The 70365-nt window shown below is 40.8% G+C and overlaps 3 protein-coding genes across 9 annotated transcripts in view; 2 read left to right on the top strand and 1 right to left on the bottom strand.

Annotated features, from left to right (window-relative positions):
• LOC122550426 (protein O-glucosyltransferase 2-like) overlaps positions 1–4856 on the top strand; it is a 58590-nt gene extending 53734 nt beyond the window's left edge. For all 6 annotated transcript variants that reach the window (XM_043691141.1, XM_043691140.1, XM_043691139.1 and 3 more), the window contains 4 exons: positions 2159–2389; positions 2879–2930; positions 3068–3273; positions 3866–4856. In XM_043691141.1, coding sequence (XP_043547076.1) covers positions 2159–2389; positions 2879–2930; positions 3068–3273; positions 3866–4033 — 657 coding nt within the window. In that variant the 3' untranslated portion in view covers positions 4034–4856. The remainder of the gene's footprint in view (positions 1–2158; positions 2390–2878; positions 2931–3067; positions 3274–3865) is intronic.
• Positions 4857–18691: 13835 nt separating this feature from the next.
• Positions 18692–36607, top strand: nepro (nucleolus and neural progenitor protein). 2 transcript variants are annotated; one of them, XM_043691136.1, is made up of 9 exons: positions 18692–18861; positions 22073–22227; positions 22879–22955; positions 28804–28935; positions 33765–33842; positions 33934–34310; positions 34490–34542; positions 34744–34976; positions 35973–36607. In XM_043691136.1, the coding sequence occupies exons 1-9, from the start codon at positions 18768–18770 to the stop codon at positions 36415–36417; spliced, it is 1644 nt and encodes a 547-aa protein (XP_043547071.1). In that variant the 5' UTR covers positions 18692–18767; the 3' UTR covers positions 36418–36607. The 2 variants fall into 2 exon arrangements, with proteins under 2 accessions (XP_043547071.1, XP_043547072.1); XM_043691137.1 differs by lacking the exon at positions 18692–18861 and adding an exon at positions 18887–18954.
• A 619-nt stretch (positions 36608–37226) lies between these two features.
• On the bottom strand, positions 37227–56912 carry slc10a2 (solute carrier family 10 member 2). Its single transcript, XM_043691138.1, has 6 exons — positions 56393–56912; positions 51628–51746; positions 51442–51530; positions 49614–49789; positions 43885–44042; positions 37227–38328 (listed from the first exon to the last, which is right to left on the bottom strand). Exons 1-6 carry the CDS (start codon positions 56806–56808, stop codon positions 38072–38074), a joined length of 1215 nt encoding a protein of 404 aa, XP_043547073.1. The 5' UTR covers positions 56809–56912; the 3' UTR covers positions 37227–38071.
• Positions 56913–70365: the final 13453 nt, after the last annotated feature.

The raw sequence follows: 70365 nt of genomic DNA, 5'->3' as shown, positions 1-70365 counted from the left end.
GACAGGTTGAGGCGGTTAATGTCCTGGCGGCAGTTGGAAATGAAGAGGTTGAGGGCAGGTAATAGGCCAGCGCGGGGTGTCCAGGTGGATGCAGTGTGTTGGAGGTGGGTGAAGGGGTCGTATTAGGTTTGGCCAGTTATAGATAAAAGTATGAATCAATATTGTAGTCCGTAAAGTAGTCCTGGTGGGACTCCACTTTCTCAGCTTTTGGTAATTAAAATCCAGCAGGGTTTTAGGAGTCCTTCAAACAGTGCCCCTCTAATTATTTTCCAATGCAACCCCATATTGATACTTCAAACCAAACGCTACCAAAACCATTTTTACATTTAGAATGTAATTAATAAAATCCATTGATTATAGGTCAAAATATAATATCATTAGTATTAATTTTTAAAAGTATTTTGTAAAAATGTTATTTTATGTACCCACCAATCCATTGCTTCATCAATGTCACTCCAACTCATGGAATTTGCTCAGAAAATACAGGTGCAGAATCCTTTAGCTAACTGCTCTCCCACTTATATAATGGACCCCTCCTCCTCCTCCCTCTCCACACATGAACACAAACTACATAATCAGGCCTTCACACCACCCACACACACAGCAACTCCCAATGAAGAGATGCAGTAGTTCTGATGGCCCAAAGCCAAGCTGGTGTGTTGTGGTGACCCGGAAGGGGACAAATTTAAATTGTCTTGCAAAGAAGGCAGACGATTTATTGGGAATTGATTTCTCCCCCTCAAGCAACTAGCTTATTTTACTTCAATAATCTATGATGTGGAGGTGTTGGACTGAAGTGAACAATGTCTGAAGTTGGACAATGTTAGGTTATAGGCGAAAGTGAGGACTGCAGATGATGAAGATCAGAGTCAAGATTAGAGCGGTGCTGAAAAGGCACAGCAGGTCAGGCAGCATCCAAGGAGCAGGAAAATTAATGTTTCAGGCATAAGCCCTTCATCAGGAATGAGGCTGATTGTCCCTGGGAGCCTCCTGATACCACCCTGGAGTCTACCAGCCTCATTCCTGATGAAGGGCTCCTGCCCGAAACGTCGATTTTCCTGCTCCTTGGATGCTGCCTGACCTGCTGTGCTTTTCCCGCACCACTCTAATCCCAACATCAGGTTATAGTCCAACAGGTTTATTTGAAATCACAAGCTTTTGAAGCGTTGACCCTTTTTCAGGCTTGTGATTTCAAATACATTATTTGGTCTATAACCTGGTGTGGTCTGACTTCCGACCTTCAATAATCGAGCAAGTGAAGATCACAATGATATGACTTGGGGAGACAGATAGAGAGAGAGAGAGAGAGAGACTCAGAGCAGGGAGGGATTGGACACTGCCTTGCTCTCAGTTCCATAGCATGTCAAGGTTTAAAAAAAAGTCAAAATCACCTCATCACCAGAATTTTCCAACAAGCACCAAGACATGGCTTAGTTGCTGGTGAGAAGGGCACTCTACCTGTGAGGTACTTCATGTCTGCATGGACTCTCTACTCCACTGCAAGTTGCCCTCGAAGCGGCTGCAGGGGGGCTGTGGGCAGGATGGTGACTGTCACACATTCTGGAATGTGTCTTTGCAGGGAAGTCTGGGGTAAAATGGTGATTTTTGTTCAGAGCAGTTCTGTGATGCAGGACTCTGCTTTATGAATTGTTCCCCAGGACTTGCATTGAGACAAACATTGACTTTGCACCAAGAGAACATTGACTGCGTCTGGAAGACCATCAACTCAGTGAAAGACGTTCTCTGGTCTGCCTGAAATGATTTGGTCTTCCAGAGCAAGGAGTTGATTTTGACCGAGTGTTGCAGACTGTCACATTCCAAGGTCCAGGACCATGTGCTGAGGGATGCATTAAAGCTTGGAGCAGCTGCTACTAAGGCGCAGTGGGGAAAGACCACCTTCTAGGGTCTTTCTGCTGAAGTTAAATAGGAGTCCATTGTGTTTTCGGACTCTGTACAAAAGACATCTTGCTAAAAATATCTTCTTTTATTTCTCTTTACTAAAAGTAAATCAAGTTTTGTGATCTTGCTTTTAATTCAAAAACAATAAAATGCATCATTTTAAGCATAAGTTGTTTGCATGTTACATGACTTAGTGCACTATAATAAGATATTGTGTGGTAGTATGTCAAAATAAATTTATGTTCTGGATCTTTTTTAGGTTCAATTTAAAATACCATTTGGTGAAAAAGTTCTGAATGCAATCTATACAGTACCAAATGTGCCTTTCACCTGTGGAGTAATTCTCACACATGGGGCAGGTGGTGACATGAATTTCCATCAACTAATATCTTTGTCGAAATTCCTTGCATCTAATGGGATCCTATGTGTGAGATTCACATGCAAAGGCCTCAATCTAGACTACAGAATTAGAGCTTACAGGGCAGTGATGGTAAGATTAAGTATTTGTTAATAAAACTCCAATGTTTTGTACCCTTGTTTTATCATTTCTCCCTCCTCCCTTAACAATATTAACCCAATCTTTGGTGCTATTCATGGGCTCCAGAAACACATTCTACCATTCCATATTCAAATATGCACTTTGACAATCGAGGTCAGAAGATTAGCAATTGTGGGGTGACTAAACCATTGTTGCTTTCATGCAATGCCCACATATGTTGCACTGGTCACAAGAAATGAGCAAGAATGGAAGCACTGATTGAGATTTCCTCTCTAATCCAAGGATGTCACAACTACTCTGGTTTAGAATGGCTAATTAAGTACAGATTGTTGATTAATTCTGGAGCATTTGTAGTTTGCATGTCTCAACTATACAATGAACTATTGGGCAACTCACTTAAGTCTTTAGAAAAAACATTTTTCCCTCACCATGAATTGCTATTCTACATTATAACTTGTTTCTCAACAACAATTATTGCAGGAATATCTGAAATCATCAACAGATTATGAAGTAAAAAGCTGGTTTCTAGGGGGTAAGCGAAATTTCCTTGTCATTAACATTGTTATCATTAGCAATTTCTACATTGAATTGAACGTGTATGAAAAGTTGTTTTCTTCAAACATTGTAATCATCAGTGATACATATATGTAAACAATCGTTGTTTTCTAGGTCGATCCATGGGATGTAGAGCTGCTGCCTGTATTGTCAAGCAATGTAAGAACAGCCCTAATGAAGAACTTGTGCAAGGTCTCATTTGCCTGTCATACCCACTGCACCCACCAAAGCAGAAGAGTAAACTCCGAACAGAAGATCTGCTTTTGTTACGTCACCCAGTCTTTCTAATTTCTGGATCAGCAGATGAAATGTGTGAGAAAGTGAGTTACAGTGAAATAATTTTCCTGACTAATAGAAGTAGTGAGGATGTTAATAGACTGCTGTGGATTAATTTGATAGCGATAGTTTCAATGGAAATATAACTGAATCAAGTGTGCTTAAATCAGATTGATCAATGTCTGAGAGTGAATAACATAAGTTGATCCAGCTTTTTAAATAGTAATAAAGTTTAATTATGCTTCCTTTCTCTATTATCCACAATGTTTTGTGACATTTTACATAGTGCCATTAAAAGATAAATTTTGATAGGTCTGGCATCCTTAATACCAGGAGCAGGTTCAGTGCCTTAACATGAGATTTGTCTGGAGATACAAGTGTCATTACTAATAGTAATCTGAAAAATGAAGGATGCTTAATAATTGAGAGAACTTAATTGCTGCAGATTAAGTATTTTATAAAGTAATTTTTATACTGAAAAGAGAAGCAATCATAAGAATGTTTGAGTAAGTAATCAGAATGCAGGTTTCAATGTGATATGCTAATTTTATTTACTGTATTATTATACCCATTAGACTGTTATATTGAGATAGTATCTGTATCTAATTATGAGTTTACAATTATTGGTATCTGTAGGATTTATTGGAAGGCATACTGAACCAAATGTCAGTGACTGTCAAAGTCCATTGGGTAGAAGGAGCTAACCATGGAATGGAAGTTAAAGGAAGAACAAGAGAAGATATCATGGCTGAGATTAACACTGAGGTGCTTTCATGGATTCATGAAACGGTTCAAGAAAAATAAGATTGGTGTAGTCATAGATGTAACTGAGTGTATCTAACTTGCAATATGGATGTGAATAATTCGAAATTTCCAACGCCAAATATTGGACAGGATTTTTTTTAACTCAATTATTGATTGAGAAATTAATTTGACTTAATTAACAATGTCTGACCATTTAAACAAAATGTTAATGCAATCTATACATTGGGTTTCTCTATGGGCATTCAAAACATATGTCAGCAACTTTATTATTAAGATATTCACTTATACATGCCATTGAATAACTACATTGCAAACGAGTTTAAACACACTTTAAAATTAGGCTCAAACCTCATTATAAAATTAGAATGTCATGGAAAATGTAAATAATTATAAAACAGTAGAAAAATAAAATTCAAAGCAAAGGGTTGGGTTTCCGTTTTTATTGGTAATTATCTGTGTTAAATTATACTCCGGGATGGATACAGTATTTACTTTTAGCTTCTAAATTAAGCTATACCGGGAGTGGGTGGGGTAATCACTTTTAACTCCTTTGTTCACATTGCCATTTTTTTCACCTCTCGTTTTCTGCTTGTGTTTGTAGTGTGGCCCTAACCAGGAGGAGTTAAGAAGGTGGTTGGAATATCTAGATCCCCATCTAAGGGCAGTTTAAGCCCATTTTGGTATTTAACTTCCCCGATTGCCATATTGGCAACAGGGCAGGAAATAGGGTTTTGGGGTGTGTAGGCGCCTCCTCTGAGTGGGAGGTAAATTCTCCTATTCAGTGCCATTCTCCCCTACATCAAAGACATCTCAGAAATCACTGCCAGACTACTCAGACCTTTTGGCATCCTGGTAGCCCACAAACCCACCAACACATTAAAACAGCAGCTAATGAATTTGAAAGACCCCATACAGACAATAAGCAAAACTAATGTCATTTACAAAATACCTTGCAAGAACTGTAAAAAACACTGCATTGGACAAACAGGCAGAAAACTAGCCACCAGGATACATGAACATCAACTAGCCACAAAAAGACATGACCCACTCTCACTGGTGTTCTTACATTCAGATGAGGAAGGACATCACTTCGACTGGGACAACACATCCATCCTAGGGCAAGCCAAACAGAGACACACCTGAGAATTTCTAGAAGCATGGCATTCCAACTGGAACTCTATCAACAAACACCTTGATTTGGACTCCATTTACCACCCTCTGAGGAAAAAAAACCCAGGAAATGACATCACGTCAGGAAATGACATTACCAACCCAAGGAAACCTAAACACATAAATGGAAAGGGGGTCACTAACACCAGTGCTTCACTGGAGGCTCACTGATGATGTTACCTAGTATGCTGACGAAATGTCTAAAAACGAACCTTCCAGCTCAGTGAGCAAACTTGCATCCAGAACCTCAACCTGAGCTGCAAATCTTCTCAAAACCCGCTAGTGCCATTGGCATTTTATATGTGGTTCTGATTTTTGGTATTTGATGTACATAGTTTTTTTAACTTTTGTAGGTTTGTTCGTTGTAGCTGTTTTAGTTTGTGTAGTTTTTATGTTCTGTGGATTTTCTTTCATTGCGGCTCAGCAATTTGTAATTAGAGTTCTTCTCTAAATGTTGCGACAGAATGTTATGGCCAGTGATGTGATTAAATGGTGTACCTGGAAATATTAAGGTGAGTCACTCACCAGTCAAGAGAAAAAGGTACTCTCAGGAGATGCACTTGGATAATAGGGAACATTTGAAACTGCAGCAGAATGGGTATGATCGGGTTTATTTCTCATCCTTTAATACTTGGAGTCGGGGTCATACTTGTTAGGAGGAATTATTCATTTAGGTTACTAGAGTGTGTTAAAGACACATCAGGAGATTTGAATCCTTAAAACTTTGATAAATGGAGAAGAATACAGTATTTTAAATGTTTCCTGTCCCTTGGCCTACCCCCTCAAACTCCCGGTAGATGCATTCTCTAAACATATTAGTCTTACATCTCGGCATATTATCATAGGGGAGGATTTTAATTGTCTTATGGATCCCAAGGTAGACAGATTTCCCAAGGTCCCTGATACCCTCTTTACAATCTAAGCAATTAGTCATACAGTCATAGAGATGTACAGCATGGAAACAGACACTTCAGTCCAACCTGTCCATGCCGACCAGATATCCCAACTTAATCTAGTCCCACCTGCCAGCACCCAGCCGATATCCCTCCAAACCATTCCTATTCATATACCCATCCAGATGCCTTTTAAATGTTGTATTTGTACTAGCCTCCATCATATCCTCTGGCAGCTCATTTCATACACGCAGCACCCTCTACATGAAAACCTTTGGCCTTTAGGTCTCTTTTATATCAGTTTCACAACATCCTTCCTATAGCAGCGAGACCAGAATTGCATGCAATATTCCAAGGCCTAACCAATGTCCTGTTCAGCTGCAACATGACCTCAGAACTCCTGTACTCAATACTCTGTCCATTAAAGGAAAGCATACCAAACACCTTCTTTACGATCCTATCTACCCCTGCGACGCCAATTTCAAGGAGCTATGAACCTGTACTCCAAGGTTTCTTTGTTCAGCAACACTCCCTGGGACCTTACCATTAAGTGTATAAGTCCTGCTAAGATTTGCTTTCCCAAAATGCAGCACCTCACATTTATCGAAATTAAACTCCATCTGCCACTCCTCAGCCCATTGGCCCTACTGATCAAGATTCTGTTGTAATCTGAGGTAACCTCCTTCATTGTCCACTATACCTCCAATTTTGGTGTCATCTGCAAACTTACAAATCCACTAATAGATATAGTTAGTATGTTAAACTAGAATTGGACAATGTCTGGAGGCATCTCCACCCTACAGGCAGGGATTTTGTGTTTGTCTCCAACCTGCACTGGTGTCACACCAGGATTGCTCTCTTTTGGACTCAGTGGCATCCTGTACAAATGGCAAAATTACTATCTCTGATCATGCTCCAGTGTACTTACTGGTCAAGAGTAAGGATATAGCAGCTTTGGGACACTGGCAAATGGATACCCTTCATCTTTAAGGATAGTAAGTTTGTTGAGTATTTCTCCAATGAATTCAGGGCTTGCCTAGACATTAATTCAGGCTCGGCCAGTAATCCATCCATTCTCTGGGAAACCCTAAAGTTTACGCCAGAGGATTAGATATTTCCTACCCTGCCAGTAAGAAGCATGAGAAGCTTAGCCAGTGAGGGCCTTGGCAATGGCTGCTTGAAACATGGGTGAAGGCAGCAGAGAAGGCATACATTGATAGGCCCTCACTGGCTAAGCTTCAGAAGATCATAGCGCTTCTGTCCACACTGAACTCCATGATCACACGACAGCTAAGAAAGAGCTTACTTTTGCAAAACAAAGGTTGTTTGAGCATGGTGATAAACCAGGCAGGTACTTAGAGGATCTTGCCAGGAAAAGGGTGCCCTTCCAGCCATCACCTTGATCAGGGAAAGTGCCTGGAAACCTAACCTGTAACTCCAAATTATATCAGTCTGGAAGTTGTGAGGACGGGCAGGTTAGAATGGAGTTTCTTTTTCACGAATCTGGAGCTCCTGGGTGTAATCCCTGAACAAGAGTCTTTCCTTAATGACCCATTATCAGTGCAAGAGGTGCAGGAGGCTATGAAGCAGCTCAGAACGGAAAGGTGCCTGGTCCTGACGGACTTCCCAGTGAATTTTATAAAGAATTTATAAACATATTAACAGGACTGATGCTCAGCATGTTTGATGATTCGTACAGTCATGACCACCTCCTGCCGTCCTTGAGAAAGGCCAATATCTCTTAATCTTAAAAAAGGGAAGGCCATAAAGGACTGTGCTTCCTATAGGCCGATCTCACGTTTGAATGTTGATTTCAAAATCCTATGCAAGACTCATGCACTAAGGCTAGAAACTGTGTTGCCTTCCATTATTAAAGAGGACCAGATTGGCTTTATAAAGGGTCGTAGTTCATCTAATAATGTCAGGAGGTTACTCAATATGATCTAAGCATGTCAACATCAATGTGGTCAAGGATTAGTGATCTTGCTAGATGCAGAGAAGGCATTTGATCAGGTGGAATGGCCATACCTTTTTTATACTTTAGAGCAGTTTGGCTTGGGCGAAGCCTTTGTTAGATGGGTAGAGGTTCTTTACAGTGACCCTCTTGCCGTGGTTCTCACCAATGGTGTGCGGTCAAGCAATTTTAATATTTTCAGAGCAAGTTGACAGGGCTGTCCCCTATCACCATTGCTTTTTAGATTGGTGACACAGACGAGAATTCCTAGAAGCATGGCATTCCAACCGGAACTCTATCAATAAACACATTGACTTGGACCCCATTTACCACCCCTTGAGAAAAAGAACAGGAAATGACATTGCCACCGGAAATGACATCACCAACTCAAGGAAACCCAAACATATAAATAGAAAGCAGGAAACATCAGCAGTGCTTTGTCTGGAGGCTCACCGAAGATGTTACCTAGTATGGTGATGAAATGTCTGAAAATAAACCTTCTAGCTCAGTGAGCAAACCTACATCCAGAACCTCAACCTGAGCTACAAATCTTCACAAAACCTGCTAGTTAAAAAAAAGGTGACTTGGGAGACCTATTCCAGGATTTTTCAGGTAAACTTGCAGACTGAGTCAGTTAGGAAGTCAAATACAATGTTGGCATTTGTTTTGAGAGGACGAGAATATAAAAGCCGAGATGTACTTCTTAGGCTTTATAAGGTTCTGGTCAGACCATATTTACAACGTTGTGAGCAATTTTGGGCCCCATTCCTCAGGAAGGATGTACTAGCCCAGGAGTGGGTCCACAGGAGGTTCACAAGAATGATTCCATGAATGAAAGGGTTAACATAAGGAACATCGGAGAACTCTGGATCTATACTCAATGGAGTTTAATAGTATGAGGGGGGTTTTAATTGAAATTTACACAATACTGACAGCCTGGATTGACTGGACAATAGGAAGATGTTTCTATTGGTAGGAGAGACCAGGACCCGAGGGCACCCTTTAGAACAGAGATAAGGAGAAATTTCTTCAGCCAGCGAGTGGTGAATCATTGGAATTCATTGCCACACAGGGTGTGGAAGTCAGGTTGGGGAGCATATTTAAGACAGAGATAGATTGATTTTTTTTGATGGAAATGGAACATTTATTAAGAACAAAAACGGCATAACTTAATTTCTCATTGCTTGTTGATGTGCCAATGTAACCTATGAAACCAGGTGTTAAGTAACCTATTCTAATGAATCTTAATTTTTTTAATAGATATTTTTATAGAAAATTTAACGTGTTTTTACAAGTTTACAAATTTAAAAAAACCCAAGTATGAACATTGATATACAATTAAATTTTAAATAAATAATAGCCAAAATCTGTCAAACGAGATACTGAAAAGAAAAAAAAGACGAAACTCAACTAACTACTAGGTAAAAAATCTAACCTACAGCTAACCAGAGAGTACGACTAAATCTCTTACATTACTCAAGAAAAGAAAAATGATGGATAACACAGAAATTGAGTAGTAAAGTACATGCTTGGAATGTGCTAACATCAGATCGTAACAAAACCCGTACTCATGCGGGATTCCTCTCCCAGACCAGCCAGGGTCGTTGTCTCAATTAGATAAAAGCCCTTGATTGAATGGCCAAAATATCTGTATCTGTGTAATTCAAGAAGGGCTGCCATATTTTATAGAATAATTTGATTGTTTGGTGCACCATGTTTGTAAGGAAGTCAAAGGGAAATATTCCATGATTATTCTGTGCCAATTCGAAAGTCCAGGGGGGCCCTCAGCCACCCAGTTTACCAAAATATTTTTCCTTGCACAGAGGAAGAGAATGGAAAATAATCCCTTCCTGTGCTCATCCAGGGAAGGTAAGCTCGAAAAGCCCAAAAGGAGAGATACTGGATCCACTCTAATTTCTGTTCCCAAGATTTCTGTCGGAGCACTTGCTACTTTAGTCCAATATCTACGGATCTTATGACAGGTCCATAAGCAATGTGCAAGAGTGCCCACCTCTGTTTTACATTTGGGACACATTGGAGATGCTCCTGCCTTAAATTTTGCCAATCGGTCCGGTGCTATATGGGCCCTGTGAAGTATCTTCAACTGAATGGCCTGGGTTCTGTTGCAGATGGAGATTTTTCTGGCATTTTCCCAAATGTCATTCCACATTTCTTTGGAGATTTCCAGCCCCAAATCCTGATCCTATGTTTTAAGCAGATTGTCCATATCTTCTGATACTTCATCATGTAATAAATGATAAATAGTGCTGCCCGAAGAAACCCCCATTGGCCACAACGCTCTACGTTCTCTATCTGATTTATAAAGACTATCTAATAGCGTAGTCTTCTTCTGTATGTAATCTCGAATTTGGAAGTATCAAAAGAGATCAACATTAGGTAATCCAAGTTTCTGATGCAGCTGTTCAAAAGACATCAGGACCCCTTAAAACAGATCCCCTAAACAGGATTCCAGAGTTTGAATGTGGCATCTGTAAGCCCCAGTTGAAACCCCCATGCCCCCACTATTAGAGTATAGGGGGATGTTTTATGCAGGTTGCCCTCATTTTGCCGCATTATATTCCAAGCTTTAATAGTATTTAGTATTATAGAGTTTTTACAGTGGTCCATAATGATTTTCCTGTTGTCTGAAAATAGGAGGTTAATAAGTGGGCATTTTACTTGAGAAGCCTCGATGTCCAGCCAGATTGATTGCGGGTCAGACAAGACCCAATCGACTATGTAGCTTAATAGGGAACTTAACTGAATTTCCTAAAATCTGGAAAATCCAGTCCTCACCAATCCTGTGGAAGCTGTAGCTTCCTCAGCTTAATGAGAGGCCGTCTATGATTCCAGATGAAGGAACCCAGCCAGCCATACGATCTGCGTAGTGCCAGCCTCGGCAGCATCACTGGAAGCATTCTCACAGGGTATAGGAGATGGGGCAGGACATTCATTTTAATTGGTGCTATTCTGCCTAACCAGGAAATTGGAAGGTCTCCCCATCCTCTCCAGTAAATGCACAAAGTTAGCCTTGTATAGCTGGCCAAATACTGGGGTGATAAAAATGCCTAAATATAAGAAACCCTCCAAGGACCACCGAAAAGGAAAGGGGAATCTGTCCGATAGGTGGGATATACTAGTGAGGCCGCCCATTGGCATAGCCTCCGATTTTGAAAAATTAATTTTATAGCCTGAAAATGCATTAAATATATTAATAACTTGGATTGAGCGAGGCACGGATATCAGGGGATAACTGAGGAATAGAAGATCATCTGCATAAAGGGTAATTTTATGTTTACTTGTACCAATCCTTGGGACCGTTATATTAGGGTCAGCCCGTATAGCTTCTGCTAGTGGCTTGATTATTAGCGTAAATAGCAATGGTGAGAGAGTACATCCCTGACGGCAGCCCCTATCCACACTGAAGCTATCCGAGCCTAGTCCATTGGTAATCGCAACTGCTTTGGGATCATTATACAGTGTTGAGACCTATTTGGTAAACACCTTTACAACGCCAAACCTTTCCAATGTGTAAAACAGGTATGACCATTCAACCCTGTCGAATGCCTTTTCCGTATCTAATGAGACTACTACTCCTGGTATCTTTCCCTGATGGCAGGCTTGAATCACATTCAAAACCCTTCTAACATTATTGGATCATCTACGGCCCTTAATAAACCCCGCCTGATCCTCCTTTATGATGTATGGCAATACTCTTTCTAGCCTCAATGTTAACATTTTAGAGAGCATTTTAAAATATACATTTAGCAAGGATATTGGTCTGTATGATGCACAGTCTTCTGGGTCCTTTCCATTTTTGAGGATAAGAGCGATATTTGCCTCTTTCAGTGAAGGCGGGAGACAGCCCTGACTGTATGAGTAGTTATACATGTCCATAAGTGGGCCAGCCAGTATTCCTGTAAATTCTTTGTAGAATTCAGCTTGAAAGCCATCTGGGCCAGGGGCCTTACCGCTCTGAAATTGCCTGATTATGTCAAGTATTTCTTGGCTTGTTAGGGGAACATTCAGGACCGATACCTGTTCCGGAGTTAGATCCGGAAAGGTCAGGTTTTTAAAAAATGACTGCATCCTCCTAGTCCTGTCTTTGTAATCCTGCGATTTATATAAATCAGAATAAAATTTTCTAAAGATTGCGTTAATCCTTTTATGATCATGAGTCAGAATACCCGCAATTTCCTTGATAGACGTGATAGTTTGAGGGGCCTTTTTTCTCTTTGCAAGAAATGCTAAGTATCTACCAGGTTTATCGCCAAATTCATATAACCTTTGTTTTGCAAATAATATTTCCCTCTTAGCCGTTTGGGCAAGCGTGGTGTTTAGAGCTGTCCTAAGGGCCGTAATCCTTTGTAATTTGATAATAGAAGGTCTGTCAGCGCATGCTGTTTCAGCTGCTTTTCAGCGAGTTTCAAGCAGATGCTGTTGTTCTCCCTTTAATTTTTTCTGGGTCACCGAGTAGGAGATGATCAAATCTCACGCATAAGCTTTGATGGTCTCCCACATCATTGATGGGTTGCTAGCCATACCTGAATTAATTTCCAAAAAAGTTTTAAATTCTTGAGAGAAGTACTTTACAAATTTACTATCCTTCATCAGGAAGGAATCCATACACCAATACTAGGGGATGTCTCATTGTTCCTGGCCTTGATTTCCATATGTACAACAGCGTGATCAGAAATTGTTATACTACCTATTTTACAGGATGATATGGAATTTTAAAAAATCGAGGGGGCAAAAAACATATCAATTCTGGTATGACATTTATGTGGATTGGAGTAAAAAGAAAAATCTCTGCCCTGTGGGTGAAGGCATCTCCATACATCTACTAATCCTAATTCTTCGTTCAAATCCACTAATTGTCTGGATCTGGGGGATACTCCTGCATTACTCTTGGGAATCCTATCTATTTCCGGATCCATAATACAATTATAGGGGGAGACTTTAATTGTATGATGAGCATCGAGAGTCATCACTTTGGAGAAGGCTTCCGTTATAAACTTAAAAGGATGTGCCAGGGGACAATACAGATTTAAGATCCCATATTCCTCTCCTTTTATAAGGGCTTTAATTAGAATATATCGTCCAGATTCGTCTTTTATCTGATTTAGGATTTTGAAAGGGAGATTCTTCCGAATAAGGATGACAACTCCCCAACTTTTTGAGCTGAAGGAAGAAAAGAAGGAAGAAAAGAATTACTCTATCGTAATTTCAAGTGTTCTTTATCCAATAAATATGTCTCCTGTAGGAGAGCTATATCAACCCTTTCTTTCTTGAGGTTTGATAATATTTTCTTCCTTTTGATTGGTGAATTACTCCCCTTGACATTCCAGGTGCATCATTTAATTGAATGACTAACCATAATTGTTCAGGCAAGTCCGAGACCCCTCGGGAGAAGAAGCCCCATACAAAACATCCCGAGCATAGAACATATAAAATTCACAAAAATAGAGGTTCTTTAATACACTCACATCAATACAGTAGCGCCTCGACATTCGAACGACCCCGTTCACGAACACATCGGTTTACGAACAGGATTGCACATAAAATTTTGCTTCAACGTACGTATGAAATTCAAGGTACGAACGAAGGTACAAACACAAAAAGCCCATGGTTTTATTGTCATTGTTCTGCTTTGCTACGCGCGCTTTGGACGCAAAAACTCTTGGGCCTGGCGTGATCTCATTCAGTTAGTCTTTGGTGCGCATGCTGTGAACATCGTTCGTTGCTACGTCCAAGCATTCTTGCATTTTTTTTTGTTTTTTGCATTAAATTAGCCCTCATTATGGCTCCCAAGAAAGTGAAAAGTGGTAGTGATAGTGGTGTTAAGAAGCCTAAATGTATTACTTTGGAAACGAAGAAGGAAATAATAGCTAAACACAAAAATGGTGCTCGCGTATCTGATCTCGCTATGCGAAGACATGGCGAAATGGACTATCTGTACTATCCTAAAGAACAAAGAGGCACTAAAGGCAGCTGACGTGGCTAAGAGTGACTATATTAACAAAGCAAAGGCCTAAATTGTTAGACGAGGTTGAAAAATTATTATTAGTTTGAATAAATCAAAAAGAGCTTGCTGGAGATCGTGTTAACGAGACTATAATCTGCGAGAAGGCTCTACACATAAACCGTGATTTGTTGGCAACACCGCCGAGTACAAGCACTGCTAGCGTTGAAGAATTTAAAGCCAGCAGAGGCTGGTTTGATAAATTTCGTTGACAAACTGGAATCCATAGTGTAATAAGGCATTGAGAAGCGGCTAGTTCAGACAAAAAGGCAGCGGAGGACTTTGTGAAGGAATTCAATAAGTTTGTCGAAGATGAAGGTTATGTCTCACAAAGTTTTTAACTGTGATGAAACTGGGCTTTTCTGGAAAAAAATGCCCAAAAGGACCTACATAACCCAAGAGGAGAAGGCACTACTGGGCCACAAACCAATGAAGGACAGGTAAAAGCTTTTATTGTGCGCGAATGCAAGTGGGGATTGCAAGATTAAGCCTCTGTTAGTCTACCACTCTGAACATCCTCACGTTTTTAAACGCAATAATGTGTTGAAGGCTAAACTCCCGGTAATGTGGAGGGCGAATAGCAAGGCTTGGGTCACGCGAATGATTTTTATGGAATGGTTGACGGAAGTTTTTGCACCAGCTGTCAAGGAATACCTTGAAAAAAATAATTTGCCACTTAAATGTCTTCTAGTAATGGACAATGCTCCTGCCCATCCTCCAAATTTGGAAGAAGACTTGGACATTGAATACTATTTCATAAAAGTAAAGTTCCTTCCTCCCAACGCCACTCCTCTCACCCAACCCATGGACCAGCATGTCATTGCAAATTTCAAAAAATTATATACGAAGGCTCTGTTCGCCAGGTGTTTCCAGGTCACCAACGACACAGATTTGACCCTTCGTCAGTACTAGAAGGACCACTTCAATATCCTCCATTGCATAAACCTTATTGATAAGGCATGGAACAAGATCTCTTTCCGTACGTTGCAGTCGGCCTGGAGGAAACTTTGGCCAGCTTGTGTACCTAAGAGAGACTTCGAGGGTTTTGAGGAGGAGACATCAGTAAACGTAGTGAATGAGATTGTGACCCTGGGCCAAAATATGGGCTTGAAGGTAGACGAGGATGATGTGGCGGAGCTGGTGGAGGACCACAGACAAGAACTCAGCACAGAAGATCTTGTTGAATTGCAACAGGAGCAGGTGAAGGTTATGCAGCAGAAGCATTCTGGAGAGGAGGAAGAAGAGAGGGAAGATGTATCAAGTGTTCAAATCAAAGACATTTGTAGCAAATGGAGTGAAGTGCAGGCTTTTGTTGAAAGGCATCACCCTAACAAAACTGTGACCAACAGAGCAGTGAACATTTTAAATTGTTCCAAATTCTGCAACAAAGAAAAAAACAAGTTTCTCTGGATCGTTTTCTTGTGGCATCACCAACCTCCAAGAGACAAAAAAAAGAGAAAAGACTCCGGAAATATCTGAACAATGGGAAAATTGATTCGGTTCGCGAACCGGGTCCCAGAATGGATTAAGTTCATAAGTCGAGGCGCTACTGTATAATAAAAAACTATTTCTAAATAGAAAAAATATAAAACATTTTTAAACGGAGATTTTCCCCCTTGTTCCCAGGGGGCATCACTTCCTTTCTGAAAGCTGATCATATCCTCTCCCAACCTTTGACCCAGGCACCCCACGATAGAGTAAAGAAAATTCAAATATACTACAGAGATAAAGTCAACAGTGAGTACCCTACACCCCCCCACCCCACTTACATCAACACCTACATATATTTGGTAATGTTAATACCATGTATGAACATATATAACTATAAAATTACAGTCAACAAATAATAATTAAATATAGTAATACAAAATAACAGGGGAAAACAGCCCCGCTCTTAAAGACAGAGATAAGGTAACCACCTCCCCCACCTACATTAACTAGACCACCCGGCCTATATATGAATATATAAAAATATATAAAAAAGGGGTAGAAAATCATTAAGTGAAGAACAAATAAATATACCCCTCTACCCACCCCCCGGAGATAATATTAAACAGTAAGGTAATAAAAGGAAAAAAAAGGGATGAACTGGGGTGGGGGGTGGGTGATGGAGGGAGGTCAGAACAACATCATTCACCACTCGAATTAACTCTTACAATTTATCTAAGAGAGTCCAGAAATTCCTTGGCCTTCTCCGGCAATCCAAAATTGTGCACGGACCCTTCATGGCTAAAACGTAGCGTCGCTGGGTAGCGCAGGGAGTACTAGACGTTTAAGTCCCTTAACGCTTCTTCGCTTTGTCAAACACCTTCCTCTTTCAGACCCAAGCTGGGGAGAAGTCCTGGAATAGCATAATCTTGGATTCTTTGTAAATCATGGCTTGGGGATCTTATCTAGATTTCTGGAAGCTTCTAAGAGCATCTGCCTCTCCTTGTAGCTCTGCAGCCGGATCAGGACCGGGCGGGGCCGCTGGTTCAAGCCGGGCCCGCGCATTGCCACTCGGTAGGCCCATTCCACCCCTACTCAGCCTGATCCAGCTTCCAGATTTAACAGCTGTGAGCTGGCTTTCCTCTTCCCGTTCGGGAAGGCCAAGCAAACGAATTTTTTTTGGGTCATCGATTGTGATTTTCTAAGGTCTGGACTCGCTGTTCAAGAGACCGGACCCGACCCACGGCCAATTCTGCGGTAGTCTCGGAGGTCGCGGCCTTTAGCTCCACCCCTCCAATTCAGCACTCGATTTCCTCGATGTCTCAGTCGTGCTTTTGTAGCGCGACCGAGAGTAAATTCCATCTGTTCCTGGACTCTTCCATGAAGGCGTCGATCTTCGTGTCAAGTTTGGAAATTACTTCCACAAGGCTCACCACCAAAGGTAACCCCCCCGGGACGGCTGCGGACACCTCTGCTGTAGCTGGGGAGGGGTTCCTGCCTGCTGAGAACTGCGGGCTCTCTTCCCTTTAGTCATTTTTACAGGAGATTAGATTGTTTAAATTTAGTACAGAGCAACTAATTATATTAAATAAAAACTATTTTAAATGATTTGGTGAGTGTGGGGGAGGCAGCGGCCCACTTTGCCCAAGTCTTCGGAGGAGCACTATAGACTCAGACTTGCTGGGTTGCTGCCATCTTGGATCTCCATCTTGAAATGCTGATGCCAGCAGAGATGTGGATGTACCCAGAAATTGGATTAGATATTACTCGTTCTATATCTTGAGGTCTTCAGAATTCCAAAAATAGAAAGTACTGAGAATAAGAAATACAAAGATCGGCAGCCAAGGTTGAGCTACATGGCTTAGTTCTAAAAGAAGAATTATTTCAGACTCAATATTAACTATTTTTGTCTCTTCACAGATGTTGCCAGACTTGCTGAGTTTTTCCAGCATTTTCTGTGCTTCCGTTCTCCAGCAATCGCAGTATATTGTTTTTATTGCCAAGTTGAGGTGCTACACTTTGGATGAACTGTGTGTCAGCTTTGTGTGAAAGTAGTTCTGACTTGTCTTCGACTTCTCCTCTACCACTATTTTGTTTGGTCACTTCCAGCGTTGTTGGACCCCTCTGTCCCCGAGGCTTTCTTTGAACCGCATCTGAATGTTACCCATCTTTTTTCTAGAGACTAGAAGAGTCAAGAGCCATGGGATCATAGAGATGTACAGAACAGAAACAGACCCTTCAGTCCAACTCGTCTATGCCAACCATCCTAACCCAATCTAGTCCTATTTGCCAGCACGTCACCCATATCCCTCCAAACCCTTCCTATTCATATACACATCTAGGTGCTTTTAAATGTTGTAATTGTACCAGCCTCCACCACATCCTCTGGCAGCTCATTCCATACTCATACCACCCTCTGCATGAAAAAGGTGCCATTAGGTCTCTTTTATATCTTTCCCCTCTCACCCTAAACCTATGCCCTCTAGTTCTGGACTCCCTGACCCCAGGGAAAAGACTTTGTCTATTTACCCTATCCATGCCCCTCATAATTTTATATTGATGGAATTTTTTAAAATATCTAGAAATGCAGTCACGCACAACTGAACTTTTTTCCCCCCAGCACCTGTGATATTTTTGCTTCTATTAACCACTATCAGTAAATCACCCATGTTTCCAACTGAAATAATTTAAGTACAGAGCCCTGTAGTGGCTATGGAGACCATCAGAGGTGAGTAGATGGAGTTTTTTATTTAATATATCCCGAAGTGCTCTTACACACGATTTTCCCCACATAGTTTTTTAAAACATTTATTAACCGCGAAGAATGAATCACCCATATTTTTCAATTGATTAATTTACATGTAAAGCCCATTGGGCCAGATTGTGTCTTTTTCCACCAGGGGTGCCCTTACAACTGGTGATTGTATTTTCACCGTCAGCCTGGTATTTTTTTTAGCGTTTATTAACCGCCACCAGTAAATGACACGCTTAACTGAATAATTTAGGTACAAAGGCCGTTCGAGGGCAGTGTGGGGTGAAGTAAAGTAGAGTGGGGTGCACTACTGTACCTGGCTGTCAGTGCGAGTTGGACCCGTGATTCCCGCCCTCAGGGAGGCTGCCCGCGCAGAGGAGGCCGGGAGGTGGGGCCTTGCTCTGGTGGGAGACAGAGGAGGCGGGGCCTTGACTCGTGGAAGATGACGATGTGGGGCGAGAGGCTGTCCGCGCGGAGGAAGGTAGGAGGCGGGGCTTTGCTCTGGTCCGTGACAGCGGAGGAGGGCAGGAGGCGGGGCCTTGCTCTGGTGGAAGATGGCGGCTGGCGACTGGAACGCGGTGCACATTCCACGGCCGGGCTCGTGCTGCAGCGTAGCCGCGCCTCCCGCGTGCCGGTGGCCGCACACAGGTAGCTGCAGCGACACGAGCTTCCCGCCCAACGGTCAGAGTGTGCAGCCCAGTGCTTGCTCGGTCCCACATTAACTCGGAAACCTTTGACCGGGTAACCGGAATGGGGAAAGTTGGAACCGTTTTAATGTCCCGCGTGTGCCAGCTTCGCTTCTGCAGCGAAATATCTTCTTTTAGGGTCTTAAAAGCAGAAAATACTGGCGGGGATCAGGTCTGGCAGCATTGGCGGAGGGAGGAAACCCAGTTAACATTTCAAATCCAGTGACTCTTGCAAACCCCGTGGGTAGAGACCCACTCGGTTTGATTTAGTTCAGTTTTTATTTTCCGTGGGTAACGTGTCCTGTCACTGTCTTTCTCTCCCTCCCTCAATGACCTCAGTTTTACTCTAATCGTGAATGTTTTACATAGCACGTGTTCAGCTTTTTTTAAAACAATGCTGGAAGTGCTCAGCAATTCTGCGATCACTTCTGGAGAAATAAATAGTGGGTGATATTTGATGATGGCCTCAATATTGTCTTCTGCCCTGCATAATGAGCTAGAAAACTATATTTTTTTGGGGGGGGAGGGGGAACAGATAAGGATGGGAATTTTCTGGCTCAGTAGTAGCATGTTACAGTGTACAATTCCGGTCTCCTTCCTATCGGAAACTTGAAAGGGTTCAGAAAAGATTTACAAGGATGTTGCCAGGGTTGGAGGATCTGAGCTACAGGGAGAGGCTGAACAGGCTGGGGCTGTTTTCCCTGGAGCGTCGGAGGCTGAGGGGCGGCATTATAAAGGTTTACAAAATTATGAGGGGCATGGAGAGGGTAAAAAGTCTTTTCCCTGGGGTCAGAGAGTCCAGAACTAGAGGGCATAGGTTTAGGGTGAGAGGGGATAGATATAAAAGAGACCTTAGGGAAAACCTTCACGCAGAGAGTGGTGCGTGTATGGAATGCGCTGCCAGAGGAAGTGGTGGAGGCTGGTACACTTATAGCATTTAAAAGGCATCTGGATTGGTATATGAATAGGAAGGGTTGAGAGGGATATGCCTGAAATGCTGGCAAATGGGACTAGATTTATTTAGGATACCTGGTCAGTGTGGACGAGTTAGACTGAAGGGTCTGTTTCCATGCTGTACAGCTGTTAACGTGCATACTGTTTTGATTCACTACAAATGACTGGATGATTTGTTTACACCTCCCTACAATTCAAACTGAAATTGACATCTCAAATTTAACCTAGCTGGAAGTTTTAAGAAATTGCTGGATTTCATGCTGGTTCCCAATTAGGAATTAGGGCTGATGCTTCAAAGTACCCTCTTTATGACCTGCAACAGGACTTAGCTTCTCTAGGCCAGAAAGGAAACATCTGAAAGGAGGTGTAAGATGGTGGTTAGATATGGCTTGAGTCATCACAGAACATATAGAATCTCACTTGTTCATGGATGATATGGCCAAGAATACACTATGAATTACATTGTTGAGGAACTGAAATGGGCCCTTAAGGTTCTTCAGATGTAATGGGAACAAGAAGATAAACAATTGCTGTAGTTTTTTGTAGCTGTGACTAAATAGATCCCATCATTAGTGTCAAATATTGATCCCAGACTGTGTACCTGTGTGAGCTATGTTCCAAACAAATAGTTTATATTTTTTATACAGTTATAGGGAACAAAAAACAGTTATGGAGTAACATTTCCATTTTTTTCTCAGAAGAAACCTGAAGATGTCATGACCTGTAATGGCATGTTTGCTTTGCAATGTTCCTCACTGAACTCTGCATCAAACCTTTCATCAGTTGAAATGTTTTGTTATTTTTAGAAATAAAAAATAACAAAAGTGAAATAAAAAGTACGGTTCCTCTTTATTTGGTGTTTGCTCAACCTCGTTGTCAGTGATATTCAAAACATGAATATGTTGCATATGTTATCCTGAATATGTTATCCTGTTGCAAGTATTGGAATCATACCTGCTACGGGTAAAATATTATATGATGCCATAGATAAAACTGTTTAACCGTGGAACTCTGTTTTTGCCAGTTTTGCCATTGGTTTTTTCAGTGCAAGGTAATTTTCACTGCACATTCTATCCAAGTTTGGATAGACTAATCTGACAGACTATTTTGGTAAGAGGTTTGACATTTTCCCATAGTGTACACATTTAACAAATTGTAGGTTTCAATAAATACCCATTTTAAGAACTTTACAATGTAAATTCAGTGTTAAAACCAGTAATTGCATCCTGTTATCTCCTAATATACAAGTCATGGTTGTAGCGGATATATTATGGAGGAATATTGTTTTGTTTAACTTTGTCTTACTTTCATCAGGACCTTGCGCAAGAATACAAATTTAAGAGGTAAACCAACATAGGAAACATAGTAGGCAGGGACTGATTGGACCAAAGGGTCTGTTTCCATGCTGTATTAACAAGAAAGGATAGTTTCTTTATGTACCCTTTTCCCCCCTGGTTGGGGATTCTATAGAAATAGTGGACATGGTCTGAGAATTTGAGCCAGACTGTTCAGGGGAGATGTTAGGAAGCACTTCTATAAAGAGGATGTTAGATATTTGGAACTCTCTTCTACAAAGGCAGTTGTTAATTTTAAATCTGAGCGAGACTTTTGTTAAACAAAGTTATTAAGGGATGGGCCGAAGGCAGGTATATGGTATTAGGACACAGATCCACCATGATCTCACTGAATAGGGGAACAGACTCAAGGGGATGAGTGAGCTACTCTTGTTCCTATCTCTAAACCTCAGTAACTAAAACAGCTACAGTTTTGTAGATGGCCTGTGGAAAATTTCCATTAAAAACAGCTTAGGTAATATAGTATGCATAGATGGTTTGCAATGCAGTCAAAAGTTTTGGCATAGGTTTTTCTGAATGTCCCTTGGGAAAGTAAGCTATAGATTGATCCATTAGATGGTATGCCCAAGAACGCATTCCTTATACTGTATTTCCTCATGGTATTCAAATTTGGAGCTTAAGTGTAAGTGACGATTTAATGTCCTCTGGATCCTTTGGGATATTTAGTGTTCAGTAATTTAGTTGCCAGAATATTTTTATAGTGAAACCATTTGGTAAACTGGAGAAAGTCCTTTTGTTTTGGCTTAATCCATATTCTTAGAACTGATTGTTTTCTTTAAATGAAAGTTATGTCTCTTTGGGTTGATTCATATGGATTAGAATCAAGCAAATATAAATGATAGAATTCGCCTTCTTTTATTTTAGATGGGTACATACAAGACCTTGTGGCAGCCTGTGAAAATACCTTAAAAGCTTTAAGTAATAAGCTTCTTACAACAGAACTTGATATCTTGGGTTCTCTGTTATATGTTTTCCATAACCGGTTACGTCAGCACAAACCTTATTGTGCATTGAAACAGGTTAGTATTTGTGTTAAAATTAAATCTTACGCTTTAATAAAATCAATTGTACGTTAATCGAGTGCTTGCATTATTAAATTAATTGTTCAATGTGGGTGTGAAGGGAAGTGATGGAACAGTGTATAAAATTAGTTTTGAAATTGATGCAGTTTGTTGTCATTTATGTATTTAATTCAAATATAAGTTACATTGTTTCTGTTCATTTGAAGTTATTTATTTTATTAAAATGGATGTAGGTTTGCTCACTGAGCTGGAAGGTTCATTTTTTGACATTTCGTCACCATGCTAGGTAACATCGTCAGTGAGCCTTCAGACGAAGTACTGCTGATATTTCTTGCTTTGTATTTATATGTTTGGGTTTCTTTGGGTTGGTGATGTCATTGGCCATGGTTTATTGACTTGGACCCCATTTGCCACCCCCTGAGAAAAAGAACCAGAAATAACATCACCAACCTAAAGAAACCCAAACATATAAATAGAAAGCAGGAAACATCAGCAGTGCTTTGTCTGTAAGTTCACTGAATATATCACCTAGTATGGTGACAAAACGTCTGGAAACGAACCTTCCAGCTCAGCGAGCAAACCTACATCCAGAACCTCAACCTGAGTTACAAATATTCTCAAAACTCACTATTTTATTAATATTTTTAGGTTGAACAATGTGTGAAGCGTTTGCACAATATGCAACTTGAAGGTTCGATTCAAGATCTGATTGAGTTGTGTCCAAGGTAATTTGTGAAGCAAAATTGAAATAGCATATGTTATTCTGCAGTTTTAGGCATATATGAGAGAGTGTGAAACAATAAAAAACCACAAGCCAGTTAGTTTGACATTAATTGGATATTGGAAAATGCTGAAATCTATTAAGGGAGTCTTAACAATGCACTTGACACATTATGATATAATTGAGCAGTTATGGTTTTATAAAAGGTAAATTGTTTGTAAAAACTATTCAAGTCTATTAAGGATATAACATAGGATAGACACAGGGAAATTAGTAGACATCATATATTTGAATTGCCCAAAGGCATTCTAGAAGATTTCACAGAAGAGGTTAAGAGGCAAAATGATGGTTTGTGGACTGAGACTATATGTTGCAAAGGATGGAGAATTAATGGGTGGGTAACAGTGGAGAAATAAATGAGACTGTTTCAAGCTGACAGCTATAACGAGTGGAGGGTCACAAAGAACATTACAAGTTTCTTATCAAAGATTAGTGGCTTAGAAAAGGAGACTGGGTCCAAGTTTGCTTACAATATAAAGCTAGTTTGAAATGTAGCTGTAATGTAATGGAAAAGTATGACAGGAGTGGGCAACAAGGCAGAGGGTGGAACATATTATGTTAATCACTTTTGTCATCATAATAATAAAAAGGATTTTTTTATTAAAGGCTTGAAACTTGAAAATGTTGACACCAGGAGATACTTGCATATAGAGTTATACAGCCTTTGATCCAACGTATAAAAGTGGATAAATCCCCAGGACCTGATCAGGTGTACCCTAGAACGCTGTGGGAAGCTAGAGAAGTAATTGCTGGGCCCCTTCCTGAGATATTTGTATCATCGACAGTCACAGGTGAGGTGCCAGAAGACTAGAGTTTGGCTAACGTGGTGCCAGTAATTAAGAAAGGCAGCAATGACAAGCCCCAGGGAACTGACAAGTCTGGTGAGCCAGATGTAATTGGTGGGCAAGTTGTTGGAAGGAATCCTGAGGGACAGCATGTGCATGTATTTGGAAAGGCAAGTACTGATTTAGGGATAGTCTGTGGTTTTGTGTGTGGGAAGTCATGTCGCATGAACTTGATTGAGATTTTTGAAGAGGTAACAGAGAATTGAGGAGGGCAGAGCGGTAGACGTGATCTATATGGACTTCAGTAAGACATTCGACAAGGTTCCCCATGGAGACTGGTTAGCAAGGTTAGATCTCATGGAATATGGGGAGAGCTAGCTATTTGGATACAGAACTGGCTGAGGGTGTTGATGGAGGGTTGTTTTTCAATCTGGAGGCCTGTGACCAGCAGAGTGCCACAAGAATCGGTGCTGGGTCCACTACTTTTCGTCATTTATATAAATGATTTGGATGTGAGTGTAAGAGGTATAGTTAGTAAGTTTGTAAGTTTGCAGATGACACCAAAATTGGGAGTATAGTGGACAGCGAAGAATCTTGATCAGATGGGCTGAGGTGTGGCAGATGGAATTTAATTTAGAATAATGTCGAGATGCTGCATTTTGGGAAAGCAAATCTTAGCAGGACTTACACACTTAATGGTAAGGTCCTAGGGAGTGTTGCTGAGCAAAGAAACCTTGCAATGCAGGATCATAGCTTCTTGAAAGTAGAGTTGCAAGTAGATAGGAGTCATGATTTGGAGATGCCAGTATTAGACTGGGGTGTACAAAGTTAAAAATCTCACAACACCAGGTTATAGTCCAACAGGTTTAATTGGAAGCACTAGCTTTCGCAGCAAAACTCCTTCATCAGGTGAAGGATTGTCGCTCCGAAAGCTAGTGCTTCCAAGTAGATGGGATAATGAAGAAGGCATTTGGTATGCTTTCCTTTATTGGTCAGAGTAATGAGTACAGGAGTTGGGAGGTCATATTCCGGCTGTACAGGACATTGGATAAGCCACTTTTGGAATATTGCATGCAATTCTGGTCTCCTTCCTAGCGGAAAAATGTTGTAAAACATGAAAGGGTTCAGAAAAGATTTACAAGGATGTTGCTAGGGTTGGAGGATTTGAGCAATAAGGAAAGATTGAATAGGCTGGGGCTGTTTTTCCTGGAGCGTCAGAGGCTGAGGGGTGACCTTATAGAAGTTTATAAAATCACGAGACATGGATAGGATAAATAGACAAAGTCTTTTCCCTGGGGTCGGGGAGTCCAGAACTGGAGTGCATAGGTTTAGGGTGAGAGAAAAGATATGAAAGAGACCCAAGGGGCAACTTTTTCACGCAGAGGGCGGGGCGTGTATTTGGAATGAGCTGCCAGAGGAAGTGGTGGCGGCTAGTACAATTGCAACATTTAAAAGGTATCTGGATGAGTATATGAATAGGAAGGGTTTGGAGGGATACGGGCTGGGTGCTGGCAAGTGGGACTAGATGAGGTTGGGATATCTGGTCGGCATGGGCGAGTTGGACCGAAGGGTCTTTTTCTGTGCTGTACATCTCTTTGACTTTAGTCCATGCTGACCATACTCACAAACAAAACTAATCCCATCTGCCTACATTTTGCCCAGATCCCTTCAAACCTTTCCTATTCATGAGCTTATCCAAATGTCTTTTAAGCATTGTAACTATACCTGCATCCTCCACTTCCTCTGGTAGTTCATTCTACACACAAACGATATTGTGTAAAAAGTTGCCCTATTATCCTTTTTAAATCTTTCTCCTCTTTCCTTAAAAATATACCCCTAGTTTTGAATACCCTCACCTTGGGTAAAAGACCCTTAATATTCATGTTATCGATTCCCCTCATGACCTTGTAAACCTCGAAGGTTACCCCTCAACCACCTATGCTCCGGTGAAAAGTGTCCTGGCTTACCTTTAAACTCCATATACTACTCCTCAGCCCATTGACTCAGTGATCAAAATCTCTTTGTAATCTTAGATAAACTTCTTCTCTGCCCATTATAGATTAAGTTTGGTGTCATTTGCAATCTTATATTCTCATCCAGATCATCTGTGTAAATGACAAATTGCCAATCCCTGTGCAATACTGCTGGTCACGGACCTCCACTCCACTCCAAATCAACAACCCTTCTCCACTACCCTCTGTCTCCTATCATCGTGCCAATTTTATATCCAAACTGGCAAGCTCACCCTGAATCCCATGTGAGCTAACTTTACTAAATGGTCTACTATGCGGAACCTCACCACTGGCTTTACTAAAGTCCAAGTAAACAAGATCTTCCGTTCTGCCCTCGTCAGTTCATTTTGGTTATTTCTTCACAAAACTAAAATCATGCTTGTGAGACACGATTTTCCTTGCCCAAAACCATGCTGATTATCCCTAATCATTCCTTCCTCCTCCAAATGCATGTGACTCCTTTCTTTCACCTCCAACACCTTACCGGCCACTGATGTCAGACTCTCAAGTCGGTAGTTCCCAGGCTTCTCCTTACAGCCTTTCTTAAATAAAGGCATGACATTAAGAACCCTCCAGTCCACCGGCACTCCACCCATGGTTATAGGTAATACAGGTATTTATTCTAGGGACCCAGCAATTTCCTCCCTAACTTCCCAATCTAGTCCCACCTGCCAGCACCCGGTCCATATCCCTCCAAACCCTTCCTATTCATATACCCATCCAAATGCCTCTTAAATGTTACAATTGTACCAGCCTCCACCACATCCTCTGGCAGCTCATTCCATACACGTATCACCCTCTGCATGAAAAGGTTGCCCCTTAAGTCTCTTTTATATCTTTCCCCTCTCGCCCTAAACCTATGCCCTCTAGTTCTGGACTCCCCAACCCCAGGGAAAAGACTTTATCTATTTATCCTATTCATGCCCCTCATAATTTTGTAAACCTCTATAAGGTCACCCCTCAGCCTCCGATGCTCCAGGGAAAACAGCCCCAGCCTGTTGGCAGCCTCTCCCTGTAGCTCAGATCCTCCAACTCTGGCAACAGCCTTGTAAATCTTTTCTGAACCCTTTCAAGTTTCACAACATCTTTCCGATAGGAAGGAGACCAGAATTGCTCACAATATTCCAACAATGGCCTAACCAATGTCCTGTACAGCCACAACATAACCTCCCAACCCCTGTACTCCGTACTCTGACCAATAAAGGAATGCATACCAAATGCCGCCTTCACTATCCTATCTACCTGCAATTACACTTTCAAGGAGCTATGAACCTGCTCTCCAAGGTCTCTTTGTTCAGCAAAACTCCCTAGGACCTTACCATTAAGTGTGTAAGTCCTGATAAGATTTGCTTTCCCAAAATGCAGCACCTCGCATTTATCTGAATTAAACTCCATCTGCCACTTCTCAGCCCATTGGCCCATCTGGTGCAGATCCTGTTGTAATCTGAGGTAACCCTCTTCGCTGTCCACTATACCTCCAATTTTGGTGTCATCTGCAAACTTACTAACTGTACCTCTTATGCTCACATCCAAATCATTTATGTAAATGACAAAAAGTAGTGGACCCAGCACCGATCCTTGTGGCACTCCACTGGTCACAGGCCTCCAGTCTGAAAAACAACCCTGCACCACCAGCCTCTGTCTTCTACTTTTGAGCCAGTTCTGTATCCAAATGGCTAGTTCTCCCTGTATTCCATGAGATCTAACCTTGCTAATAAGTCTTCTATGGGGAACTTTGTCGAACGTCTTACTGAAGTCCATATAGATCACATCTACTGCTCTGCCCTCATCAATCTTCTTTGTTACTTCAAAAAACGCAATCAAGTTTGTGAGACATGATTTCCCACGCACAAAGCCATGTTGACTAACCCGAATCAGTCCTTGCCTTTCCAAATACATGTACATACTGTCCCTTAGGATTCACTCCAACAACTTGCCCACCACCGAGGTCAGGCTCACCGGTCTATAGTTCCCTAGCTTGTCTTTACCACCCTTCTTAACAGTGGCACCATGTGTGCCAACCTCCAGTCTTCTGGCACCTCACCTGTGACTATCGATACAAATATCTCAGCAAGAGGCCCGGCAATCACTTTTCTAGCTTGCCACAGAGTTCTCGGGTACACCTGATCAGGTCCTGGGGATTTATCCACTTTTATGCGTTTCAAGACATCCAGCACTTCCTCCTCTGTAATCTGGACATTTTGCGAGATGTCACCATCTATTTCCCTACAGTCTATATCTTCCATATCCTTTTCCACAATAAATGCTGTGGGCGGCACGTTGGCACAATGGTTAGCATTGCTGCCTCACAGCGCAAGAGACCCGGGTTCAATTCCTGCCTCAGGCGACTAACTGTGTGGCGTTTGCACATTCTCCCCGTGTCTGTGTAGATTTCCTCCGAGTGCTCCGGTTTCCTCCCACAGTCCAAAAATGTGCAGGTTAGGTGAATTGGCCATGCTAAATTGTCCATGGTGTTTAGGCGAAAGGGTAAATGTAGGGGAATGGGTCTGGGTGGGTTGCACTTCATCGGGTCACTGTGGACTTGTTGGGCCAAATGGCCTGTTTCCACACTGTAAGTAATCTAATCTAAAAAAAAAATTCATGATGAGAATGAAAAACTGAGTAAATTGGGCCACTACTTGAATTTAACAGTGATCTCATTGAAACAGATTCCAAAGAAGCCTTCGGGGTAAACATTAAAGGGCTGTTTCCTCTAGAGAAATATAAAACCAAGGGTCATAGTCTTGAGTGAATCATTTAGAACTTTGGGAAATTTGTTCAAGCAGACTTGATTTTTTGGAATTCTGTAATCCAGAGGCTTTATCTTTGATTATATTTAAAGTTGATGTGTCTCAGAACATTGAGTGCTAGTGGGCAAGCCAGAAAATCAGTAGTTCATGATCTTATTGAGCAGGCTCAATACATGGTCTATCTATTCCTCCTATTGGTTATAAATTTCATATTGTGACTTTGGTCTTCTTTAAAAATTTAACAGCATGTCTGAGGCACAGAGTGGTAAGACAAAATATATTCCCAGCCAACCTGTCCTGGAATGGATGTCGCTGAAAGTGTTGGGGGGCTGTAAGTTGATGCTGCGTCTGATGGAAATGTGCTGCAAAGCATTTCTGTATCCTTTAAATGTAGTTACATTGCACTCTGTGCATTTTCATAATGAATTTCAATCTGAAATTTGCTTATATTGTAATAGGATCAGTATTTGTAATGTAAACCATCTTCAAACCTTAATCATTAGCACAAGAGCTGCATATAATTTTCTAAGGTAGTAGGGCTGGTATAGAGACCACCAGACTTTGATGTTGGGAATGACACAAAACAGGAATTCAAAGCTTCTGTATTTATGGTTGACTTTAATCTGCAAATAGATTGGGCAAATCAAATTAGTCACGATACAAAAAAGGATGAATAACGAGAGTGTATGCGGGATGATTTTCAGGACTAATATGTTGAGGAACCAACTAAAGAATGGGCCATCTTAGACTGAGTATTATGCAATGTAAAAAGAATGTTTAGTAATGTAGATGTGAGACACTCCCTTGGGAATAAATAGCCATAATATGATAGAATTCTTTATTAAGATTGGGTGTGAGGTAATTGATTCTGAGATTAGTATCCTGAATCCTAATTAGAAAAACTATGATGGTATGAGGCTGAGTTAGCTATGATGGATGGAGAAATGTTACTGAAAGGAGTTATAGTTGATAGGCAATGACAAACATTCGCAGAACGAATGGATGAAATACAAAAATTCTTTATTCCTGTCTAGCACAAGAGTGCAAAGATAACAGTGAAAAAAGAGGCATACGATTTGGCAAGTAAAAGCAATAGATTTGAGGATTGGGAACATTTCAGAAGTCAGCAAAGGAGAACTAATCGATTGAATTAAGGAGAAATTCAAGTATGCGAGTAAGCACTGCGGGGAGCTTAATTACTGATTGCTGAGCTTTCTGTAAATATGTAAAGAGAACAAGATTGGTGAAAACCAATGTAGGTTTCTTACAATTCGAAACAGGGAAATTTATAATGGGGAACAAAAATGGCTCACAAACTAAATTCATACTTCACTTTGGTCTTCACAAAGTAGGACATAACTAATGATGGGGAGCGAGGGGTTTAGTGAGAGGGAGGAACTGAAGCAAATCTGTATTTAAGAAAGAGGTATTGGAGAAATTGATGGGATTAAAGGCTAATAAATACCCAGGGCCTGATGATCTACATCCCAGAGTATTTAAGGAAGTAGCCATGCAAATACTGGAATCACTGATGGTTATCTTTCAAGATTCTCTACACTCTGACTCATTTCCAACAGATTGGAGGGTAGCTAATGTAACACCGCTATTTAAAAATGAAATGGAGATAAAACGGAATTATAGACTAGGGAGTCTGATGTCAGTAGTAGAAAGATACTAGAGTCCATAATCAAGGATTTTACAACAGAGTACCTTTTTTTAAAAAAATAAGTGGTAGAAGTCGTAACAATGAGAATGGATTTACAGAAGGAAAATCCTTCTTGACAAATCTACTCATTCTTCGAGAATGCATCTAGTAGAGTTGATTGGGGGACCAGTAGATGTGGTTTATTTGGACTTTCAGAAGGCTTTTGACAAAATCCCACATAAGAGATTAATCTCGAAAATTAAAGCAGTTGTAATTGTGATAATATATTGAGATGGATAAAGATTGGTTGGCAGACAGGAAACAGTAGGAATAAATGGGTCCTTTTCTGAATGGCAGGCAGTGACTTGTGGGGTACTGCAGAGATCAGTACCAGGACCCAACTGTTCTCTATATATGTTAATGACTTTGATGAGGGAACTAAATGCTACAACTTTGTGTCATCTGCAAATTTTGAGATGTATGGAAGGGTAAGCTGTGAGGAGGAGGTAGAGATGCTTTAGTGTGATTTGAACAGGTTGAGAGAGTGGCAGATGAAGTATAATGTGGATAAATGTAAGTTTGCCCACTTTGATTGCAAAAATAGAAAGTCAGATTATTATTTCAATGGCTGTAAATTGAGAGAGCAAAATGTCTGAGACTTGGGTGTCCTTGTTCACCAGTCGCTGAAAGTAAGCATGCAGTTACAATAGGCAGTAAAGAAGGCAAACTGTATGTTGGCCTTTGTAGAAAGAAACTTCCAAGTACAGGAACAAGGATGTCTTGCTGCAGTTACATGGAGTATTGGGGAGGCCACACATGGTATGCTGTGTGCAGTTTTGGTCTCCTTATTTGAGAAAGGATGTTCTTGCTGTGGAAGGAGCGCACTGAAAGTTTACCAAATTGATTCGTGGGATGCAGGATGAGGAGTGATTCTATCAGGACTGTGTTCACTGGAGTTTAGAAGGATAAGTGGGGATCTCACTGAAACCTGTAAAATTCTAATAAGTTCTAGACAGATGCAGAAAGGATGTTCCCACTGGTAGGGGAGTCCAGAACTAGGGGGTCATACTTGAAGGATAATGGGGAACCCTTTCAGGACTAGGATGAAGAGAAATTTCTTTATCCAGAAAGTGGTGTGCCTTTGGAATTTGCTGCCAGTGTTTCAGGCCACAACATTGTGTTGTCAAACAGAAGGTAGAAAAAGCTCTTGTGGCTAAATAGATCAACGGATATGGGGGCAGTATAGGATGAGGATATCGAGCTCGATGATCAGCCATGAACATATTGAATGGCAGAGGGTTGATTGGCCTTTTTCTGCTACTGTCTTCTATATTTCTAAGTTAGCAACAGATAATGAATTATTAGAGGATGTTTATAACATGTCAAGTACAATAGAAATCATGCTACTTGTACTGATTGCTCTTTCTTTTTGGTTGAATGTATTTTGTTTCACTCTCTAGTTGTGTACTGTATACAGCTAAAATTGACAGCCGTTCTGAAATGGATGCTGAGGCATCTGAATTGTGCCAAAGGATTTTTCTGTGCATTGTAGTTTGTAGAAATGGCTTATTTTTAATGCATTTTCGGGTCAAATGGCTGAAGTTGTGGAAGACAATTTTAGTCAATGCTATTTTAAGTTACATTATTTGAAATGTCTCGACAAATGTTCTCTTTGTATTTTTTAAAATGTATTTCTAATCACAGCCAGGTATTATAGATAGGTACAATGTTTCTAACCACAGCCTGTGGTCCAACAAAACATTATGCTTGAATGGCAATTAGTTACATTGGTGTTTCAGCATCTCACCTCTTTTCTTCCCAAAGCACTCACTCCACCTCTTGTTAGCATTCTTCCATTTTAGTGAAATGATGGGCATGGTTTAATTTTGCTATTGGCTGAGAGACCATGTTTGAGTTTTGAATATTTTAATATTTAAATCTGAGTGCTCTTCCAAGAAAATGTTTAATTCCTACTTTTAATTTATTAAGTAGTTGAATTGTGCTGCAGAAAAATCCTTTTGTTTCTATTCTTTCAATGTTTGAACAGCAACTGGTTATAATTCCTTAGATAAAATTATTCAATCCATTTTTACAGAGGATTCAAAAACAGATGAAACGCTAAAGAATAGTGATTATGAAGGATGATTATGCAATGGGCTCCCAGCAGTTAATAGGTAAAAACAAGGGCTGCAGATGCTGGAAACCAGATTCTAGATTAGAGTGGTGCTGGAAAAGCACAGCAGATCAGGCAGCATCTGAGGAGCAGGAAAATCGACATTTCGGGCAAAAAGCTCCTGATGAAGGGCTTTTGCCCAAAATGTCGATTTTCCTGCTCCTCGGATGCTGCCTGACCTGCTGAACTTCGCCAGCACTACTCTAATCTAGAATCCCAGCAGTTATAAGCATTGTTGCCAGTGTTTACAATCGATGGAAAGGAAAATAGAGGTTCAGGGTCAAGTGAAGGATAAAGCAAAATGTGTTGTATGAATTTAAATCAGAAGGAAGAATTCCAAGTTTGAGACTTTGAATGCTGTCTAATTCAGCAATGAAAGTAAATTTATGTGGCTTAGGGAAAAGGTGGCAAACATTCATGGTGCAAAGAAGACTGGCCAGATGAGAATAGAGTAATTGATATGAGATGGAAAAGCTTAAATTGGGGCTTTAGTGTAGATTGGCTGAAATAGAGAAGGAGTTGGATAACGTTGGGATGAAAGTCAGTTTATGAGAAAATATTGGCTGAGAAGCAATATTCCTTCTTTAGTTATGCAGAAACAGGGAAGTTTCTATACAAACTGCACACTAGTTTGTTGTGTGTTGATGCTTCAAATGCTGAACAGCACAAAGTTTAAAAGGCTGTTTTTCAATGAATCTTCTGTGCACTACAAAAAAAATGTTTTGTTGATTAGAAGCTGAGTTGGCATTTGACTAGCAGTGTTACTATTGCAGATTTTTTGAGATGGTTTGTAAGTCTTTGGGGTATCTCAGCTATCTTCCCCACCCCCTCTCCCATCTTTCTCTCAGTCCCCTAGCCCACAAATCTCATTCCTGATGAAGAGCTCATGACTGAAACGTTAATTCTCCGCTACTCGGATCCTACCTGACCTGCTATGCTTTTCCAACACCACACACTCGACTATGAAATTGGTGACCAAGGTCAAAAATGTTGGCTTAGTTCTCTAGAATTTGAAGTTCAGCCAAGAGTGGTTAGTGAACAAGCAATTTGACACGAAGTGTGATTTAAAGTTATCAGTAGAAATAGGGGCAAGACTGGATGTTGAGTTGTACATGTGGAAGCTGAATCCATGCCTGGGTCTGTGATAGAATGGAGGATACTGGTGGAAATCACTGTTCCTGAAAGGATACAGTTTGGGAAATTTCCTTATGGAGCACTTCTAACTTGATTTGCTGGTCAAAGAAGCCTTTTGAAATAATGTATCCAACATGTTTACCTTCAAAATGCCGCATTTAATTGCATAAAGATGGCACCCATTTTAGTCTTAGTCTGATTCTTATTAAAAATATTCTGGACTGTTGGGTTTCCTTAATTCTAATACATGATAGTTTGACTATTCAATATCTTCATTGTAAAGAATTTATAGTCCTAAATGTCGTAGTTACAGGATTGCTCAGCAGACTATGGTAAGTGAAAATTTAGTTTGTTGAAGCCATATTTACATTCACTGTCATTTTTAGAAAAATAACTGAAATTTCACTTTTTTTTTCTTTCTAGGATAATGTTTAGAAGTATTGTTTTAAGCCTAGAACTTTTATATGATAAGCTGTTCCTGTTACTGAATGAGGTAACTAAAATTCAAGATATGTCCTACGTGAAGGAGTTTTCCTTTCCTGTTAGCGTCAGGCAATGGCTTGGTCTTTCCTATTGCAATTTCACACAAATGAAGCTGCCAAGTGTTTCAAGTCAGATGAGTGGATTGCTTTCAGATAACTCTGGCTTACTTGATAAATTGTTCGCGGAGACTGAACCTTTATTATTGGAGGATGATCAAAATACAATATTAAAAGAAAATAAAATGACTGATAGCATCACCTCTAAAACAGATCAGATTTCAGATATTGGACCCCCTGAGCAAGGCCATCGTGAGATTGGTGAGTATTTGTGTGATGTTTATTGCAGTAAGTTATTCTGTTGATTTGCCATATAATATTTAATAGTCTAAACTGTATTTTTCCCACAATGACATGTAGTAATATTATGTGTTCTACATATGTTAATGTTTCAAAAATACAATTTGTTTTGAATTATAATGTATTTTCTTCTGTTGAAGAAACTGGACTTCAGTTGGGATTTGAAATTAAGTCTATGCAAGTTCAGTATGAGGTCAGTATGTTTTTATAACTCTTATTAATGCTTTATTCCCATTATGCTCTCTCTGTCCTTGCTCTCTCTCCAGATGCTGACCATTTCCATTTGGCTTACCAGCATGTGCAGTGTTTTGCTTTTAGTACTATGAATAAAAGTATGTTTCCCTGTTAATCTACATTCATTTTAAAACTAGCTTTGTTTTTCTTGACTGGACAGAAGTCTCTAAAGGACTTTAACTGCAGAAGATTACAGAAAAGTAAGCAACTGTTTCCTTTGGATGAGTTTGTGAGCAGGATTGGTGCCACACACACTTTCAGTGCATTGTGTTGGGAGCTCCAGACAATGTTCCGTTGGTTTCGACACCAAAAACTAAAACATGAAACGTGCTATTTTGGAAATCAGTTTCTCCGGTGTCGCAGACTTAGAATGGTGGAAACTCATGGTTACAGGTATGTGAAGTAAAGAGGAGGAGCTTAGTAAAGAAGCAAATCAAATTCTAATGGTCATAATGGCTTGTGGTAAAGCATCCAGCTACAGTTGTTTGACTACAGTTTTGATGGCTTGGGTAGTAATAGTCAATAGCCAAAATAAAGAAAAGCAAATTGTGTAAAACACCTGTATGAAAACGATAAAAAAATTACATGTAATCTGGTCATTACTCCAGACTAAAGCATTTGATCTGTAGTTGTGGCTTGTTTTACATAGTCAAAACAATAAGGAAGTTTCTGTACAGGTATTGATGCAAATAAAAGTAAACTATGCGTAACTTTGTTTGAGTTGAGATGTGCAATTTTGGGGTCAGTCTCCACATCTTCTCCTGCAATGCCTAATTGGTGTGCTCTAGCCTTTAATCACTGTCTCCTGCCTCACAGAGCTACCATAGCACTAGTATGCCTTTTCCATTTCACATGTCAGCAACCATCCTGACTCACATACTGTTTAAAAAATGAAAGCGGGCCATTCAACCCATCTGATTCATTCCAACATTTATGCCATTCACAAGCCTCAGGAACTACTAAATTGGCCATTAAATGCTTTTGCAACATCTTGAGATTGAGAAAAGCGCTGTAAAAATGCAAGCTCCTTCTTGAAAATTTGTTTGTTGGATCAGATATAACCAGGCTGACTAGTCAGCCTGGTCATACTTAGTGCCTCTTCTCAAATGATGAGTGACTTAGTATGCTGATTTAGCATTGAGATGTCAATATACCCAGCACAGAAATATTGTCTTCAGGAGGAGAAGGGAAATAATGAGAAAAGGTCTGAAATCAATTCAGAAAATCAACAGAGCATCCGTTGAGAATATTTTTCATCTTTGCACAATCTCAGCATCTAATTTATTGCATGTAATATTTTGAGCTAGTAAAAAGAATGAAATTTTTCATCTTGTTGCCAAATCATATAGATTTTTAACTGCCTGTATTCTTTTTCCTTATACAATGTAGTTTCCCAAAGAAGATCAATTTGATAAAAATGTCCGTCTCCAGGTATCTCATTAAAAGATCTCAGGGAAAATTGCATCAAGGTGAAATATTTAAATATTGGAAAACTTCAGTGTCCCCTCTTCAAAACTGTAAGATAAGACGTTCAGAATTGTACAGAAGAAAAGGTTCCTTGCTCAAGAAGAAACTAAGAAACAGTAGACTTCACACAAAAGAAGGAAGCAAAAGGACATTTAAAACTATTTCACAGTTTGCATTTGACACACAAACTGACATAAAGAAACAGTGTGTTACTGGAGATTTTCACACTAAACTTGGAAACAATGGTTTGCATCAGAATGGGAAAACTCTGGCACTCCCCCTGGTTTCTTTGAGAGGAGGAGGTTCTGCAATTGTGCCAAATACGGATGATGATATTGATGCCATTTTTGCATCAATTGGTATATAGTTTGTTCTTTCAAATTTAAAAATCGCTGTAAGTGGAAGATTTGACAATATAAAGTAACTGGAAGCAAACTAAATGTGCATTTCTGTTCATGTTTTTGGAAATAGAATGCTTAATTTATATGTTGCATTTTTGACTCTTCAATTTGAATAACTTTACCAGAAAACTGGGTTTAATAAAAGGAAGGAGAAGAGACGTGGTTCTGTTTTTCCCATCCATAATGAGTGAGTATTGGGTGTGGTTGCACAAACAATCTTTCTCCATGTTTTCAGTTTTGCATTTATCAGCTAAATTTTGCAATTACTGTTATAAGTTTTACTCATTTGCTACATTTTCAAAAGTTGGGTGTTATGCCTGAAAATACTTTCACTTCTGATTAGAACTTGTCCTTTTGTGAGTCACCTCTTGTAACTTAGCTTCAGTTTCCAAAATTAACGTTTTTGATATTTTGTATTCTTATTGATATACTTAAAATACCAGCAGCTTTTGATTGCTATTTCAAAATAGTTTTGTCACACACGATGTATCATAACTTAGCTTTTCCACATACTTTCAACTTTATTTGAATTTATTACATTGCAGTATTACATTTTTGCAACTTGATGAGGCTGAGTAACAAAAGCAGCATTGTAATAATACCTCCTAGATAAATGCTAAACTCCAAAGTGTACAAACTCTTGACAGTTATAATTAACCTTGACAACATAGTTTTGTTTCAGTACTGGTCTAATGTTAGATTAGCACCTTGTACTTTCCTTACTTTAGGAGTGGGGAGCTTACATTTTCTTGCTACATGCCATGAAATCAGTAACTGTTTTATCAAAGCACTTTTATTTCCCTTCCCTATCATTTGGTCCAACATTCAGTAATGATCATGTAATGCCATAATGTATTGTTTTCATAATAAATATGCAAAAATTTGATACATTAAGTTTTCATAACTGCATGCAATTTTTCAAAAGACATACAAAAGGGAGCAGGTAGTTATAATCATCTGCTAGTATCTGGTAAAATATTGCTGATGGAACTGCATTCACCTTCATCACAATAACGAACAATTCACAAACATTTTTTAGCTGTGTCCTGCAGAATCACTTTTAGTCTCGTAAAACATGCATAGCTATCATCTCAGGATGCTAATAACTGTAAAGGTAGCAGCCACTTTTCTTGTTCATTTGTCTTTTTCCTTTTATCTGCTTTCCTTTCTCGTTCACGCTTACTCATTATACTTGAACGACTTTTTTCTGTTTTCTACGCTATTATACCAATGCATGTAGAGTAATGTAAGTGAGCAGACATGACTGATCAGGAATGGAAATAATATGGGAATTGGAGTTCTTTGCTGCATTTAATTGTTTGACTACAGTTTTGATGGGCTGGCTAGTCATGGTCTACAGCCAAAATAAAGAAAAGCAAATTGTGTAAAACACCTGCATTGAAAATTGGGGGGTAGGAAATTCCAGCTGTATTTTTCCCTCTAGGATGTAACATTAGAAAGGGAAGTTACATAAAAGAGGGCATGGTATTAATAACCCATGATTAGTGTGTTCAGGTTTGTTTTAAGTTCTTTCGAAAATAAAACACTGCCATTAACATTCATAACAGTGAATCCCAAATGGCCTCAACAACAAAAATATGATCAGGATGATCTAAATCTTCACAAGTTGGTACTTATGTCTAAGACACTACCTGGTGGCTTCTCTTCTGTTGAGAGCCCTCCCTTCAAAATGCCATTTTGGCATTTTTCTTTCAAATGGGGGGTATCATTTGTTAAAACATCACCTGGTAATTTCTCATCTGCGTGAAATCCTCCATTTGTAAAAGCATTAGCAGGGTTAGCTTTTTCTTCATCATTTGCACATTCTGAAGAATCATCTGTGGTGCTCTTGAAATGTCGTTTGTAGAGTTGGTAAACTGAGTAATACACAAAAATAAGACTTTGTTTATACTTAGATTATAAATATTAACATATGATAACTCTGCATTTATTTAGCACATTCAGCATATAAAAATGGCCCAATAGATTTCTCACACACCAGTAAAAGCCATACCACTTGAGCGGAAACCAAATATTTATTCGACCAACTGGGTTTTAGAAGTGTTTAATGAAGGAGGGGAGGCAGAGAGATTAGGTTTGGACCTGCCATAATGTAAAGCAAGAATGCCTGAAGGCATAGCAGATGCTGTGAATGAAATGGTGGATGGGCAAGAGACTAGACCCAAAATAATGGTAAACTTTCAGGGAGGCACTAGGCCAGGGAACAGAACTAATTGCTCCGCATGGAAATTGTTCTGAGATGTAGCAGGGGGTATGATGATCAGGCAGCACATGAGAAAGCTCAGTCTCTGTTGAGATAGTCTTATCTAAAGAGGCTGAAAGTAGGGATAACGTCTATCCATTCAAACACAGATCCCAGTGTTAAAGAGGAAAGGGCTTGCACATGCTAAAACATTTGCTTCTAATTTCTGTTTGCCTGGTGATTTGAATATTATGATGAAGTTTGTGTTTGAATACTCTAAATGCAAATGTGGCACAGTCCACCACTACCTTCAAGCAGAATAGGGGAGCCCTGGGAGCTTGTTGATATTTATTCAGGTCCTTCCTGAAGAAGGGCTTATGCCCGAAACGTCGATTCTCCTGCTCCTCAGATGCTGCCTGGCCTGCTGTGTTTACCCAGCACCACATTTTTCAAAATTTATTCAGGTCAGCCTTTCTAGAAAGTAGGCTGGTCATCTTCAACAATTACATTTGGAGAGTGGATTTGCCAGCAGTCATGTCCTGTCCACACAATGTATCGGAAAGACACGTCAATATTGGTGAAAATACCCACCAAAAGTAATTGTCGATGCTGAATACTCCAGGCAGATTACAAACAAGCTAATGGGGCTGGTAATGCTGCATTGTGAAAGTAGTGTATGCGTGGACACTTTTCAAGCTGCTTCTAACTTTAATTCAAGTTGGAACTGTAATTGGAAAAAAAACTGGGTTTTTAATGAGAGGTCACGCTTTCAAGGTGAGAGGTGGAAAGTTTAATGGGGATACATGTGGCAAGTACTTCAGAAGGTGGTGGGCGTTTGGAACGCATTGCCAGCAGAGGTGGTAGAAGCAGGCACGGTAGATTCATTTAAGATGCGTCTGGACAGATGCATGAGTAGGTGGGGAGCAGAGGGATACAAATGCTTAGGAATTGACCGACGGGTTTAGACAGTACATTTGGGTCAGCGCAGGCTTGGAGGGCCGAAGAGCCTGTTCCTGGGCTGTAAATTTTCTTTGTTCTGAGTCATACAGCATGGAGGCAGACCCTTCGCTCCAACTCATCCATGCTGACCAATTTTCCCAAACTGGTCCCACTTGCCTGCATTTGGCCCATATCCCTCTAAAACTTTCCTATTCATGTACTTATCCAATGTCTTTTAAATTTTGTAACCGTACCTGCATCTACCACTTCCTCTGGAAGTTCATTGCACATATGAACCACTCTTTGTGGAAACAATTACCCCTCCGTTCCTTTTTAAATCTTTCTCCTCTGATCTTAAAAATATGTCCTCTAGTTTTGAATTCCCCTACTCTTGGGGAAATATCTTTGCCATTCACTTTATCTACATTGGAAAAAAGAAACAAAAACAGAAATTCCTGGGAAAGCTCAGCGGGTCTGGCAGTATCTGTGGTGAGGAAGCAGAGTTAATGTTTCAGAACCAGTGACCCTTCAGAAATGATAGTAGATGTGAAGAGGTGATATTTATTCAATATGGGGGGGGGGGGTCTAGTTGATAGATGGAAACGAAGTCTAGAGATAGAGAACAACACTGGGGCAGACAAAGGAATGGGTAAAGGTCAATGTGGGAGAATGAATAGCAGCTAATGAGGACTATTTGTAGCTGACAATAGAATGGTTGCGGTGGCAGCCCATGTGATGACAAGGCCTGGTGTGTGGGGGTTGGGGGCCTAAAATTATTGAATTTGCCGTTTAGTCCTGAAGGCTGGAGGGTCCCCAATCGGAAAACGAGATGCTGTTCTTCCAGCTTAGCTGGAGCACTGCAGCTAGTCCAAGACACAGATGTTGGCTAGGGAACATGATGGTGTGTTAAAGTGACAGGCAGTACGATGCTCAAGAGTGTTCTTGTCCTCAGAATATAGGTGTCCTGCAAAGCAGTTTCCCAGTGTGCGTTTCATCTCCCCAGTGCAGAGGAGACCAGATTATGAGCAACAAATACAGTTAACTAGATCAAATGCAGTGTAGATAAATCGCTGCTTTACTTGGAAGCAGGGGAAGGTGCTGTGGGGAGTGGTGGAGGAGTGGTCCAAGGTGTCTCGGAGGGAACGGGCTCTTACAGAAGGCTGACAAGGTTTGGGAGGGAAATAAGTGGTGGTGGAATGCTGCTGGAGGTAGCAGAAATGACGGCTAATGATACTCTAGATGCTGGTGGGTTGGTAAGTGAGGACCAGTTGACCCTACTGCTGTTGTGGGAAGGGAGGGGTGAGGACTTAAGTACAGGAGATGGGTTGGATACAGCTGAGGGCCCTGTCAACACTGGTGAGGAATCCTAGGTTGAAGAAGAAGGTGGACATTTTGGAGGCACCTTTGTAAAAATTGGCATCATCGGAACAGATGTGACAGAGATGAAGAAATAGGTTGAAATCGTCTTTACAGGAAGCATTGTCATGGAAACTGAAAGTCAGTGGGTTTATAGTGTAATCTGTCATGTCGGACCCATTTCCTGCACTTCAGCCCTCACACCTATCTATAACAAATGAGAGGCCTACTGGCGTTTGGATTTCTGACAACATATGCCCTTTTGTTTTATCATGGGTGAAGTTAACTCTTTTTCATTTCTCAGCCACACAAAACTGTAATCATCCCCAAAAGGTAACAAGAATGTGACCTCATTAATCAATTGCTTTAAGTATATCATTTGATTCCATCTCGATCTGGTGCTTAGCCTTCAATCAATAATTGTCATGTGCAAATTCTGTATTTTTATTAGATTGCCACCTGCTCCAAAAATGCAACTTCTTTCTTGCTGTCAGAAATGCTTTCTAACACGTGTTATTCAGTTTTCAATAGTTCAAAGGTTTCCTTTATCACCTTCTTGCAGCAAAACCTAAGGACATAAGTAGATATAGGCCCTGTGGCCCCTCCTGCTTGCTTCGCCATTCAAATGATCCTGACTGATATGCATCAGCTCCACTTGTTTATTTTCCATATCCCTAGGAAACCAAAAATCCATCTAGTTGTGCCTTCAATTTACTCCGTGACGGAGCATCCACTCTCTGAGGTAGACAGGTCTAAAAGTCTCTACTGCATGAGTAAGAAACAACTTCACATCTTAGTCTGTAACGACTGTCCTTGTTCTCTGGATTTCCAAAACCAGCATAAGCTACTTTAGCATCTGCCCTGTCCAGTGCCTTGAGAATCATGTATGTTTCAATGAAATTCTCTCTCGTTTTTGTGTACCAAAGAGTTTGGTGCCGTTTTCTCACAATCTCAGCCCACTCATCCCAGGAGCCAATCTAGTGATCCTTCACTGTATTACCTGTAATGCTAGTATATACTTCCTAAAATATCAGAGATCAAAACTGTGCCCAATATTCCAGATATGGTTTCACTAAAACTCTAAACATTTCTAAAAAAACGTTATTCCTGTGCTCAAATCCCCTTGCAATAAAGGCCAATATACCATTGATTTTCCTAACTGCTAGCTGTACCTGAATGTTAACTTTATTTTTCTTTAAACTTCTGAGCATCAATATTTAAAATTTTTATGCAGTTTTACATATATTAAAAATATCTGATTTAGCAAAATGTTGCCACTTTTCCATTCTGTTTCACTTGAGATAAAACTCAGTGTTTGGTTTGCACGTTTATGGCCTTGCTATTGTAATGCAACTTGTATATTCGTACCCCATCTCCACTTGCACCAATATTACTTTGCTATTCTTAGCAACATGTACATCCTCACATGTATCTATCCTTTCTGGAAGTTTATTAATGGTCTCCCATAATTTCTTAGTCTTTCTCCATATCCATCCATGGTCCCAGTTTGGTTTCATTGATAAATTTAAGTACTGTGTCCTTGGTTTCAAGGCCCAAAACCCTGAGTATAAATTGTGAACAGCAGTGAATTCAGCACACATCCAGGTGGAATATCTCTTCCCATAATAATCCCTCCTCCTTAGTCCGATCTTCCTCTTTCTGTCTTCTAACTTATAGTCGATTCTGCCACTTGTTTCCTGACTCTTATTCGCTGTATTTATTATGAATATTTGAACAAATTATGTCTATTTCCTCTGTCTCCTCCCCAAGGAATATGAAACATACAATAAGTAAGAGCACTGGTAGTCTATTTGGGTCCTCAGTGCCTTTCAATAAGATCACAACTGATTTGCTCTGTATTTAATTCTGCTGTCCTTTGTGCCCCTAAGCCTTTGTTGCCATTTCACAGTATTATGGATTGGTATCCTGAAACAGATTGACTGGAAACCACAGCTTTTATTATGTATTATCTCTTTTATATTGTTATGATAAAAACTTGAGTAAAGCTTGTGGAAACATAGTTGTACTTGAAAAAGTGTCCTGTAACAAATCAACACCAGTAAATTGATATAGAAATTGATATAGAAATTGGGCAGGTCTGGCAGCATTTGTGGAGCTAAGTTTCAAGTCTGGAAACATTAACTTTGTTTTCTTTCCACAGTTTCAGATTTCCAGCCTCTACAGTTTTTTTTTGGTTAGTAAACTTTTAGATTGGCTCTCTCATTTAGTAAGTGACTTATTAAAATTAAAATGACCCCAAAACTTTATATTGGTATCAAATTTTCTTTTTCAAAAGGCCACACTATCTTCAAATTGTAATTTTTCATCAATACGGAGTAATCTGTATTCCTGTATGTTTACCCAACCTGTGTCATTGCTAAACTCGATCCTCTGAGATACCCATGAACTTGGAGCCTCCCTGTCTAACAGGCATCTGCGTTTTCTTCACTTTATTTCTGAGTTTCTTTGTATTTATGGCGAGAGCTTTGAGAGCTGCACTTCCCACTTTTATTTAAATCAATATTTTCCCATTTCATTGCATGCTTAGAATCTATACACCTTCCAGTAATTTTAAAGTCTGTATCTCCAACTGCTAAAGGTCACTTCTTGCTCTTTATCAATAACATGCAGTTTACCTTCACTTTTACCCTCATTCTGAAGCTGCTAACTGCCATTGCATTGTGCTTTATTAAGTTAAATCTTCCTTTTGTAACTGAATTACCCTCTGTGCAAAAACAAATCGTACTAGTTCAGTTGGGTCTTTGGTCCGCAAAGTTTTGGCTTATCCAGTACATTTCCAAATGGGAAATTAAACTCTTCACTTCTGCATCATCATTTCTAACTACATGCTGAAAGGTATAATATTCCTCTCTCTCATATATTTTAATTCTATCCAATGGTCCGTTTAAAGTCAAAAGTAGAATAAAAAACTTACATCCAATCATTATAGCAGCAAATGCTATTTGAAAAACACTGTAGATCAGTGGAAACGTGAACATGAGCACAAGCTGTTCAGGTGAAAAGGAAAGCTGGACAATGGTTGTGCAGAGTTGAGTATTCTGTGCACCAGTCTCTACAGCTACAGTACGACATCTGTAACATAAAGTTGCATTGGTGAGTTAAAGATGCTGGTCAACTGAGCCTTTGCAATACCTAGCATTGTTCTGAATTCATAAATCAACGAAATGTGCAAAGAACTTTGCCACCTTAAATTGTGGTCATGATGTGGAGGAGCCGGTGTTGGACTGGAACGGACAAAGTTAAAAATCTCCAAAAGCTCAGCTTTTGGAGTGCTGCCTAATGAAGGAGGAGCGCTCCAAAAGCTAATACTGTACTTCCAAATAACCTGGTGTTGTGTGATTTTTAAATTTTGGTGGATGATTAGGTTAGATTGTTAGATTCCTTTGGAAAATCTTTCATTTCAACTATGTGTAAATTTGTTTAATGTCAATTCATTTTGTGAAATGTAAATTGAAGTCATGAGGCCATAAGATATAGGAGTAGAAGGAGGCCATTCAGTCTATTGCAAGTGTTCTGCCTTCACTGAGATCATGGCGGATCAGTTACCTCATCTCCACTTTCCTGCCTTTTCCCCTTAACCTTGGTTCCCTTACTGGTTAAAAATCTGTGTATCTTAGCCTTGAATATTCTTAACGACACAGCCTGTATAGCCCACAGTGGCAAAGAATTCTACAAATACACTAACCCCTGAGAAAAGAAATTCCTCCTCATCTCTGTCTTAAATGTCTGATCCCATATCCTGAGACTATGACCTCTGCCACAAAGGGAAATAATCTGTGAAGTTAAAGATTACAGAGGAGGAAGTGCTGGATGTCTTGAAGTGGATAAAGGTGGATAAATCCCCAGGACCTGATCAAGTGTACCCGAGAACTCTGTGGGAAGCTAGAAAAGTGATTGCTGGGCCTCTTGCTGAGATATTTGTATCATCGATAGTCACAGGTGAGGTGCCGGAAGACTGGAGGTTGGCAAACGTGGTGCCACTGTTTAAGAAGGGGGGTAAAGACAAGCCAGGGAAATATAGACCAATGAGCCTGACCTCAGTGGTGTGCAAGTTGTTGGAGGGAATCCTGAGGGACAGGACATACATGTATTTGGAAAGACAAGGACTGATTAGGGATAGTCAACATGGCTTTGTGCATGGGAAATCATGTCTCACAAACTTGCTTGAGTTTTTTGAAGAAGTAACAAAGAGGATTGATAAGGACAGAGCAGTAGATATGATCTATATGGACTTCAGTAAGGCCTTTGACAAGGTTCCCCATGGGAGACTGATTAGCAAGGTTAGGTCTCATGGAATACAGGGGGAACTAGCCATTTGGATACAGAACTGGCTCAAAGGTAGAAGACAGAGGGTGGTGGTGTAGGGTTGTTTTTCAGACTTGAGGCTTGTGACCAGTGGAGTGCCACAAGGATTGGTGCAGGGTCCTCTACTTTTTTTCATTTACATAAATAATTTGGATGCGAGCATAAGAGGTACAGTTAGTAAGTTTACAGATGACACCAAAATTGGAGGTGTAGTGGACAGCAAAGAGGGTTACCTCAGATTACAACAGGATCTTGACCAGATGGGCCAATGGGCTGAGAAGTGGCAGATGGAGTTTAATTCAGATAAATGCAAGGTGCTGCATTTTGGGAAACCAAATCTTAGCAGGTCTTATACATTTAATGGGAAGGTCCGAGGGAGTGTTGCTGAACAAAGAGATCTTGGAGTGCAGGTTCATAGCTCCTTGAAAGTGGAGTCGCAGGTAGATAGGATAGTGAAAAAGGCGTTTGGTATGCTTTCCTTTATTGGTCAGAGTATTGAGTACAGGAGTTGGGAGGTCATGTTGCGGCTGTACAGGGCATTGGTTAGACCATTGTTGGAATATTGCGTGCAATTCTGGTCTCCTACATTTTGGGAAGATGTTGTGAAACTTGAAAGGGTTCAGAAAAGACTTACAAGGATGTTGCCAGGGTTGGAGGATCTGAGCTACAGGGAGGGGCTGAACAGGCTGGGGCTGTTTTCCCTGGAGCGTCGGAGGCTGAGAGGTAACCTTATAGAGGTTTACAAAATTATGAGGGGCATGGAAAGGGTAAATCGGCAAAGTCTTTTCCCTGAGATTGGGGAGTCCAGAACTAGAGGGCATAGGTTTAGGGTGAGAGGGGAAAGATACAAAAGAAACCTAAGGGGCAACTTTTTCTTGCAGAGGGTGGTGCGTGTATGGAATGAGCTGCCAGAGAAAGTAGTGGAGGTTGGGTACAGTTGCAACATTTAAGAGGCATTTGGATGGGTATATGAATAGGAAGGGTTTGGAGGGATATGGGCCGGGTGCTGGCAGGTGGGACTAAATTGGGTTGGGATATCTGGTCAGCATGGACCGGTGGGACCGAAGGGTCTGTTTCCATGCTGTCCATCTCTATGACTCTAAGAGTTTTATTTTAATTCATTCGTGGGGTGTGAATGTCACTTGCTGATCCAGCATTTATTGCGTTTCCCATATTGCTCAGAGGGCAATGTAGAGTCAGGCACGTTGCTGCTCTCTCATTAGAAACAACCCCAACTGGGACTAGTTTACCCTGAGGGTCACCATGCCTAGGAGAAGACAGACGTTGAGGAGAGTCCTTCATGGTACCCTCAGCCAGTATGGGATTGACCCAAGTGGTGAGCATCACTCTGCATTGCAAACCAATCATCTAGCCAACTTGCATTCAGCAAAGTTGACTGAAGACTTTATTAGAGGGATGTAACTTAAGATGTTTTAAAAATTGGAATATGTTTTACTCCATGGTGTTTATTGGTAATTGTGTCTTATTACTAACCTGCCTCTGAAAATAATTGACACATACTAATAAAATGCAAAATCTGCAATAAGTAAAGTATTTGAGATCTCATCCAAGCACTGACCGGTCGAATGCAACTCCCAACAAAATTTGAGATAGCTATCCAAGAGAGTGTCTTTAGCACTTCACCTTTAACATTACCTCCCTCCACAACTTGTAACAGTGTGTATCATCTACAAGGTGCATTGCAACAATTCATCAAAGTTCCTTAGCACCTTCTAAACATGTAACCTCTACCATCTAGAAGGGCAAGGACAGTAGGTACGTGGGAACATCAGCCCCTGCAAGCTCTCCCCCAAACCACATGCCATCTGAACTATATTACTGTTCCTTTATTGATGCTGGCTCAAGATCCTGTATTTCCTTCCGAGCAGTATTGTAGGTGTACCTACATGACAGGTGTTGCAGTGTTGAAGACAGCTGACCGTTACCTTCAAGGGTAATTTGAGATTGGCAATAAATGATGGCTGAGCCAATGATGACTACATCCTGTCACCCAGGAAATAAAACTAGTGAAACTGGTGAATGAAACATACTGGTTCGACTAGCCTTGAGTATTTCAAAATGAGGATCCAGTGCAACCAGCATATTCATTTCCAAAAATTACCTTTTTTTAAATAGTTTTTCTTCCTTGTGGGAATGAATTTTAAGAATGCACCTATGGAGAAAGTTATAAATTTTTTTCTTGACTTGTAACTTCACAAAACAAGTAACAAGACCAACTTATATAAATATATTAAAGGGAAGAGGTTAACCAGGGAATGAGTAAGGCCCATTAGGGACCAAGGAGGAAATGTGGCAGGATATTGGAAGGGTATTGAATGAAAACCTCTCTTCAGTCTTCCCCCTAGGAAAGGAGAACATAGATATGGAGTTCAGGAAAAGGGACTGTGAGGAACGTGTGCAGTTTGACATAGGAAATGGGGAGATATTGGAGGTTCTGTCAAGCTTAAAAACAGACAAATTCCTTGGCTTGGGTGAATTGTATCCCAGACTGCCATGGGATGTGAGGCAGGGAATTGCAGGGGCTCTGACACACATTGTAAATTCCTCTCTAGCCATAGGGAGGTGCCAGAGGACTGGAGAGTGGCTAAGGTGGTTCCACATTTTAAGGGAGATGGTAAAGATGAACCAGGAAATGACAGACAAGTGAGTCTTGTGTCAGTAGTAGGGAAACTATTGGAGAAAATTCTGAAGGACTGAATTGATACCCACTTGGAGAGGCATGGGTTAATTAGGGATAGCATGACTTTGTGAAAGGGAGGTCTGTCTAAGAAATCGGGTACAATTTTTTAAAAATGTGCTCAAGTTTGTGGAGAAGGCAGTTCAGTTGATGTAGTTTATGGATTTTAGCAAAACTTTTGACAAAGTTCCACATGGGAGATTGAGAAGGTTAAAGCACATGGAAATGAGGGAAACTTCATGGATCAGAAACTGGCTTAGTAATAGGAAACAAAGAGTTGTGGTAGAAGGCTGTTTGAGTGGGTGGAGGCCAGTGTCCAGCGATGGGACCCTTAGTGTTTGTTTTATACATAAATCGGTGGCACGGTGGCACAGTGGTTAGCACTGCTGCCTCACAGTGCCAGAGACCCGCCTCAGGCAACTCTCTGTGTGGAGTTTGCACATTCTCCCTGTGTTTGTGTGGGTTTCCTCCGGGTGCTCTGGTTTCCTCCCACAGTCCAAAAATGTGCAGGTTAGGTGAATTGACCATGCTAAATTGCCCCTAGTGTTAGGTGAAGGGGTAAATGTAGGGGTATGGGTCTGGGTGGGTTGTTGTGGACTTGTTGGGCTGAAGGACCTGTTTCCACACTGTAAGTAATCTAATCTAAATGACATTGATGAAAAGGTGGGGGATTGTTAAGCAAATTTGCATGTGATGCCAAGATTGGTAGAGTGAATAATAATGAAGAAGATGGTTGTAGATTGTATGAAAATGTAGATGAATTGCTCAGGTGGGCAGACCAGTGGCAGATGGTATTTAACCTTGGTAAGTGCGAGGTGATGTGCATTGGAAGAAGCACCGAGATGAGGGAGTATTTAATGAATGACAGGATACTGGGTAGCTTAGATGAATAAAAGGGACCTATGAGTAATTATTCAAAGATCACTAAAGTTGGCAGAGCACTTGGTTGGGAGGGTTAAGAAGATGTATGGGACACTTGCTATCATCAGTTGTGACATTGGTTATATAGTGCAGGGTCTTTCCTGCTGTTCAGGGACACAACACTAAGGAACTGTGTTAGTGGGCATTTTGAGCAAGGAAGTGAAACCGCTGTCATTAAATCAGTATGCATCCTGTGTGACTTCATTATCTGCCTTTCTGCTTACATCTGGCAGAAGCTGACAGTACATGAGCAATGTACTCAGCAATGTGGCTTCTAGAACAATTCGCTCACGTGAAGGTAAGAGGGCTAAAGATGGCATGTTGGGCATTCAAGGGGCACACACAGTTCCCACCAGACAAGTGCCAACACGTTTCACATCTCACCCACTAATTCTCCAAAGTGCTTATGGCCATTATTTGCCTGAGATAATTGTTACATCATCCAAACACCACTGAAGCTTCAGCAGAAATTTTACTCATTCAAAACTCATTCACTGAGACAGAGTAAAATTGGGTCTGATCTGTGTGGATTCACCTGTTATTTTTTCCTGTTATGGTTCTAACATCTGTTTTTCTCTTAATCTCAAACTGCATTCTTGCATGTTCCTGACCTTCCAGCTGTGTCTGGTTTTGTTTTACCTTTCTGATAAAGTATAATTTACAGCAGTGCATCATGTGACTTCATTTCATTTCATTCATGACTTCACAAAAAGTTTTACCTGAACCAAGGCTGGCCAGCAATACGTGCCAAAATAAATCCGAGTGCATATCCAATAGCTGGATAGATTGTCCCAATGATCCACAGGTAAGGTGATGTAGCCCAGGAACCTTTGTACAGCAGAGCTCCAGTTACAGCTGTAGCAACTATAAGGAACGCTCCAGTGATAGATCCAATCTAGGTGAAAGGGTTATATTAAAATGACAGAGTCAGATTCACCAAATCACATAAAGAGGCCTTTCAGCCCATCAAATCCATGCACAGTCTCAATAGACCGACTTGTCCCGTTACACTCAACCTCCACCCTCTTAGCTCTGAAAATGTATTTCCATCAAGTACCCACAAAATCTCCATCCACTATAAAGCAATAAAAAATACAAGTTTTTAAGAATGAAGAATTGTTTCTGAATATTGTATCACATTGAGAACAAGTCTGAGTTGGTGCTGTGAGGCAGCAGTGCTAACCACTGAGCCACCGTGATTCAATTAATGATGTGAGCATATAAACAGGTTACTTCAGTAAATGAAATTCTCATCTTCTAGTATAGAGAGTTCGTTGTAATATTTAAGGACACTTTTAGTAAAAGACTAAAATAAAATTCAGTGAAATATTGAAGAAAATGAAATTATAATATGGCACCTAAAAGGATGAGCCTGAGATTAATGATCTACAAACGGAATTACATTGAGACTTCCTGCACAGAGCTTTAACACAACAAAACTAGTTTAAGGGGGCTCCACTCAAAATCTCATTCAGTTAGGGATGCCCATTACAGATTGGGAACAGGGATGACTTGTTGCCGGTATGTTGTGTTTTCCTATGTGCCACATTGAAATGGATGCCAGTCCAAATTTCTGCCAGTAATCAGAAAAGCATTAGAAAGAGAGTTAAGCAAGCTCAAAGAATCACCACGATGCCCATCAAATCCCCACCAACCTGCTGAAGGGCATCCCACCCAGGCAACCCTGCATTTACTGTGGCTAATCCATCCAGCCTGCACATTATGGACAGTTTAATATAGTCAACTCATTTAGTCCACACATGTTTGGACTGTGGGAGGGAACTGGAGCACCCAGAGGAAACCCATACAGACACAGGAAGAATGGGAAAACTCCACATAGACGAGCACCCAAGGATGGAATTGAATCTGGGCCTCTGGTACTATGAGGTAGTGGTGCTAACTGCTGAGCCACTGTGCTGCTCAAACAGCTGTAACGTAGGACAAGTTCACCAGAGTAACTGTACCTACCACCTTTCTGCTCGATGGCAGGAGTGAGTGTCATTCGACTGGGCGTTCTCATTGTGTAGCTGGAATTATGACATCAGGGTGCTCAGATAGTATTAAAGAACTTTAATGACACACATACACACGACACAAAGAACACTGAGATCAAATAACTTTTACATATTTTATATTAAACAATGACACAGATTCATGTGGTGAATATAGAGGTAATCTATTCTGAAATAAAACTTAACTTTTCTAAAGAAAAACCCAAACATTTCACATATATAAAATGATTTGGAGGTGCCAGTGTTGAACTGGGGTGTACAAAGTTAAAAATCACACAACACCAGGTTATAATCCAACAGATTTATTTGGAAGCACTAGTTTTCGGAACGACGCTCCTTCATCAGGTGGTTGTGGAGTATAAGATTGTAAGGCACAGAATTTACAGCAAAAGTTTACAGTTGCATCACACTGACAACATTCACACCAGTTCACCTGGTGTTCTTCTAAAACTTTGGCAAATCATTCAAAGAAGACCCAGAGGAATTGTAGGCTCCACAAAATGTTCTTGTTTCACAATTGTTGGAAGTCACTTACCTTCAATATGAGCTTGGCCTTTTGTGGCCATTTGTAGTTCGTATAAACCCCAACTGCAACAGGAATTAGAAGGCTTGCCAAGGTAATACCTAGGATATGGAAATTTCAGCTTTATTCAATTCCTATAAGCGAACATGTTAAAACAAAGCCTGACCATTCTTATGAAATTTGGTGTTCACAAATTACCTATGCTGTCGTAGGGAATCTGGACGAAATCTGTGTCCACCCAGGTTTTAGTGTAGATGAAAAGGCAAAGAGGCATCATTCCCATCCCCAGCACTGTCGAGCATGTCGTCATACTTATGCTGAAAGCAAAAATATTTTAAAATAACGATGGAATATAAAACTGAATTGTAAAATAGGTTCTTGGTCCTTAAAGTTATATTGTTAGTATATTAGCAGAGAAGCACTTAAATCTGTTGCATTGATCAAGCGCTGTTTTCGGTGTTTGAATTTGCTAATTAAATGAAGATTAAACCAGTCAAAGCTCCAATCGAAAGATAGTGTTTTGACATTGTAAATAATGGGAAATAATTGAAGGATAAATTAGATAATACTTCACCAAATAATAGCCTTTGGAAAGTCAATTTGCTTGCAATATCAAATTGCAGATTCTTTACATTTCCTGCTCTAAATAATTTGCAGACAGGCTATATTCGATAATAAAGTTAAAGAATACCACAGTTCTATGTATTCCACAGGTCATAGCAGGTAATCATTTATTTAATTTTGTCTGGGTGATGTTTCTAATGCATTGATTAATGTAATTATTAGGATGTAACTATTGATGTTAATTTTAAATAAAAAACAGGAAAATAATAAAGAAGTATTAACCAATCTATGGAGAAGCAATATTTGGTGGTATTTAAATTAATGCGGCATATAAATTTTGCTGAACATGTTAATTGCTATCAATACTTTCCGAACAAAATTGAGACGCCCTCTGAAGTTGAAATTGATAGAACAAACTGGGCGGTAGCAGTTTGGGTGACCTTGTTTTGCACCATATCTGATTTCATTTTAGAACATAGAACGTAGAATATTACAGCGCAGTACAGGCCCTTCGGCCCTCGATGTTGCACCATCCTGTGAAACCAATCTGAAGCCTATCTAACCTACACTATTAGGTTTTTTCTATTTGTCTATCCATTGACCATTTAAATGTTCTTAAAGCTGGCATTGAAAACAGTTGCTGACATGCTATCACCCATTTTGTGTTATTATCCGAGGTCAATTTCACTCGTTTTAAGACCAAAGGAATTAGGAACAGGAGTAGGCCATTTGGCCCTTCAGGATGGCTCTGCCATTCAATAGGATCATGGCTAATCTGACATTCCTCATGTCCACTCTCCTGCCATTCACCACAGCCCCTGAGTCCCCTTCGTTTTATATCCAACTTGTTGAGTCGTCACAGATTTTAAATAGTGATGGTACGTTTGAATATTGATCATGTTAGAAATGTAACTTAGATGTATTGACATGCACCTCAGGAGCTGCAACCTGTGGGACTATTGGCTAAATGCCAAAAAAAGGGGATTAGATCAGCAGCTCGATCTTAGGCTGCCTTCGACATTCAGTCATAGAGATGTACAGCACGGAAACAGACCCTTCGATCCAACCCGTCCATGCCGACCAGATATCCTAACCTAATCTAGTCCCACCTGCCAGCACCCGGCCCATATCCCTCCAAAACCTTTCTGTTCATATACCCATCCAGATGCCTTTTAAATGTTATAATTGAACCAGCCCCCACCATTTCCTCTGGCAGCTCATTCCACACACACACCACGCTCTGCATGAAAACATTGCCCCTTAGGTCCCTTTTAATTCTTTTCCCCTCTCAGCTTATACCTATGCCCTCTAGTTTTGGATTCCCCCACCCTAGGAAAAAAACTTGGCTATTTACCCTAGCCATACCCTTCACGATTTTATAAACCTCTATAAGGTCACCCCTCAGCCTCCGATGCTCCAGGGAAAATAGCCCTAGCTTATTTAGTCTCTCCCTATAGCTCAAACTCTCCAACCCTGGCAACATCCTTGTAAATCTTTTCTGAATTATTTTTATGTTCCACAAAATCCGTCCTATAGCAGGGAGACCAAGATTGAACTCAGTATTCCAAAAGTGGCCAAACCAATGTCTTGTACAACCACAACATGACCTTCCAACTCCTGTACTCAATGCACTGACCACATGGCTTTATTCTCTGCTTTAAATTTTCTATAATTCCATAGGCCAACTCATCAAATATTTCACCATTGGCTGAAAGCTCTAATGATGTAAAACACTCCAATTATTGCACAAGTTTGACTTACCAAAAAACCTCATTAATAACAGTTTAGACATTTTCATTGTGGTACGTGCCTTTTGTTTTAATGATACACATTTGGGTTAAAATACGGAGAGCAATGGAAACAATTCATGTCTGAAGTTGCGTAGACAGATGGTAATTGAAATTTAATATGAACAAACGCAGGTTGTTCTGCTATAACACGTTTTGTTAAATCAAATTCTCCCCTAACACAATTGATGAATTGGGAACACCGTTTCTAAAGCACAAACTTTTAAAGTGTGTCTTGATTGTAATGTGATTAGGTGGGACTAGTTCAGTTTGGGATTATGTTTGGCATGGACTGGTTGGACCGAAGGGTCTGTTTCCTTGACTCTATGATAAGTCCATCTCCTGGGGAGAGGGATGGCTAGGCCACATATAAGAATAAAATTCATACATAATCATGATTTTAGAATTAGATTTAAAGACACACAGTTGTAGGAAAGCTGGTCAAAATATATCTGTCCATTTCTATTTACTTCAGAAATGACCAATTATATTTGGAGTTGAGAGTGTGGTGCTGGAAAAGCACAGCAGGCCAGGCAGTATCTGAGGAGCAGGAGAATTAACGTTTCAAGCAAGAGCCCTTCATCAGGATGGGTTGCAGGGTTCAGTTCATTAATCCCAGAACTTCCTGATGAAGAGCTTATGCCCGAAATGTTAATTCTCCTGCTCCTTGGATGCTGCTTGACCTGCTGTGCTTTTCCAGCACCACACTCTCGATCCTGATCTCCAGCACCTGCCAGTCCTTACTGTCTTCCAATTATATTTGGATTTAGTTTGCAGCTGTTTGCTGTCATTCAGTGACTCCTGCTAGAAAAAATTGATAATGTGGATGGCGTAAAATACAGAATAGCTCTTCACTGGGAATCTTGTTAACACTGTGAAGGTATAGATATGAAGAGTGTGGAGCACCATTGGGTGGCAGAGTTTGAGGGCAGAGAAAGGACAGAAAGCTGCTTCTGAAATGGCACATAGTTCAGGCAGACAGCTAACAGTGAAATTCTGATAGTTTAACTTTTACTTTTACAGCACATTGCTACAAAATACATCTTACTGCTGAGTATAATTAACCAGTTAAAAGGGTGGCAGAGTGGTTAACACTGCCACCTCATAGTACCAGGAATCTGGGTTCAACCCCAGTCTTGGGTGACTGTGTGGCATTTCCATGTTCATAGAATCCCTACAGTGTGGAAACAGGCCATTTGACCTAATAAGTCCACACTGGCCCTCTGAGGAGTGACCCATACCCCTACCCTACTACTCTACATTTACCCCTGACTAATGCACCTAACCTACACAATTGCACATTCTGCCTGTGATTGTGTGGGTTTCCTCCCACAATGCATACATGATGAGCTGAATAGTCTCTTTATACCCTAATTTTCCATTAGGAATGATATTGTAAATATTATATGACTATATTGTATGTATATATAATATTATGGGGGTGTCCAGAGCAGGGGGCGTCTGGTTATCAGTGTGTTGACTCAAGACTGGGATACAGACAGACTCTGACCTCACACCTTTAATGTATTGTCTGAGCTGAGATGTCACTTTTCCTTATACAACCTTAAGTTATCTCAAGAATAAGACTGGAAGTAAGTTCTAGGTTTTACATATTAATGAACGGAAACCTGCAGCCTATTCTAAAAGATGAAAGACTTAACAACAATTTAGGTTTGTTCAATACATCATTTTAATTGCATGACACTAAGATCTTTTGTATAAATTCTGTGTCCTATGATCCTGCTCCACAGCTACCTGATGAAGGAGCAGTGCTTTGAAAGCTAGTGTTTCCAAATAAACCTGTTGGACTATAACCTGGTGGTGTGTGATTTTTAACACTGATGAAGTATGTATAACTCCTACATGTGGAAGTATATAAACTATACCTGATACATGTGGCATTGCTGATTGAGGTGTCCTACAGTTACCAGTTAGTGACTCTCAGCCGTTTGCAATGACTGAGGGGGAGGTCACAGGCTGGCTGACACAGAGGTAGGTAGCACTGCTTGACGAATGAGCTATGGGTTCCCTTGGGCCAAAAACACTTTGTGATCTATATTGTTAACAATTTTCACCATTTCAAATATCATCAATGTGTGACCAGGACAATAGAGAAGCTACCCAATGAATCAATTTATATTTTATAGCAGTTTTCTTGTTAATAACAATTTCTATTATTGTCGAAATCGTCCAGACGCAACAAGCTTATGTTAGATGGCAATAACATACGAGAAACAGAAACACTGCACGTAATATTTTGCAGGAATATCGAGTTACGAATTAGATTCCCTACAGTGTGGAAACAGGCCCTCCAGCCCAACAAGTCCACACCAACCCTCCAAAGAGTAACCCACCCAGACCCATTTCCCCTCTGATTAATACACCTAACACTATGGCCAATTCACCTAACCTGCACATCTTTGGACTGTGAGAGGAAACCCATACAGACATAGGGAGAATGTGCAAACTCCACACAGACAGTCACCCGAGGCTGGAATTGAACTTGGGACCCTGGTGCTGTGAGGCAGCAGTGCTAACCACTGAGCCACCGTGCCACCTTAATGTTATGGCAAACAATCTGAGATAATATTAGAGAGAAATTATCAACTTACCTAAGATCCATGTCTCCATCCAACCAGTAAGTCATAATGTTGGAGCCCGTTCCACCTGGACAACATCCCATTATTAATACGGCCACCGCTTGGACAGGGTGTATTTGAAAGGCCGTTGACAACAGAAAGGCAATCAGGGGCATAATGCCGAACTGACAAAGAAAGCCCACGCATATTCCCCACGGCCTCTTAATATGGCCCCAGAGCTTTTTGGCTTCAACATTACAACCCATGGAAAACATCACCAACGCCAACAGGATTGTCAGCACAGTACTTAAAATAAGGCTCATCGACTGGTTAAAATCATCAATAGGCAACAGACAGGACGTGTCATTGCAGTTGGTGGCATGTTCAGGACAGAACGAATAAATCATTGAAAGGCTTTTCACGGTTTTCAAAGCCATAGTTTCTCCCATCCTCTCAGGTTCACAACCCTTTCAACAGTCGTTCTTGCCAAAAACAAAAAGATGTAAGGAACTCGGAAATGATCTGCTCAGTAGCTTGAGTGTAAAGAGAAGGAACTGAATGTGAATTTGCCTTTAATATAGCTGGAGAGCAATAAAAATGTTATAAACACTTACTCATATTTTATAGGTTTGGCCATTGGAAATATGCAGAAATGATCGTCAGCATTATATGAGTGAAATTATATTGCTAACCCTCTTGGTGACTGGATTTAGCTTTCAAGGTGCTGTACGAGCTGCAAAAGTATTTGATCATAAATATAAAGCATGTGAATTACTAATTAAGGATAGAACATATGCAACATTTAAGAACATCTTTACTCAGCGAGTCGTGAGTTCATGGAATGCCCTGCCAGTAGCAGTGGTGGACTCTCCCTCATTATGGGCATTTAAGCGGGCATTGGATAGGCATATGGAGGATAGTGGGCTAGTGTAGGTTAGGTGGGCTTGGATCGGCGCAACATTGAGGGCGAAGGGCCTGTACTGCGCTGTATTCTTCTATGTTCTATGTTCTATGTTAACATGTTTTAATTTACTGGATTACATATTTCCTCAACTAAATCTCCCAACTACCTTTTATTCCCTTCTTTCTCCCTTGTCTGGTTTTTCCTTAAATTATTTTAAATGATTCACTTCTAATACTCCCTGTGGTCATGAATTCCACAATCTCACCATTGCTGAGATTTAAAAGATCATTAGGGTTTCTGCTTCTTTGAAATTAAGCCTGTCGTCTTATAAATCAAATCCAACTTTATGCATGCAATCTATTTAAGCATAGCTCAAGGATGGCTGCAAAATCAGAGAGATTGTGCAATTTCCCTGCAATCTAGTGATCTCTTCCGTAATTGAAAAAATACCATGGAGGCTAAATTTGATCACTGACAAAAACTGACATGGGACTCATGATGAAGCATTAACTTGCACTTTTCCCTTTACACGTAGACAGCATCGAAATATCATACTCTCTGCTCATTTACACAATAGTTAGAGACACCAACACAGCTCCAAATGTGCTGTTAAATGGTTGAATGGCTCAGCCCAAGTTTATTCAAGAGCAACATATCAGTCCAGTCTGCACCTTTCCAGAGGTGGATGTGTTGTGGTGCAGTAGCTGGTGAAAGTCTATCTGGAGAAGGCTAGAAAGGTGTTTCATATCTTCAAGAACAGTTTATATTCTGTCACAGGGCAGAGTACACCTTCTAATTCTCTGACACAGCTATGGAGTCCTTGATGAATAAAGTTGGATTGGAGGAGAGACACCTCTCTAATACAGAGAAGTCTTCAAGCAATCCAGCCAAAGGTAATAGGAACAGATCGCCAACATTGTCCATGCTGTTGTGTATCATCAAAGGATATGGATATATTGGAGGACGAGGTTTACTGGCCTCACAAGAGTGGTCAAGGTCAACAAATTAATCGACAAATGCCATCCGGTTACTATAGAACCACTAGCCTTACACAGTGTTCAGTTCACCACATCCATATCACTCACACGTTAACCACATCCTTCATAAATGACTCATGCCTTGCTACTGCAAGTCCCACACAACTCAAGGCTTGCAGATTCTGCCAGCATGTCAGACATGTCCAAGACTGATTGACAGATCTTCCTGTCTATCTTACAGGACAAGGTGACACACAAGTGCAGGTAGCAGGGGGGCAGGCAGAGATGCATTTTTGCCATAACCACATCTGAGATGCTTTGTTGTGGCTGAAATGATTGGTGGGTGGCACGGTGGCACAGTGGTTAACACTGCTGCCTCACAGTGCAAGAGACCTGGGTTCAATTCCTGCCTCAGGTGAAGTTTGCACATTCTCCCCTTGTCTGTGTGGGTTTGCTCTGGTTTCCTCCCCCAGTCCAAAATTATGCAAGTTAGGTGAATTGGCCATGCTAAGTTGCCCATAGGGGAATGGGTCTGGGTGGGTTGCGGGTCGATGTGGACTTGTTGGGCTGAAGGGCCTGTTTCCACACTGTAAGAAATCTTGTCTAATTATGGAAGTTTATAAAATAACAAGAGGTGTAGATAGAGTTAAAAGTAGTTGTGTTTTCCCTAGGGGGCACATTTTTAAGGTGAGAGGAGAGAGATTTTAAAAGACATAAGAGGCAAATTTATTTACACAGAGGGTGGTTTGCATGTGAAATGAACTTCCTGAGGAAGTGGTGGATGGGGGTACAAATATAATGTTTAAAAGACACTTGGATAAGCACATGATTAGGAAAGATTTGGAGGAATATGGGCCAGGAGCAGGCAGGTGGGATTACTTCAGTTTGGGATTATGTTTGGCATGGGCTGGTTGGACCGAAGGATATGTTTCCGTGCTGTATGACTCCTTGACTTCATGATGATGTGTTCATCCCTTTTGCTTTTTCTCACTTCTCTCTCATCCTAAAATCTTTGATTTATAAGCTATGAATGGTCACAGTATAAACTGCTTGTCTTATCCTTAGCACGTAACTACTGTTGTACCTGCTCTTTCAGATCTCCAAAAACTACACCTGACCAGGCAATGGCACAGGAACAGGGTCCGGTGGAAGAAAAAAGCGATTAATGATGAAGAAATGCAGCCACTCACTCTGACACTCGCAAACTGGGACTGAAGTATTGTGGAGGATAGCAAGTGAATCATCAGACATGAGAATGCTGCAGCCAAGACAGACAGTCGCGCCAGGCTCCTGCTGCAGAGGGCTCACAGCAGGGGTTCATCGGGACAGCCTCTAATAAAACATTAGCGAGAGTGTGGTGCTGGAACAGCACAGCAGGCCAGGCAGCATCCGAGGAGCAGGAAAATCGACGTTTTGGCCCGGAGCCCTTCACCAGGAATGACGATGAAGGGGAAAATCATTGCCAGGAATTTGCAACATTATGATCCCCATTTGACTCCAATCTCAAACTGTTGTGCCAATTCCTGCACATGCGGCTTCTGCCAAAATGCCTTTTGGGCTTTTAATGTGGGAGTATTGAGTGATGAAGGGCTGATGAGAGGCTCCTGCCCGAAACATCGATTCTCCGGCTCCTCAGATGTTGCCTGACCTGCTGTGCTTTCCCAGCAACCACACTCTCGACTCTGATCTCCAGCATCTGCAGAACTCACTTTCTTCTAATAAAACGTTGACAAGTGTGTGCATAGAAATGCCCGGTGTATTAACGAGGCAGCCTGGAAGCTGACTGTCATTGTTGGGGAGCGTGGAGGTACCATCAACTTGACAGGGAGCTTTGGGCAGAACTCCATACTGGCACTTTCCAACCAAATCCATCAGAATACAGGCTGACCCAACCATGACAGTCAATATCTCAGCTTCTACTCCAGCTCAGGTCTAACCTTGTGCTACTCTTCTGATTGAACAGGTATCAGGGATAGCAGCTGCTCCAGAACGCTTACAGTCATTGACATTTGCCTGACAGGAGCTACAAGCTAATCTTGCAATGTTTAGTCAAAACAAAATGTTAGTTATATATTGGGAATGAGATAACAAAAGTACTACTAGCCTGCTCACATATATGCACATAAAATGGAACAGCCTCAATACTCCCACAATAAAAAACCAAAAGGTATTTTGGCAGAAGCTGCATGTGCAGGAATTGGCACAACAGTTTGAGATTGGAGTCAAATGGGGATTATAATGTTGCAAATTCTTCAATGATTTTCCCCAAATAAACTAATTAGTTTCCAGAGGACAGGTTGGCCCAGAGGGGACAATATTGAGCCCCACTGTTACATTTCAATATACTCTTCAGGTCAACTTAAATGAAGAGACAATCAAAATGTTATCAACTTCAAAAGCCTGGCTCCATATCAGTGGAGATAAAAAGAAGAACATATTAGTATTTGATTTTGCACATGTCTGTTCCAGAGTTGCTTACTAATTTAACAAACGCCCCAAAATAATTTAAAGGATTAACAGATCTGTTTGGGTACAGGAACTTTATACAAATACAATAGGATGATTTATATGAAGATCAGCATGACATTTTCCAGAGATTTCATTTAGTAAAACACAGCAATAAAATAACAGTTTTTAAAAACAATGGTGTTAAAATATTATTCCACTCTTTAAAGGGTTACATCTGATTGCCATTGCATTTTCAGTTTTATAGCTTGATTTATCTGGAGATATCACCTGAGTTAAATTACCAAATGATATAGCTGATGGGATAGTAAAGTGATAATGGCACAATGTACTAATGTTTTCAGTTGGTCATTTTTCATCAAGGGTAATAGCGATAATCCTGGTCAATATATTCACATCAACGTTAGAGCAGGGTGCCCGGTGATGCAAGCTCACTGTTTGCTCCAAAAGTCGCTTGTGTTGGCATCACCATCCCCTGTTTATAATCTGCACAGTGCAACATCACCATCCCCTGTTTATAACCTGCACACTGCACCATCACCATCCCCTGTTCATAACCTGCACACTGCACCATCACCATCTCCTGTTCATAACCTGCTCACTGCACCATCACCATCCCCTGTTTATAACCTGCATACTGCACCATCACCATCCCCTGTTTATAACCTGCACACAGCACCATCATCATCCCCTGTTTATAACCTGCACACTGCACCATCACCATCCCCTGTTTATAACCTGCACAGTGCACCATCCCCATCTCCTGTTCATAACCTGCACACTGCACCATCACCATCCCCTGTTTATAACCTGCACAGTGCACCATCACCATTCCCTGTTCATAACCTGCACACTGCACCATCACCAGCCCGTCTATAACCTGCACACAGCACCATCCCCATCTCCTGTTCATAACCTGCACACTGCACCATCATCATCCCCTGTTTATAACCTGCACACTGCACCATCACAATTCCCTGTTTATAACCTGCACAGTGCACCATCATCATCCCCTGTTTATAACCTGCATACTGCACCATCACCATCCCCTGTTTATAACCTGCACAGTGCACCATCATCATCCCCTGTTTATAACCTGCACACTGCACCATCACAATTCCCTGTTTATAACCTGCACAGTGCACCATCATCATCCCCTGTTTATAACCTGCATACTGCACCATCACCATCCCCTGTTTATAACCTGCACACTGCACCATCACCATCTCCTGTTTATAACCTGCACAGTGCACCATCACCATCTCCTGTTCTTAACCTGCACAGTGCACCATCACCATCTCCTGTTTATAACCTGCACACTGCACCATCACCATCTCCTGTTCATAACGTGCATAGTGCACCATCACCATCCCCTGTTTATAACCTGCACACTGCACCATCACCATCCCCTGTTTATAACCTGCACACTGCACCATCACCATTTCCTGTTTATAAACTGCACACTGCACCATCACCATCTCCTGTTTATAACCTGCACGTCACCAGGTTTAGCCCAGTTGTAGATTTTACATGGTGGCATTGATGATTCTCCAATCTCCTTCACTCTTCCTACTGCTAAATGCTCAGGCTACATTGGTCAGGCTGCATTGCTGATACCCAGTGGTGCGTGAACAGAATTTTCTGTAAAGGTAGAAGTCATTGGTTTTAGTCTGTTCAATAAACTCTGATCTCTATCTATCACTTGTATCTTTCCCCTTGTTAACAGTTTGACACAAAACCATTCTGCTTGTAACATTGATATCATGTTTGATATTAAGCTGAGCTTCCCATCACAATTTGTAATTTTGCTAAAACGGCTTTTTTCCATTCTGTATCATCTTCTGACTCTGCTCTTGGCCCATTTGCTGCTGAAACCCTTAACCATGCTTTTGGTGCATCTACACTTGACAATTCCAAGACAGTCCCGAGTGGTCTCAGATATTCTATCATTTGTAATTTTCAGATTATTCAAAACTCGCAGCCATGATGTGGAGGAGCTGATGTTGCACTGTTGGGCAAAGTTAAAAGTCAGGTCAGGCAGGACAATCAGGAATTCCTGATGAAGGGGTTTTGCCTGAAACATTGATTCTCCTGCTCCTCGGATGCTGCCTGACCTGCTGTGCTTTTCCAGCACCACACACTCAATTCTAATCGCCAGCATCTGCAGTCCTCACTTTCACAAAGTTAAAAATCACACAACACCAGGTTATAGTCCAACAGGCACCATCTGATGCAGAAGCAGCACTTTGAAAGCTAGTGCTTCCAAATAAACCTGTTGGACTATAATCTGATGTTGTGTGATTTTTAAACTTTACTCACAGCAAGTATCATTCCTCTGTCACAATTGGACTCACTGATCAACATAAGCAACATCTTCATTTCAACATTCTCATTCTGGTTTTCAAATCTCTGTGTAGACTTTCCTCTTCCCTGCCTCTTTGGTTTATTTCAGTTCCATAACCCTTTGGAATATTGTATTTGTCTCATTCTGGTCTGTTGCTCATTCCTGGACGCACCATTAATGGCCGGGCCTTCAGTTGTGTTGCTCCCAAGATCTGGAATTTCCTCCCTTCAATTCTCTGGCTTTGTCCTTTGAGACATCGCTTAAAACCTTTCTCTTTGATCAAACTTATGGTCATTGGATGGAATGTCTCATTGTAGTTTGGTGCTATAATTCATCCTGTATTGGTTTTGTGATATACCTTGGGATAGTTTAATCTAATAAAGATGTGATATAAATATAAGTTGGTGTTTGATTTATTTTCAGTAAAATTAGAGCTGGGATTTGTGTGCAGTTTTGGGCTTGCCTCAATATTTGTCAGTTGGAATTTGAAGCAATTAAGGGTGTAATATAAATTCACTAACTCTGATGAAAGGTTGTTGAACTGAAACATTCTCTCTCTCTCTTTCTCCCAGTCTCTCTCTCTCTCTCTGTCTCTCTCCACAGATGTTGCCTCATGGGTCTGAGTGATTCCAGTGTTTGCTGTTTCTAGTTCACCAAGATACTGCCTGAAAGGAGGACACACAAAATGCACAGAATGATTTGAGATTGTTGCTGTCAGAACAGCTGAGATTATGGAGTCAATGGATAGAGCTATCTAACATAAAGGAGAAATATGACAAAGTGAAAATAAACCCATTGATTGAAGGGTCTAGGATGAGAGGCTCTAGGACACAGAACCGAAGAGGCCTTGTGACAGTGACATGTATTACCAGCGTTAGTGACTGAAGCAATACCCATGGGATATTAGTAGGTTAAACATGAGATGACAGAAATAAAGGGGTACATATGGACGTGGGAACAAGGGACACAGAAAATTAAGATTTTAATCATGTGGAAGTCAAGCACCAACGTACACTGGTTGGGCCTGTCGCCATGTTGCAATTTCCTTTTGAGTCCTTGCATTCTATTGAGGCTTCGGGGAAAATTGAATGACCGTTTATAACAGGAAAAAGAAAATTCACTCTCTGACATTTAATACCATCATCATTGCTGAGTCATCCACTGCTAAGATCTCCAAAGGCCTTGACAGGAAATGTATTGAGTCAGCCATAACAAAAACTGTGGTCACAAGAGTCAATTTGCACACAGTAAATTCCCACAACAGCAATCAGGAAAATGACCAGTTAAACTGTTTAAATTATGCCAGTTCATGGTTAAATGTTAAATCCCTTGCCTTTCTTCAAATTATGACCTATGGCCTGTAAAACCAACTTGGAGGAACAAGCAGGGACTCCTGCACCAAGAGGCTGTTCAGTGCTAATAATGAACACATCCCAAGGTGTAGTGTTGCAGGAGTCTAGAAAACCACAGCCATCAGAGACAGAGGGGGACATTTCAGATGATTTTGTAGTCTTTAGCAGAGATTGGAAAGAACATAGTATAGGCAGCTTCACTCCGGGGAGAGGCCATTCACTTGCTCCTTGTGTGGAAAGGAATTCAGTCTGTCATCCAAACTGTTAACACACCAGCAAGTTCATGCTGGATAGACACTGTTCATCTGCTCCATCTGTGGAGAGGGCTTTGCTGTTTGCAAAAACATCAGCAAATTCACAAAGAACCACAATGCTTTGACTCACACCAAGATTAGATTTCTTACAGTGTGGAAACAGGTCCTTCGGCCCAACAAGTCTGCACCGCCCCTCCGAAGCGCAACCCACCCATACCCCTACATGTACCCCTTACCTAACACTAGGAGTAATTTAGCATGGCCAATTCACCTGACCTGCACATCTTTGGACTGTGGGAGGAAACCGGAGTACCCGGAGGAAACCCACGCAGACACGGGGAGAACGTGCAAACTCCACGCAGTCAGTCGCCTGAGGCGGGAATTGAACCCAGGTCTCTGGCGCTGTGAGGCAGCAGTGCTAACCACTGTGCTACCGTGCTGCCCACCAAGGAGTGAATCATGGTCTTTGGGCCATTTGTACTGATGTTATTAATCTTTGCTCAATTAAAGGTGCTGATATTGTAGATAAAATATTCATACAATTGTGTGCATGTTTATACTTCACCAGGATACTGCCTGAAAGGAGGATACACAAAATGCACAGAAAGATTTGAGATTGTTGCTGTTAGAACAACTGAGACCATGGAGTGAATGGATAGAGCTGTCTAACATATGACAAAGTGAATATAAACCCATTGATTGAAGGGTCTAGGATGAGGGGACTTGAGGCAGTGATATGTATTACCGGAGTTAGTGATTGATGTAATACCCATGATATATCAATAGGTTAGATATGAGGTGACTGAAATAAAGGAGAATTTATGGACGTGGGAACAAGGGACTCAGAAAATTAAGATTTTAATCATGTGGAAATCAAGCACCAATGTCGGCAGGTTTAGGAAATGATCACATCATAGGAGACATCAACACATTCACACTGGGTAGACACTGTCCACCTGCTCAGTGTGGGAAAGGGGATTTTCTGGTACATCAGGGGGGAGTTCTCATTTAACTATAGGAATTGGTTTTCGATGCTATTGTTATCTATATGTTTTCAGGGCTTCTTTCTGATGGTGGTTGTAAACACTGGTTACATGTGATAGAATAATGTAAATCAGCTTTCTGTTACATCTCTGGTACTTAACTCTTCCTGGTATCTCTGGGGCAGGTTGTTCACGAAGGCTCTCCATACCTCCTATGTCCTCCATTCTTCCCTCCAACAGGCACGGGGACTTCCTGGAGTGTTTTTGTCACTCAGAATGAGCCAATCAGGACTCTTCACACCGCAGGCTGGAGCAAGCACCACCTGAGTGAGGGATAGTGTGGGATGCTGGAAATATAATGCACCTTTGGGTTTCTGTACACAGGGGCAAGGACTAGTCTGTGGGCAGGTTGCACCTGAACCAAACTAGGAGCAGAGTCCATGTTTGGGGGTGGGGTGTTGGTGGTGAGGGTTAATTAGTATTTTTGGAATTTTGTGGAGGGTTTACATTAGCTTGGCAGGGAAGTGCAATCCAGACAGAATGTTTAAACCAGTAAGATGAGCAGCCAAAATGAGAAGAACTAACAAGTGAATCAGAAAGATAAAGACTGTACAGGCCAGTTAAGGTACAAGGGAGCTAGCATTTCCAGGCAGTGTAAAAGTAACAGGGTCATGATTAAATGGGATTTCAACTTCTCTAACAGTAACTGTAATTGTTATAGTGTGAAACGTTTAGAGGATTTTTAAAGAAATGCAGCCAAGACAACTTTTGAACATCAGAGAGTGGTGCTGGAAAAGCATAGCCGGTCAGGCAGCATCAGAGGAGCAGGAGAATCAATGTTTTGGGCATAAGCCCGAATTCCTGATGAAGGGCTTATGCCCAAAATGTCGATCCTCCTGCTCCTCGGTTGCTGCCTGACCGACTGTGCTTTTCCAGCACCACTTTCTTGACTCTGATCTCCAGTATCTGCAATCCTCACTTTCTCCCACTTTTGAAAATGGTTTGTAGAAGTCTCAATGAGGGAGAGGGAGGTCCTTAATGTAATGTTAGGTAAGGAATCCTGGCAAGTGGTTGAAGTGTCAGTGGGGCAACATTGTGCCTTTACATTCAGGATCAGTTGTTTTATGGGTACATTAAGTATAAAGGGGTGATAAGTGCCTGGAATGTGCTGCCAGATACAATAGCAATAGAAGCAGATTCAATCACAACATTTAGGCTGCAACTCGATAGACACTTGGCTTGGCAGAGAATAGAGAGATAGGGACTGCCAAAGGACCTGTTCCTGTGTTGTATTGTTCTTTCTTTCTTTGTAAGGAGATAATGGAAGAATTGTTCAAATAGTTTTGGCCCATTTTTAGTAATCCTGTATGGGAGTGGGGAGGAAACTTCTGTCTGATACGCCTTTTGGTACATGAGTTAGAGGAGGCTTCAAAGTCAGCAGTAAATTTCAAAAGAAGGACTATTCAGTGGTAAGGAATAAAGTATTTATTAAATGGTAACATTTTATTTGTGGAAGGTAAAATGTCAAAGTCGACAGCACCATGAGCCAGGAATATGACGTTCTTAAACTTAATTCTCATTGTTGCATCCAGCATCCTAAACAAATGAGGAGAATAATTATCAACAAACTATCCAAGAAAATGCAAAATCATTTGAAAACTGAACTCTATCAGTTAAATATTAACAATCTGTTAGCTAATAAAACATTTCTTTATGTAAATGAATATTTTTACAACTACAGTATTGTGAAAATAAGCTTGAGTTACAAATTCCAGGAATGAACACAAACGCCCTCTGCTGCTTTATCTGAGACTTTGCTTGACATTAGGTTGATCTATATTAAAAGTTACTTAGGAAATGATTAGTAGCTTAATTGCTTATTGTAACAGTATTGTATTGTGATAATAAATGGGGATGATAGCCACTGTTACATTTAAAACATTACAGGTAATTAATTGGACAGAATTTCCCCCTCTCTGGTCAAAGTTAAAAATCACACAACACCACTTATAGTCCAACAGGTTTATTTGAAAGTACAAGCTTTTGGAGCACTGCTCCTTCATCAGAATTCCCTCTCTGGTGTGTGGTGAAAAAAATCAGGATCTCAACAATGAGAAACATTTTCCTGATTTTCCCTGCAAGCCTTAAATGACAACTTTGGAATCTCACCATTTAGAAGTCATTAATTTCCATTCATTAGAACCTCAACCCACCATATTAAGAAAACCCTTCAAATTCTCCTCCTTCACGAAGAAATTCAACAGCACTAACTCTCCACAAACAGGTCAATGGCTGCAGCACATTCCAATTTTTCTAGCAATCGAAGTGCTACCTCTTCACAACAACTGGCTTCATCGACAGGTCATTCATCATCCAAGACAGTTTCAAATAATTGCAGCATTCCATTTTGTACATTAATCACCTCCTTTTCATGTCAGCTATACCACAAGGCATTAAAAAATTGAACCTGAAGTACAAATTTAACAAACACAGAAAGCAGCGTCTAGGCGTAACGCAGCAAAGGTCTGCAGCATCCCACTCACAAACAAAATGAGCTTTAGAAAGAGGTTTCCACACTCTCAGAATGATAATTTTTGGGTTGTTGTCATGAAGATCAACTCACAATTGGGACAAAGGGCTGGTATTTCTTTTGTTGGATACTCTGAGATTCACCCAAAGGGTACCCAATGGACTTCCTTTTGAATTAGATAATGGATCTGAGCAAAGACATCCTCTAAAGTTAATCAAAGGAACATTCTTCGGACAGATGGATGTATCCTCCACATTTGCTAATGCAGTCATGTTCCTAAAGCAGTTTACAGGATCCTGCAAAGTAACCCTAACCCTAACCCTAACCCTAACCCTAACCCTAATCCTAACCCTCAACCTAACCCTAACCCTAAGCCCCATCCGTAACCCTAAACCTAATCCTAACCCTAACACTAACACTAACACTAACCCTAACCTTAAACCTAACCCTAACCCTAACCCGAAACCTAACCCTAACCTTAACACTAACTCTAACACTAACCCTAGAACAGGATGGAACAGACCACAAAGCATGTCAAATCCTGAACATTTCAACCAGGGAAGGAGTTGTCCGGATAACTGCAGTTTGATCATTGAAAGCAAAGTTCAGAAGTCCATTCAGGGTAATCACAAGGATTGGTAAAATAAATTATTTGATTGATGCCTCAGATCACCAGAGGAAGAATTGGACTTATCAAACAAATATACTGAAGATGTAGCACACTGAGGGAAGGATTAGCAAAAGTAAGTATATCAGAGAGTAAAGACAGTGGATGGTAAAATGGCATTGAGAATGAGGCATAGAGAAACCTAAACAATCCTGAAAATGAGTACTCTACTATTTGGTTAGTTAGCTATTAGTGAGATCAGACACCATGTGTTTTATATTTGGAGCCAGAACAATGACGTAACCTGAACAAACCTCCTGACAGAGTTTAAAGGAGACTTTAACAACAGTATAGGGTGCACAGTAGGCGAAAGTGAGGACTGCAGATGCTGGAGATTAGAGTCAAGATTAGAGTGGTGCTGGAAAAGCACAGCAGGTCAGGCAGCATCCGAGGAGCAGGGGAATCAACGCTTTCGAATCAAATGAGGCCTCATTCTTGAGGAAGGGTTTTTGCTTGTAACATCGATTTTCCTGCTCCTCGGATGCTGCCTGACCTGCTGTGCTTTTTCAGCCCCACTCTCTCGACAAGGTGCACAATGATAACCATACAAGATATAGGAAAATTCTCTCTTATCCAACAGCATCCATATCATTTAGGGCCAGAGTAATATGCCCAGGTGAATGCAGAAATCATTACATGTTGGCAAACAAGTCAAAGTAGCTGGAGGTTTCCAGTCATTTTAGTGTTTAAACCCGATGGTTCAATTAAATTCTGTACAGAATACAAAACATTCAATGCAATAAAATTACATTCCTACCCAACTGTTTGCTCATGGGACCGGACCAATAAAGATGGTGTTAATAATTTGTTAAAGGGATACTGACAGATTGCTTTAACAGCCTGAGCTTTAGAGATACTGGACTTTGTCACACCAGATGGTCCTTTCCAACACTGAGTGATGCCATTTGAGTTAAACATTGCCACATCCGCTTGCCAGAGACTGATCAGCCAAGTAGTTGTGTGATTGCCCACAGATGCCAAATGTGTTTTACACAAACACTGCTCACTCTTGTTAAATGGGAACTTCAGGTACAGCTTTTATACTGGACAAAGTGAAACTCCTTGACAGTGGAGTTGCAGGTGGATAGGATAGTGAAGGCAGCGTTTGGTATATTTTCCTTTATTGGTCAGAGTATTGAGCACAGGAGTTGAAAGGTCATGTTGCAGCTGTACAGGACATTGGTTAGGCCACTTTTGGAATATTGCATGCAATTCTGGTCTCCTTCCTATTGGAAAGATGTTGTGAAACTTGAAAGAGTTCAGAAAAGATTCACCCGAATGTTACCAGGGTTGGAGGATTTGAGCTATAGGGAGAGGCTTTACAGGCTGGGGCTGTTTTCTCTGGAGCGTCACAGACTGAGGGTTGACCTTACAGAGGTTTATGAAATCATGAGGGGCATGCATAGGGTAAATAGATAAAGCCTCTTCCCTGGGGTGGAGGAGTTCAGAATTAGAAGGCATAAGTTTAGGGTGAGAGGGGAAAGATATAAAAGAGACCTGAGGGGTAACATTTTCACACAGAGGAATGA

Source organism: Chiloscyllium plagiosum, chromosome 6, assembly GCF_004010195.1.
Source record: "Chiloscyllium plagiosum isolate BGI_BamShark_2017 chromosome 6, ASM401019v2, whole genome shotgun sequence".
Lineage (NCBI taxonomy): Eukaryota > Metazoa > Chordata > Chondrichthyes > Orectolobiformes > Hemiscylliidae > Chiloscyllium > Chiloscyllium plagiosum.
The sequence above is the reverse complement of the archived record's forward strand: the minus strand, read 5'-3'. Positions and strand labels throughout refer to the sequence as shown.

Coding starts and splice junctions, on each gene's coding strand:
- nepro (XM_043691136.1), top strand. CDS start 18,768: ATGGCGGCTGGCGACTGGAACGCGGTGCACATTCCACGGCCGGGCTCG. Junction 34,311..34,489: donor GCAAGGCCATCGTGAGATTG/GTGAGTATTTGT, acceptor CTTCTGTTGAAG/AAACTGGACTTCAGTTGGGA. Junction 34,977..35,972: donor GTGGAAACTCATGGTTACAG/GTATGTGAAGTA, acceptor TATACAATGTAG/TTTCCCAAAGAAGATCAATT.
- slc10a2 (XM_043691138.1), bottom strand. CDS start 56,808: ATGGGAGAAACTATGGCTTTGAAAACCGTGAAAAGCCTTTCAATGATT. Junction 51,747..56,392: donor GATGGAGACATGGATCTTAG/GTAAGTTGATAA, acceptor TTTTGCTTTCAG/CATAAGTATGACGACATGCT. Junction 38,329..43,884: donor TGCTGCTATAATGATTGGAT/GTAAGTTTTTTA, acceptor TGTATTACTCAG/TTTACCAACTCTACAAACGA.